Genomic DNA, 72,089 nt, shown 5'->3' with positions numbered 1-72,089 from the left:
GACTCAGGGCATAGAATCCAGCCATGTCTTGCTGGACTTCTGATCACATACTCTGAGCTAGCACATGGATGTTTGTTTAAGCCCCTAAATTTGTGGCCCTTGGTTACACAACAAGAGAAAATGAATACAGGACACTGGCCTGCATTGCAGTGTCAGAGTCAAGTTTTTGCCATGAGGCTGGCCTGCAATGAGAAGGTCATGTTACCCCAGTTCCTTGGTGGGCCTGCCAGGCACTGTTTGCCACCACCCACCTCCTCTGGTTGTTCCCTCTCAATTCTAACATCACACCCCCTGGGAGGCCTTTCCTCAACTTCTTCCAGCCAGTGGATCACTTCCTCTCTGTGGGCCCATGCTCTTCATGAAAACAACCACCTGCTACCCCGGTTCTTCTATTTGTATGTGTGGTTCCATCCTCCTAGGCCACAAGCACCTGGCAAAGGCAGGAAGGAAACCTTCATCTCTGAATCCTCAGCTCTTAACACTGAACAAGCATATGGTAGGTAAGTGAAGCAGCATTCATACCAGCTTATAGCCAATGACCCACATCTACAGGGCATCTGCAATAGTTACTTCTTACAACTCTTTATTGTGTGGATTATCATAAAACTCTCTGTATGTCCTTGAGAAAAAACAGTGATTCTGCTTCTATCCAAAATGACTTACTGATTGGTTGTTTTATGGTGGGGTCATTTAAAGTGGCTTATCTTTGGTACAGTGGAGATGTGTTCATTGTAAAGGGCAGAAACAAATAATCAAAGATGTGGCGAGTGAGTTTTGATTAATATCCTTCTCCACTTCTACCTGCACACACCTAAACACACAGGTATGCAAATGAGATTACATCCTACTTTTTGACCCTGTCCCTGACCTTCTAGCCACATCCCTCCTGTGCAGGAACCCAGAATCAGGCCAGGCCTCCACCCTGTCTCTCCCTAGAGGAGAATCCTGCTTGGTTTTGGCAAATCCATACAGGTTGTTTTCCTGGTAACAGTTACCACGGGAAGTATGTGCCTTAAGATAGCTCAACCTGATGAAAAATAAGCCATGGCCTCAAGAGGAAAGTTTTATTTCTCTCTCTCTTCCTTAAACATAAGTGAGGAAAAAAAAAACACATTTTCCTAATGGCCACTGGCAACCATCATGCAGTCAGCCTTGGGTCAAGATGATGCTGTGGATGGCAGAGCAGAGAGGTACAAGCAGCCCCATCTCTGAGAGCTTTGTGGAGAGACTGCAGTTTGGTACCTCTCTCCTTTAAGCTGTCTAACCTTTGCACTGAGAAGTATATGTGCTATACTATAGGACCCAGAAGGCCTGTATGGCTGATAGGAAAAAAAAAAAAAAAACCTGCAAGATATTGCATATTGGTAGTACCCTGCATGGAGTTTCATACCTTTTGTGTACATTTTTAAAGGATGAATATACCTCTATGTTCTAATAAATGAATTAAATATCTTCCTGGAAGGATCCATCAGGAAATGGTAACCAGTGTTTGCCTTTGAGCACACAGCTGAAACAACAGGGGGAGAAACATGAAGGGAGAGGGACATTTTCCTCTAATTTTACACTTTGCAATAAGGTTTCATTTTTCACTGTACTTCTACACTACTTATATGTGTTTGCACGTGGTAAAATCAACAGGGATGTGGGATGGAATTTAAATAGTAGATTTGTCTGTTTAATGAAAAAAAGTATTTTCTGTAATGTAAAAAATTAAAACTCTGGTAATTACGCCTGAAAATGCCTGTTCCTGGCAGCATCTCTGCTGGTGGGGAGAATACACCTCTGCAGGGTAAGAAGGACTCTAATTTAGAAAGCACAGCCTTACAGTGCTCCTGTCATGGCTCAAAGGTAATGAACACAATGGGTATCTATAAGGATGTGGGTTCAATCCCTGACCCCATTCAGTGGGTTAAGGATCCAGGGTTGCCATGAGCTGTGGCATAGATTGCAGACGAGGCTCAGATCTGGTGTTGCTGTGGCTGTGGTACAGGCTGGCAGCTGCAGCTATGATTCGACCCCTAGCCTGGGAAGTTCCATATGCCACAGGTGCAGCCTTAAAAAGACAAAAAGACCAAAAAAAAAAAAAAAGAAGAAGAAGAAGCACGGCCTTAGGAGCCAGTTAACAGAAATCACACCCTGTAACACAGTTTGGGGCACTGTTCTGGTTTGCCAGGATGTCCATAACAAAGTACAACAGACTGGGGTGCTTCAAGAACAGAAATTTGTCTTCTCCCAGTCCTAGAGGCTAGAAGTTCAAGATAAAGGTGTTGGAAGGTTGGTTTCCTCTAAGGCTCCTCTCTTTGGCTTGTAGATGTCTGTCTTCACCTCCCTATATCTTCACATAATTTATTTTTTCCTTCTGTGTATTTCTTTGTCCAAATTTCCAATTTTTTTTTGCCTTTTTGACTTTGCTAGGGCCACTCACATGGCATATGGAGGTTCCCAGGCTAGGGGTCTAATCAGAGCTGTAGCTGCTAGCCTACACCAAAGCCACAGCAATGCAGGATCCCAGCCATTTCTGCAACCTACAGCACAGCTCAAAGCAACACCAAATCCTTAACCCACTGTTCAAGGCCAGGGATCAAACCCACAACCTCATGGTTCCTAGGTGGATTTATAAACCACTGATCCATGATGGGAACTCCAAAATTTCCAATTCTTATAAAGACACCAGTCATACTGGATTAGAGTCCACCATAATAACCCCATATTAATTTAATGACCTCTGTAAAAGCCCTAAATCAGAATAGGGTCATATCCTGAGGTACAGGGATGTTAGGATTTCAGCATATGCATTTGGGGTGGTGGGACACAATTAGGCCCATAACAGGTACTGGTTACCATCTATACCTTAGAGTTAAGGAAACAGGAGCTCAGAGAGGAGAAGCCACCTGTCCTAGGTCACACAGCTTGAAAGTGGTGGCCCTGGGATTGTAAACCCAGAACTACTGGCAATGTGGAATTGCCACTCAACTCTGCTCTGTCAAGAAATAGTGACTGGGTAGTTTCAGTTGAGAGAAATGAAGGAAGTTCCTATTTAACCAAAGAATATGTCAGTTATCCCCTAGAAACCCATGAGATTTTGTAGATGTATTCTTAACACTGCAGTGCAGTAAATCAAGCTGTTTGGGTAAAGGCAAGAGCCATGGTTGACAACAGGGGCCAAACCTTCTCTAACTTATTTCCTTGGCAGCCCAACAGCTTTCCCTGCTCAGTCTTTGACCCCACCTCCTTCTCCTTCCCCTCATATGCTCTCTCTGTTCCAGCCTCACTGGCTTCCACACCATTTCTCAAACATTCCTCAGGGTCTTTGTTCCAGCCACCCCCTCAGCCCAGATGGCTCCTTCCCCAGCCCAGATGGCTCCTTCCCCAGCACCCACCTGTCCAGCTCCTGACCCTTTCAAGTGTTTCTCCAGATCCCACCTTCTCAGGGAGATGAATCCTGACCCTCCTACTTAATTCTTCTGGCCACACCTGTCCTTATGACCCCCTCATCCCCAACCTTTAACTTTCTGCATTGCTCTTGTCATCTTCAACCATACTACATAATTTTAATCCCTCATGTTTCTTATGCATTGTCTCTCTATGCTGTACGGAATGTCACCTCCACAGGGTAGAAATCCTTATCTCGTTCACAGATACTTCCCAAGCATCGGATAGAGTATATAGAAAATAAAAGGTTTTCAATAAATATTTGTGGCACATTCAATAAATACTTCAATAAATAATTATGTTACAAGGGGATTCATGGCATCTTGGGAGTGCTGGGACACAGGTTCGATCGCTGGCCTGGTGCAGTGGGTTAAGGATCTGGTGTTGCCACAGCTGCAGTTTAGGTTGTAACTACAGTTCAGATATGATCCCTGGCCCTGGAGCTCCGTATGCCTCAAGGTGTCCCCAAAATGAAGAAGACAATAGTATCTGTTGAAGAGAAATTTCTGGAAGTGGTGTGGCATGGTTTCCATTAATACCTTGCAATTAACCACAAAAAAAGAGGTAGTAGGATGCTGTTCTGTGCTTTTGTTTCCCAGAGGACACTATTTCCTCAAGGCTCTCTGTGTCCCTTGGAAAGCCTGGAGCTCTGACTTGCCTGTGCCCTCATGAGGGAGATTATAAATTGTTTTCTTCTTCCCCAGGAAGAAGGGCTATTGCCAGAATGCCAGTCTGAACTAGCTGTGTATCCTTTGAAGCCATGTGAGATTCCAAAAATATGGTTTTCAGCCTAAAATGTTACAAGATGAGAATTGTATAAACAAAATTGAGGCCCGTTATTAAAATAACAGGTAAAATAAAGCATTATTATGGATTCTTTCACATAACAAGCTGTTTACATCTTTACTTTGAGTGATTTCTTTCTTTCATGAAGTATGCACTTTTGAAAAAAACCTTAGTTTCCTGTTATGGAAGTTGCCCAGGGTGCAAAGTTGAAGGAAACAGACTGCCTTCACTTTCAACATCAATCACAAATTTGGGGAGTTCCTGAAATGATTCTCAGGTTCAGAAATTCACTGTAAAGACTCGTAGAACTCATTGAAAGCTGTTATACCCATGGTTATGGTTTATCACAGGGAAGGATCCAGATGAAAATCAGCCAAGGGAAGATGTGTATAGGACAGGGTCCATTGCACAGTGTGCAGGAGGGGTCCAAATTCAGACCTTCCAGTCCTCTGATTGGGTGGAGTCCCAAACAGTGGTACCTTCTCCTGGCCATGATGTATGGCAATGAGTACAAATTACTGCCAACCAAGGAAGCTGTGATGTACAGAGTTTTTATTGGGGCTCAATTACACACTGTCCACATGGCTGACTTTTTATCTCCAGCCTCTCCTAGACATCTAGCTAATACCTCTGGTCTTCAGTTCCTCCAGAAGTCAGAATTAATACTGTGTGCCCCAATGTCCCCAGGAAAACAAAGACACTCCTGTCAAGCAGAACAATCTAGGAGCCTAGAGCGCACCCTGCAGCAGCTAAGGGCAAAGACTATACCTCTCTTTGGGTACGGTCATTTCTTTATTATGTACTTGTACAAACATTTCATTTCTTCTTGAAAAGTCACTGCTTTCATAATTTGTATAGAAAAGGATGCAAACAACCCAAATGTCCATTAAAAGAGGATCTGTGGGATAAGCTATGGCACCTTCACACAATGGAGTACTATTAAGCTGTTAAGAGGGAAGCAGATATGTTTACATACTATGAAGTGATGGCCAAAATATGTGAAATGAAAGAAGGTGAAGGAAAGTAGCTATGAAATGCCACCACTTATTTAAGAGGGAGTTATGAATATACAAACATATTTATTCATATTTAAAACCAAGGAGCTCATGCTGTGGCTCAGTGGGTTAAGAACCTGTTTAGTATCCATAAGGATGCAGGTTTGAGCCCTGGCCTCACTCAATGGGTTAAGGATCCAGCATTGATGCAAGCTGTGGCATAGGTCACAGATGCAGCTCACATCCCATGTTGCTATGGCTGTGTTGTGGGCCAGCAACTGCAACTCTGATTCAACCCCCAGCCCAGAAATTTCTATATGCCACAGGTAAGGCCCTAAAAAGACGAAACAAATGAACAAATGGAAAAACCTAATGGAGTTCCCAGGTGGCCTAGTGGTTAAGCATTCGACAGTTGTCACTGCTGTGGCTCAGGATCTAACCCTGGCCCAGGAACTTCCATGCTGTAAGCACAGCCAAAAATAAAGGAAGGATACACTAAAGCCCTTTTTAAAGGTAATCTTTGGGAGAATGAGGGGATAGGGGCACCCCAATACTCAGAGTGTAGTCTCTAAATAGCCATTCCACCAAAGGGAATTACAGAATCTTGGAGAAATGACTGATTCCAGGTCCAGGGAAGGAAATACACCAATGAGTCTGGAACACCTAGTCACATTGGACAGAAGGAGGCTATCTGGGACTGCTAAGAGCAAGTCAAACGGACTTCAGAACCAAGCTGAAGAGTTTCCACTGGCCAATGATGGAATGATTTCAACATCAGTAAGGAATATAATGAAAACAAGTGAAACATATTATGTATGTTCAAATATGTGAGTTTCTAATGATACTTCTAAAATATAGCTAGAGAAAGCTAGGAAATCAACTCGTTATTTGGAAACTTGGTAAACAGAGGGGAAGATTCCTATTCCAACTCTCCTAGTCAAATGATAACTCAGAGTAACTAGGAGTGGATGATGGGAAGTTACTCTTTATTGATGTATTCCAGCTTAGAAATGAAAAAGTATTAAAATATGACCATTTTCTGGACAGCTACATGAAAATCAATGGAATTAGAGTACACACTCACACAATGCACAAAATCAAAATGGCTTAAACATTTAAACATAAGACATGGAACCATAAAATCCTAGAATGGAAAATAGGCAAAACATTCTCTGCCATCAACCATATAAAAGTTTTTTAGGTCAGTCTCCCAAGGCAATAGAAATAAAAACAAAAATAAACCAATGGAACCTAAGCAAACTGAAAAGAATTTCACAGCAAAGGAAACCTTAAAAAAAAGTATTGTATCATGGACTTGGAGAAGAAACTTGTGGTTGCCTGATGGGAGGGGGAGGGAGTGGGAGGGATCAGGAGCTTGGGTTTATCAGACACAACCTAGAATTGATTTACAAGGAGATCCTGCTGAATAGCATTGAGAACTATGTCTAGATACTCATGTTGCAACAGAAGAAAGGGTGGGGGAAAAAACTGTAATTGCAATGTATACATGTAAGGATAACCTGACCCCCTTGCTGTACAGTGGGAAAATAAAAAATAAAAAAAAAAGTATTGTATACCATGATCAAGCAGGATTTATCCCAGCAATGCAAAGGTTCTTCAATATCCACAAATCCTTCAGTGTGATACACCACATGAACAAACTGAAGAATAAAAAACATATGATACTCTCAATAGACACAGAAAGAGCCTTTGACAAAATCCAACACCCATTTCTGATAAAAACCCTTCAGAAGGTGGGCACTGAGTGAACATACCTCAACATAATAAAGGCTATATATGACAAACCCACAGTGAAAATCATTCTCAATGGTGAAAAGCTGAAAGAATTCCCACTGAGATCAGGAACAAGACAAGGATGTCTGCCATCACCATTACTATTTAACATTGTTCTGGAAGTCCTAGCCACGGCAATCAGAGAAGTAAAAGAGATAAAAGGAATCCAAATTGGAAAGGAAGAATTAATAATATCACTATTTGCAAATGACATGATACTATACCTAAAGAATCCTAAAGACTCTACCAGAAAACTGTTAGAGCTCATCCATGAATTTGGCAAAGTCACAGAATACAAAATTAATACACAGAAATCTATGGTATTTCTATATACTAACAACAAAAGAGCAGAAAGAGAAATTAGGGAAGCCATCCCATTTACTATCACGTCCAAAAGAATAAAATACCTAGGAGTAAAATTTACCTAAAGAGTCAAAAGACCTGTATTCTGAAAACTATAAGACACTGATGGAAGAAATCAAAGATGACAGAAATAGATGGAAAGACATACCATGCTCTTGGATTGGAAGAGTTAATATTATCAAAATGAATATACTACCCAAGGCAATCTATAGATTCAATGCAATCCCTATCAAATTACCAAGGACATTTTTCATAGAACTCGAACAAAATATTTTAAAGTTTGTTTGGAAGCACAAAAGACTCAGAATAGCCAAAGACATCCTGAAAAAGAAAAATGGACCTGGAGGAATCGGGCTCCCAGACTTCAGGCTATACTACAAAGCAACAATCATCAAAACTGCAAGGTACTGGCACAAAGACAGAAATATAGATCGGTGGAACAGGATAGATAGCCCAGAATTAAACCCATGCACCTACACCCAACTCATCTATGACAAAGGAGGCAAGAATATACAATAGAGTAAAGACAGCCTCTTCAGTAAGTGGTGCTGACAACTGGACAGCCACATGCAAAAGAATGAAACTAGAACACTCCCTAACACCATATATAAAAATAAATTCAAAATGGATTAAAGACCTAGGTATAAGACCAGATACTATAAAACTCTTAGAGGAAAACATAGGCCAAACACTATATGACATAAGCAACAGCAAGGTATCCTCAGATCTGCCTCTTAGGATCTTAGACAGTAAAAACAAAAATAAACAAATGGGACCTAATCAAACTTCAAAGTTTCTGCACAGCAAAGGAAACCTTAAACAAAATGAAAAGACAAACGACAGAACGGGAGAAAATCTTTGCAAATGAATCAACTGACAAAGAATTAATCTCCAAAATTTATATAAACACTTTCTGCAGCTCCATACCAAAAAAACAAACAACAAACAACCCCATCATAAAATGGGGAGAAGAACTAAACAGACAATTCTCCAATGACATACAGATGCCTGAGAAACACATGAAAAGATGTTCAACATCACTCATTATTAGGGAAATGCAAATCAAAACCACTATGAGGTACCGCCTTACACCAGCCAGAATGGCCATCACCAAAAATCTACAAACAATAAGTGCTGGAGAGGGTGTGGAGGAAAAGGAACACTAGTACACTGTTGGCAGGATTGTAAATTAGTGCAACCACTGTGGAAAGCAGTATATAGATTCCTCAGAAAACTAAACATAGAACTACCATTTGATCCAGCAATCCCACTCCTGGGCATCTATCCAGAGGAAACCATGACTCACAAAGACACATGTACTCCAATGTTCATTGCAGCACTATTTACAATAGCCAAGACATGGAAACAACCTAAATGTCCATCAACAGAGGAGTGGATCCAGAAGATGTGGTCCATATACACAATGGAATATTACACAGCCATTAAAAATGAAATACCAGCATTTTTTGCAATATGGATGGACCTAGAAACAATCATGCTAAGTGAAGTCAGCCATACAATGAGACACCAACATCAAATGCTTTCACTGACATGTTGAATCTGACAAAAGGATAGACTGAACTTCTTTTCAGAACAGATGCTGAATCACAGACATTGGAAAACTTATGGTCTCTTGAGGAGACAGTTTGGGGGGTGGGGGGATGTGCTTGGGCTGTGGGATGGAAATCCTGTGAAATTGGATTGTTATGATCATTATACAACTACAGATGTGATAAATTCATTTGAGTAATAAAAAAAAGAAAAAGAAAAAGAAAAAAGGACAGACTGAACCTCTTTCCAGAACAGATACTGACTAACAGACTTTGAAAAACTTATGGTTTCCAAAGGAGATAATGTGGGGGGGTAGAAGGATGTGCTGGGGTTGTGGGATGGAAATCCTATAAAATTGGATTGTGATGATCATTGTACAATGAAAAATGTAAACAATACATTGAGTAATTAAGAAAGAAAAAAGAATGAAAGAAAGAAAGAAGGAAAGAAAGAAAGAAAGAAAGAAAGAAAGAAAGAAAGAAAGAAAGAAAGAAAGAAAGAAAGAAAGAAAGAAAGAAAGGAAAGAAAAGAAAGACAGACAAACCAGAACATAGTTTCTGTTCTGGAGACTGTTCAAGGAGGCTGAGGCTGTGGATTAGACCTAGGCAGTCCATGTATATGTATAGTTCATATATACATTCAAAAATGTATTTTTTTCATGAGTACTTCAGCCTATATGGTGGTTCAAAACATCATAGATCTAAAGTTTGAGGCTCACTGTTAATTGACTGATATTAGTGAGAATGACACCAATTGCAAGGAAAAATATTCTGGAAGGAATAGGAATTGGGGAGTTCACTTGAGAATATCATGAGCATTCTACTGAATTCACAGTTTAAAAGAAAGTGTACTTAAGCAAAAATCAATGAAAATCCATGCTTGTAGTGAAAATGCGGAGGAGATGTGAAATAAAAGCAAGAAACTTAGTCTTGTGGAATTCAGCAAGCGCTGAGTCAGTGAAAAACAGTGTTACCTTTAACTTTAAATAAGTTAATTAGAATCTCACATAGGTGCTCCCGTTGAGGTGCAGTGGTTAACGAATCCGACTAGGAAACATGAGGTTTCGGGTTTGATCCCTGGCCTTGCTCAGTGGGTTAATGATCTGGCATTGCCATGAGCTGTGGTGTAGATCACAGACATGGCTCAGATCCAACAGTGCTGTGGCTCTGGTGTAGGCCAGTGGCTACAGCTCTGATTAGACCTCTAGCCTGGGAACCACCATATGCTGTGGGAGCAGTCCTAGAAAAGGCAAAGACAAAAGAAATCATCTATTAGTTAATGCTTTCTTAATTGTAAATGAATAGGATATTCTTTTAAAACTGACTTCCCTAAGTCACACGGGAAAAACTAAGTTTTCAAAAAATTAATAACACAGTTGGGCTTTTCTCTGTGGGAAAATTGGTTCTTTTCTTTTTTGCTATTTTTCAGGGGAGCAAGTTGCATAGACACAGCATATAGGAGTTCCCCAGGCTAGGGGTCAAATCAGAGCTATAGCTTCCAGCCTATGCCCCAGCCACAGAACTTGGGATCCAAGCCACATCTGTGACCTACAGCACAGCTTACAGCAACACCAGATCCCTAACCCACTGAGTAAGGCCAGGGAATGAACCTGCATCCTCATGGATCCTAGTCAGGATCATTAACTGCTAAGCCACCAATAGAACTCCCAGAAAACTGTTTTTTTTTTTTTTTTCTATCCCCAAATTTTATTGCTACCATCTTCCTTAAAAACAAAACCAAAAGGAAAAAAAAAAAACACCAAAGGAAAAAACCAAAATATTCTTCACTCAGAAAAGCATCCAGTTCTGTACCTACTGGTCACAGCTGGATGAAATTAAAAGTTCAATTCTTCAGTCACAAGGGGCCCATGTCAGGTGCTCTCTGACCACACACGGCTGGGGGCTGCCTTCTTGGACATTAAGGATAGAGTATTTTTCTATCACCACAGAAAGTTATACACTTCTCAGGCATACATTTTTTAAATCAGATCCTCTCTTGTCTCATGTTGATTATTAATCATTAGGAACACTAACTTCAAAAATGAAGAAGGGCAGAAGATCTAGTTCTTTGTGGGAATTATCCAGAAAACTCTTTCCTAGACAAACTTGTTTTTCTGCTTATATAGGTCATTCATACTGATGCTTTATATTGTCTGGTACTATACTTCCAAACCTTTTATTTTTAAACAGTAATACTTCTTGGGCTTCAACACCTGTCACAGGGTAATATAATTCTCTTTCTGAAGACAGCCCCAAATGAAATCATTTGTCTTTTGAAGTGTCATGGCTGGGAATGGGTTTCAGGGTAAGCCTAGTAAAAGACTATGGGCTAACACCTTAAGTTTTGGGCAAATGATTCAACACAATGGATTTTTTTTAACGGTTGACTAGCAGAAAGAGAACTGTGGTGTAAGAATGCACCTGTTATCTCTGATTAGATAAAAGGTGCCCTGCTCCAGGAAATACACACAAACAACTGGGGATGCAGGCAGGTCTGCTGCTGCTGTGTTCTGGGATATGGATCAGAGTCACTGTCAGCTTTGATCCCACTGCTTTACATAAATATTAGGGGAAAAGATATCTCCTAATAGGGTTGAAAACATACCTTTTCTTTTCTTTTTCTTTTTCTTTTTCTTTTTCTTTTTTTTTTTTTTTGCTATTTTAGGGCTGCACCCACTGTATGTGGAGGTTCCCAGGCTAGGGGTCAGATCAGAACTGCAGCTGCAAGCCTACACCACAGCCACAGCCACATGGGATCCAAGTCACATCTGCAACCTACACCACAGCTCATGGCAATGCTGGGATCCTTAACCCACTGAGCAAGCCAGGGATCAAACCTGCATCCTCATGGATCCTAGTCAGTTTCATTAACTGCTGAGCCGTGAAGGGAACTCTGAGAACATACTTTTAATAAATGCCCCAGTTTTGCTTTCTAGATGTGGATGCCATCAAGCCTAACAAGGAGGAGAAAAGGAAGCCACATGCAGAAGGATGGAAAGGGGAGTGATGGGTAGAACATGGATGCATATGCACCAGACTCTACCCAGGGTGATACACATTTATCATGTGTAATTCTCTTAAATGCTTTCAGGTACTGGCCCCATTATCCTAGCTGGTATATATGGAAATAGAGAGGCTTAGCCATGTCTCCTCACAATTCACCTGGCTGATGAAGGGCATGGAGAAGGTAGAACTGCACACAGAAACTATCAGCTTATGCTGTGTTTGGTGTTCTGAAATCGGAGTCTTGCAGTGAACCTAATGTCTCGCACATTCTGGATTTCCTGGCACCATCAGAGTTCTCACCCCTCTGTGCCTTCCTCTCTCCCTACACTCTTTCTCAGATGAAAGACAGAACTATGCCCACAGCTAGCTGTGCTCAGACCTCATTCAGCACTGCTGGATGAGAAGGGCTGTTGTCCCATGAAGATGACCCATGTGGCTTGTGGGGCTTGTTGGGATCTCACATTTACACTGTATCCATAGTCAGATAGGGGACCCAACATCTGCTAAGCTTTGCCTGCACACATTCTAGTGAGGGTGGTATGGGGGAGAGGGTGAGGAGAATTTCTATTTTCTAATCCTAAAAATCTCACTTTTATGCACCAAAAATGGGAGGGGTAAAAGGAGAAAGATTGAAGAAGTGCAAGGAAGAGATTAAGAAATTTCCTTGAGAGTGGAAGCCCTTCCCAGAATAATCAGTGCCAAAAAAAAAAATGCCACTGAATGAGGATATATTGGCAACTGCGCTGAAATTTAAACAAAAAACAAAAATGAAAGGAGAGAAGCAGGTGATTTGGCTTTCTCTAGTTGTGAGGTGGGATTTAGACAGAAGGTGTAAGAGTGTAAGAAAAGGCCTTCTAGAGGAGCCCAGAATCCTTGGAAAATACACCAAGGGCCCCAGGAGAAGTCCAGTCTGTGATCTGGTGGTTTTGGATGTTCAGGACCCAAGAACCTCCTCAGCATGTCCTCCCCTCACCCTGGGGAAGGACACAGCTGCTGCAAGAAAAGGGGGTGCCCAGTGCCACTCAGGCCCATTGCTCTCCCCTTGACCTGTGCTGAAACCCTGTGTTAAACTGCATAGAAGTGGGTAAATGCAGACCAGACAGATCGGGCCACTCAGGGCCTGGGCACAAAGGGCAAAATAAGTCAAGGCTGCACACAGCCATCTACTTAACCCCTATCCCCAGACTTCTGATCTCAGGGTCACCTCAGGAAATGTGGGGATGGGAGCCCAGAACACTCAGACACCTCAGAAGAACCCAATCATCTGTTGCGACAATGCCAGATCCTTAACCTGTGGCACCACCAGGGATGTCCTAATGTATACCACATATATTTAAAAAAATTTTTTTTGCTTATTTTTCTAGGGCCACACCCACAGCACATGGAATTTCCCAGGCTAGGAGTCAGATCAGAGCTGGAGCTGCTGGCCTACACCACAGCCACAGAAACATGGGATCTGAGCCACGTCTGGGATCTATACCACAGCTCATGGCAATGCCAGATCTTTAACCCACTGAGCAAAGCCATGGATCAAACCTGCATCCTCATGGGTCCTAGTCTGGTTCGTTAACTGCTGATCCACAAAGGGAAAACACCAAATATTTTTTTTGGTCTTTTTTGCCATTTCTTGGGCCACTCCCATAGCATATGAAGGTTCCCAGGCTAGGGGTTGAATCGGATCCATAGCCACTTGCCTATGCCAGAGCCACAGTAATGCAGGATCCAAACCATGTCTGCAACCTACACCACAGTTCATGGCAATGCCAGATCCTTAACCCACTGAGCAAGGCCAGGGATCAAACTTGCAACCTCATGGTTCCTAGTCAGATTTGTTACACTGCATCATGACGGGAACTCCACACACCATGTATTTTTAAAGCAAAACATCACATTAGGCCACTTCAAAAATAAGTCCCAAATATTATTTTCATGAAATCCTCCTTGCAGAAAATGATTCCATTTAACTTGTTCTTTGAGGAACAAATGCACATTTGTTTAGGTAGAGGTACACTGATATTCAAGTATCTGAGAATATTTAAAGCAACATGGAACAAATATTTCATTTTCTACACAGCTCTCAGAAGTTGTCTATTAAGCAGAGTTTTGTTTTTGGTTTTGTTTTGTTTTTTGTCTTTTTGCCATTTCTTGGGCCGCTCCCATGGCATATGGAGATTCCCAGGCTAGGGGTTGAATCGGAGCTGTAGCCACTGGCCTATGCCAGAGACACAGCAATGCAGGATCTGAGCCACATCTGCAACCTACACCACAGCTCATGGCAATGCTGGATCCTTAACCCACTGAGCAAGGCCAGGGATTGAACCCAAAACCTCATGGTTCCTAGTCAGATTTGTTAACCACTGAGCCACGACGGGAATTCCAAGCAGTGTTAATTTTTAATGTTTAATGAAAAATTGTTGTATCCAGTTAAATTAGGTATAGTTTGCAATTCATATACAGATTTTTTTAAATTCTCTCCACTGAGAAACACATTTATTTGCATATACTTCATTTTTTTTTTAACAGAGGGCAAGTTTCTCCTATGAGAACATTCTGTTGATTTGTATTAAAAAATATTAATAGAGGAGTTCCCGTCGTGGCGCAGTGGTTGACGAATCCGACTAGGAACCATGAGGTTGCGGGTTCCGTCCCTGCCCTTGCTCAATGGGTTAAGGATCCGGCGTTTCCGTGAGCTGTGGTGTAGGTCGCAGACGCGGCTTGGATCCCTCGTTGCTGTGGGTCTGGCATAGGCTGGTGGCTACAGCTCCGATTCGACCCCTAGCCTGGGAACCTCCATATGCCGCGGGAGCGGCCCAAGAAATAGCAAAAAGACAAAAATAAATAAATAAAAATAAAAATATTAATAGAAAGATGAGGGGTACACAAAGTGCTAATTCACCCATTAACCCTTCCTCTTGACTTCTTGACACAAAGCCAGTTCATGTCCACTTGTCATTCCCACACCAACTCCATAACCCTGAGCCTTCCTCAGTAATGGGGAGGGCTTTAGAAAGGCTTGTAGATGCCTGCTTGCTGGGAAGCCCACTCACAGGGCCAGAGGCAGCCCCACTCCATTGATCAGGAACCAAGTGGAGGTTTTTGGTCCACCCACACTCTGAATGGGGAGACCAGTCATTCAGCTGCCATCCAATTGTACCTTTACCTGCTTGTACAATATTACTTTTATTTTATTTCTTGCCAATTCACTCACAATATATTATTTCACCCCACAATATTTTCACTATTAGATTATACCATAAATTGTGTTTTGTACATAAGAAATACATAGTACCTGCATTGTTCAGATAGCTCTTAGAATAAGGAAAGATTAAAAGTCAAAAAATAGAAATATATACGTACCAAGCCTAAAATGGATTTTCATAGATATTTGCCAGTGTAGGGATAGACCTAGGTATTAAGTTATTATTATTACTATTTTGTCTTTTTAGGGCATCACCCACAGTATATGGAAGTTCCCAGGCTAGGGGCAAACCAGTGCTGAACTGCTGGCCTACACCACAGCCACAGCAACACCAGATCCTTAACCCACTGAGTGAGGCCAGGGATGGGACCTGAGTCCTCAAGGATACTAGTCAGATTCATTAGCACTGAGCCACAATGGGAACTCCATGTTGTTATTATTATTACTATTATTATTGGAACAAAAGCTTCAGCTAATGGAAAATAGCTGTGGGTCCTTTAGATGACAGATATTCAAAAAAAGTGGTTATTTTATACTTGAATTGATTTAACTTCTGAAATCCCCTCTTACATTATTTTCCTACTGCTGAAATGAAGATTTTCTTTTTCTTAGCTGTTTATGCTATACTACTGACATGATTTTCAAGGCACCATTAAATGGATCACTTCGGGAAAGGAGAGGGAGGGAATCACAATTTCGATTAATTCTCACAAAACCCCTATGAGTCGCATCTTCCAAAAGCAGAAAGGTTGAGTAAGTTACCGAGTGTTCCGCCCAAAGGTAGGGCAGAGGGGAGCCCTGCTTTCAGTGCACCTGCTGCCCCTCTGCAGGCCTCCTAAGAGCAAGGTCAACTGTGTTGCTATAGGCAGATTCTACTATTTAAACATGAGTGGTTTATATCAATGAACTGATATATACCATATAGAGAATTTAATTATATATACATATATATCCTTAGATATACAACGCATATGTACATATATACATATGCTTTGTATACACATACAGCATATATATACATATGTATATATGTATATCTAAAATGCATAAGAGGTTGTCAATGGTTTAAATTATGCTATAAATCATTTTTAAAGTGAACAACAATTTTTGAAATATGTTTAAGGGGGTTCCCTTCACAGTTCAGCAGAAAGGAATTTGGTGGATATCTGTAAGGATGTGGGTTCAATCCCTTGCCTTACTCAGTGGGTTACGGATCTCATGTTGTCATGAACCATGGTGCAGATTGCAGATGCGGCTAGGATCCCACATTGCTGTGGCTGTTTTTTAGGCTGGCGGCTATAGCTCCATTTGGACCCCTAGCCTGGGAACTTCCATATGCTGTGGGTGTGGCCATAAAAAGCAAAAAAAAAAAAAAAAAAAAAAAAGTATGTTTGACATTTAAACTATAATAAGAGCCACAAATCTCAACAACACTAATTCATCTGGAAAATGTGCCCCTAATCCGGAAGCTGCAGCAGATGCTTTATCTGGAAATAGCAGTCTCCTCTGGGACACAGTTCTGGAGAGGACAGCAGAAACCCTGCTGTGTTTCAGACTCTAGGTTTTAGATACTAGATAACCAAGGTTTTCAAGGGCCCCCAGGCTCCCAAGAACACCATCTGGAGCACTCCTGATGGAGAAGTTGCCAGCCATGCCTGGACCATGCTGAGCAGGCCATGTTCCCCTCTACCCATCCCTCATCCCTTTCTTTGCATCTCCAATGTCCTTGAAAACATCTTGTGCTACATTTAAGGTTTTTTTTTTTTTTTTTAATATTTGAGGAGTTCCATCATGGCTCAGTTGTTAAAGAACCTGACTAGGATCCGTGAGGATGCAGGTTCAATCCCTGGCCTCGCCCTGTGAGTTAAGGATCCAGCATTGCCATGAGCTGTGGTGTATGTCACAGATGTGGCTCAGATCCTATGTTGCTATGCCTGTGTAGTAGGCTTGCAGCTGTAGCTCCAATTCGACCCCTAGCCTGGGAACCTTCCCCCGTTGCAAGTGCAGTCCTAGAAAAGACAAAAAATATTTGACAATATATGTACATGATAATAATTAATCATAAATTCTCTGTAAGCTCTTACAAATACGCTACCAAACCCTTGTTAGGTAACCCAAAAAACACACAAAAGTGTTATCACATAACTTGACATCTTTTAAAAATATGTGTAATTGAGCATAGTCTTAAAGATTTGTGTCAACAGAATTGTGACAGTTGCTTTTGTCCAAGAAGAGGATGAGAGACTGGAACCTCCCTCAGGAAACTCATCCACCCCATCTGCCTCTTAGTGACTTGTGCTTGTATCCATGGTTCCTCTACTCAGAAGCCTGACATACACACTTGACCACTTGACCACACTTTGGTTCTTCAGGTATTTGAACAGCCATGATCTTGGGTGCCTGCTACTACCCTTGTTGATTGCAAAAATGTTCATAATCTCTAATGCTCTCCGAAGGATACAGGCTTGGACTGGGGACCCAGGACCCTTTGTTGCAGTGGCTGCAATGCTTGCACCAGGACAAACATCCCCTGGAGCAAAAGATACAAAGAAACTATAAGGATATAAAAATAACTGTGTACATTTCAGCTGAGGCAAATTATGGTCAAGAAGATACAAAAAACCTAAAACCCCACCTGCCACTTCTGAAGAGTTGAGAGCAAAAGCAGGGTGTTGGGAGAAAAAGCAGGGTACTGCACCCAATACCACCAAAAGGGTGGCGGACCATCCAAGCCACCCCTCTGACCCCACCCCTGGGTCTATTCTACCTTCACCCCAATTAAGGAACCAGCTTGCCTCCCCCACAACCAGGGATCCAATAAGCAAAGGAGCCTATTGTTTGTATTTGCTCCCATCTGCTGCCACAGGGGCCCCAGGAAAGCTTTGCCTGAATGTGCCTTCTGGCCTCTTAGCAATTTCTATCCATCGAGGAAGGCCAAGAACTCAGGTCATAGCACAATCACGCAATCTCTGATCCAAGTCCTTCTCAAATGCAGAAGCATCTCTTGCGTGGTGAGCATGGGGCCACACCCTCTTGACAAGGAGACTGCTTCTCTGAGTGTGGACCAAGCCAAGCCAGTGTCACTGTCACTATGGACCCAAGACATTTATCTGTGGTTCACTCAGGGCTTGAGGACAGTGAGCTCTTGGGGTCTAGGAAGGCCAGTGCTCTACTACCCACCAGCTCTCCACCAAGTAAACCCTACCTGGCCCTTTCATTTAAATACAGGTGGGGACCCAGTAGGCTAATTTATGCCCCTTTGTTCATGGCCCCTGCTTCCCCTTTTGTTTATATTCATCTCACTCCTCTTCCCTGCTTCCTGAAAGTCCTTGAAAGGCTTTGTACCCACAACCTATGGAGGTTTCCAGATTCTCAGGGGTTGAATCTGAGCTGTAGCCACCAGCCTACACCCCAGCTCACAGCAATGCCAGCTCCTGAACACACTGAGTGAGGCCAGAGATTGAACCTGTGTCCTCATGGATGCTATTCAGATATGTTTCTGCTGAGCCATGGCAGGAACTCCATTTTTTTTTTCCCCCAAATCATGGGCTTTAATCCCCCAGGATTCTCTGATCCCTCTGCTGACTTTTATTCCACCTGTACTTAAGCCTGGTTTGTGTGCACAGTAGGACAGAGTGAGATGGGTAGGTCTGGTCACTTGGCCTTTTTCATAAAAATGTGTGTTCTCTATTTTTTTTGGAAGTTCAATTATGTGAATTGAATTCTCATCTGTAGAACATTTGTGGAAAAAAAGCTTTTAAACCAACTTAATTTTTCCCCTCTTATTTATTTACTTTTGTGAAGTTGCAGAAAAAGAGGAAGACGGGGCCTGCAGGGGAAGTGAGGCAGGCTGACCAGCTCAGAGGACAGAGAGCTGGAAGCGCAGTAGCAGCAGCTCCAGCCTCAGAGCCTTGGCGTCCAAGTGGACTGGGCTGCACCTGGAGGGAGGCCGAGGGAGGGGGGAGGGGAGCTGGGGGGAGGGGAGGGAGCATTGAGTTCGGTCCAGGTTTTGTCAGCAGTCTGGGTGCGCCGTGGAGGCAGATGCGGTTGGCGGCGGCGGGGGCGGTTGGCGGCGGTGGGAGCCATTGGAGGTTGGCGGAGGCGGTTGGCGGAGGCGGTTGGCGGAGGCGGTTGGCGGAGGCGGTTGGCGGAGGCGGTTGGCGGAGGCGGTTGGCGGAGGCGGTTGGCGGAGGCGGTTGGCGGAGGCGGTTGGCGGAGGCGGTGGCAGCGCCTGAGCCTGAGCAGGGATGTAGAGGAGGAGGAGGCAGCGGCCAGGTCAGAGGCAGCAGGCGGGCCACCTTCGCTTCACTGGGGGTGATTAGTTGCTTTTTGGTTTTTTTTTTTTTTAATTTGGGCCATGAGGAGGGGGAGGAGGGGCAGGTGCTGCAGGCTCCTCCCTCTCCCCACCTCCAGCCAGCTGCCCTGCGAGATGCAGGGTCCATGCGGCAGCTGGAGTGCAGCTGGAGGAGAGTGCACCACGGAGGCTGTGCTCAGAGAAGAGTGCAGCTCTCTGCCCCGCCCCTCCCTCTCAGCCTCAGTAGTAGCAGCAGCCCTGGAGGCTTGGATGACTCTGAGAGCAGGTAGGTGTCAGGCCACTGCCTTCCACCGACCCCTCCCCAGGCTGGCCCCCTCCTCTTCCCTGCCTTCCTCCCTCTCCTCCCCCTGGCCAGTGCGCAGCCCCAGCAGAAGTTCACTGCAAGTCCGCAGAACGTTTGGTGGCACAGGCTTCCCTGAAGTTCAGGTGCAGAGAACCAGGGACAGGCAAGGAGGGGTCCAGGTTTGGATGGGGCAGGGGGTGCAGGTGGCCTGAGCCTGGGAGCCCTGCTGGCTGGGAGGCCAAGCTCCGGGATTGCTCAGTGGCTTCTGCTATACTCCAGCCTCCCCAAGCTGCAGTCAGCTCTGTGGCAGATCACTGAGTTGAGACAAAAAGAGGGGTTTTAGGGTCAGGGATGGCAGCTTGGGCGCCATGGATTGGGGCTGGGGCTCTGCCAGTGGGCTACTATCTCCTCCCCAGTTCCTGGAGCCTCTTAATGTTTTTTTTTTTTAATGAGGAGCTGCTGGCTTGTAAAATCATATTCCCCTCTCTCAAGGAAGAATTTTATTTCTAATATGGTTTGAAGCAAGCAAGGGGTATAATTATTGGAAAATTTTAAAATTGGTTACAGCATGCATATTTTGGTAGTAACACACCATTTGGGGAGAATGAATGAATGTACTGCAGATATTCAGTTAGTGTGAAGTAGTACTCGAACCCCAGTTCCTTACTTAATTACAGGATTTAATTCTGAATTCCAAACACCATGACTTTGGGAAGAATCTTCCATTTCTATAGCATGTAAGGTTCAACTCTACAAGTTTTCTCAGTGATATTTCTTCAGATTTACTCTATGTTTTAGAATCCTTTTACCTTATTTAAAAGAAAGAAAGAATAGTTACCTGGAGAAAATATAAAGATAATGCAAAATGACACTCATTAGCCAGTGACTTACAGTATGCTTGTCATATGCCTTCCTTCACATTTAAATACTGAACATTCTTTCCTTCTTCCTTTTATTATGAACATATACAAAGTTTGCATTTTGAATGAGCCATGTCATATTACCCTGGTAATGAAATAAATTTACCTTAATGCAAAATACTTCTTTAGAATTCTCTTATGGTACAGTGAGTTAAGGATATGGCACTGTCACTGCAGTGCCTTAGGTCACTGCTGTGGCAGGAGTTTTATCCCTGGCCCAGGAATTTGCACATGTCATGGGTGCAGCCAAAACAAAAACAAAAATAAAAACAAAAAGAACTAAAAACCCCTGCAAAACCCCAAAACCTCTTTTTCCCCTTTTAATGAGATCAAATCTAGTTTCATGTATATTAATGACAAATGATGTTTGATATATATCATAGAGTAGCCATTAAAAACCAAGACTCCTTTGAGGTACTAATTAAAAATATTGAAAGATTCATTCTCTTCTCTTCCACTTTGGAAGTGTGTGGAACACTTTCGACAAGTTGGTTCTTTGCAGCTTTTTTTTTTCTTTTAGGGCCATACCTGCAGAATGTGGAGGTTCTCAGGTTAGAGGCTGATTCAGAGATAGAGCCACCAGCCTCCCACAGCCACATCCAATGGGATCAGACCCATGCCCTCATGGATAGTAGTCAGGTTCATTTCCACTGAGCCCCAACAGGAACTCCCTTTGGCAGCTTTCTATGAGCATCTAAGAAGCCCACAGCACAGAGGTCATCTCTTGGGCTTTCCTCTTCCAGACAGATGGAAGAGGCCCCTGGAGTCATTTCCTTTGTATTGCAGCATTAGAGCCATGCCAACATTCCCATTTGTCAATCTCCTTTTTATACACAACATCCCAAGAATCCAGGTGGAAGAGTTACCTCTTTGCCCCTTTGTTTAGATGTGGATTGTGGTTAATTGTGTAATTCTCAAGTAGGAAATGTTATACATTGTATTGAAAACAATCCAGTGGTATAAATCCAAAATTAAATCATTATTACTGTTTATGTGCTATCCTTGTGGAGCACCTAAAGAAAATATTCTCCTTCATCATCTAAAACAAAAATTTTCACTGTGTCTTTTGATCAGAATCCATAACCATGGAATTCTTAGACTAATTCTCTTCTAACCCAAAATAAGGCAACCATTCTTCTTTAATAGAACTGTTCCTGTGTTTCATGGGTGGTTTGGAATAACAATTTTCTTCAGTAGTGGCAGTAGTCAGACAGCATATTAATATTTAATATTTCTTTTACTTTGCCAAATCCTGAGGACAAGCTGAGAAGAAAAATTGCCCAGCAGGCATTAGGGAGGTGAGAGTAATCGTATCATCTCTTTCTGGGGGGCCCAGACATAAATTTAGTCTTCCAAGGAAACAAACTTCCATGGGTAGATTTATGATAGAAGTTTGTGAATAGCTTAAAAGCATCAGGAAATTATTTCCTTATAACGTACTCCTTAATGCAGTGTACAATCTGAGCATTTCTGAAGTAGTCAGGACCTTTTATAAGTGACCCAGTGAAAGTGATGTAGCAAAACCCAGCATCTCAGGGTGTTACCACTGTAAATTAGTCTCCCCCCCCGCCCCTGGGAGATTGACCAGCATTTCATCATTAACACTGAGAAAATTTGCAGAGTGATGACAAATAATTTTATTTATTTATTTTTATTTTTTTATTATAGTTGATTTACAGTATTGTGTCAACTTCTGTCGTACAGCACAATGACCTAGTCATCTATCTATCATCTATCATCTACACATATATATACATTCTTTTTCTCCTATTCCATCATATTCTATCCCAAGAGGTTGGATATAGTTCCCTGTGCTATACAGTAGGACCTCGTTGTTGATCCACTTGGAGTGCAGTAGTTTGTATCTACTAACCCCAAACTCCCCATCCATCCCACTACCTTCCCCATGCTCTTGGCAACCACAAGTAACTTCTCCATGTCTAGGCATAAAATTTCTTTTAGGTTTAATATTGGGAAATTGAAGATGAAAACAATAGATAATTTATAGAATCTTTCTATTGAAGAAACTGGAAGATTATAAAATTGCCTTTAGGAGTTCCCATCGTGGTTCAGTGGCTAACGAACCTGACTAGTATCCACAAGGACCCAGGTTTGATCCCTGGCCTCACCCAGTGGGTTAAAGATCCAGCACTGCGTGAGCTGTGATATAGGTCACAGACTCACCTGGGATCCCATGTAGCTGTGGCTGCAGCCAGCAGCTACAGCTCTGCAGGTGCAGCCCTGAAAAGGAAGGAGGGAAGGAGGGAGAAAGAAAGAGAGAAAGAAAGAGAGAAAGAAAGAAAGAAAGAAAGAAGGAAGGAAGGAAGGAAGGAAGGAAGGAAGAAAGGGAAAGAAGGAAGGAAGGAAGAAAATTGCCTTTTAAAAAAGCTATTTTCTGATCTTATGATTCTAGGGCTGATGACAAAACTCCAGGTTGCTCACTTTCCTCTGTTTTTCTTCCTGTTACTGTGGTTGAAGACAGTGACCTTTGTGGGAACCATGACAAATGCTGCCTCTGGCTTAGCTTAGCCTTTTTCCCTCCAACATCTGGGACAGGGTGTGTGAGACATCTGAATGGGGCTCTCATCCTCCCTCCACTCAGTAAAAGAGGAGCACAAACACCACAACATCCTTAGGACTTTGACTGATGTAGAAACACAGGAGGAGCTCATCTCTCTGAGACCTATGGCAGAGGTTGGCAAGGCTTTGGTAAGATGCTGAAAATAGTCTCTTATAAAAGAAGACTTCCTAGGAAAATTCTGAGGTGGAACACCTGGCTGCATTATGTATATTAAGTCACTTGGTTTAACACTGTTCCCACTGATATTTTTCATGTCAAATATGGGAGAGGCATTGGATATCTTGCTGAACTTAGTTGATGGCTTTCCAATTAGTTTAACATAAAATGGTTCAGTAATCTTTGGGAATCTTCATCCTTTCATGTGATAAATTTGGGTACTCTAAATGTGGGTGAGTTCATGTTTGTAGGACTCAGTTTACTCATGTATATTCAAGAGGGTTAATCTAGATAAAACATAGACTCTAATCCATGTGCATGTCTCATTCAAGAGAGTAAGTAGTGGAAGACAATCTGAGATGGGGCTCCAATTCTCAGAGCCACAGTTTTGGGCTTCCACAAATAGCTGTCTGTGTTTTCATCAGCCTATCATCAAGCATGCACCTCCTTGATACACTCGATACCTAGACACAAAATGTGACAAGATAAATCATTGATGTGTATTTTCTCCTCCATTTCATCGAGTTGTAGTTCCTTTTCCCATCAGAATCAATTTTCCACATTTCTTAAAGGAGAGTCTTTGGACAAAAATGTGAATTGTTTATAGGCTGCTGAGAGAGAGAGGATTTTGCCCTCACTTTGCTGAAGATACAATTCCAAATCAAGAATGACAGCTCCCATTGTAGCATCAGTTTTCTTGACATGGTCTTTAATTTCATCTTCCTCTTGGGTACATGGGAATGAGCATGGCAATTGTGCTTCTGATTTTTGTTTTGTTTTCTCTTACCTTATGCGAAAAATCAAAATCTAGTTTTCTTGTCCATTAAAAGACATTTTTCTTTTCTTTCAAGTTAGAGATGGTTTGTAAAAAGACTCTTTGGGGGACTCAAGAAACAACTTTTTTAAAGTGTAAGTAAATGTTGCAAAATTACAATGCAGATATTCACAAAATGAAACAAAATGAGGAATTTTTAGAATAGTCAAGAGTAAAGTCTATATATTCTATATATTCATCCCAATCAAATAATGTTAGCTGTGAAGTTTTTGTAAATATGTTTATGATGCTGAGGAATTTTCCCTATGTTCCCAGATTTCTGGGATTTTTTTTTTAAATCAAGAAAGGGTTTTGGATTTTTGTCAAGTGCCTTTTCTACATCAACTGAGATCATCATGTGTTTTCCCCTCCTTCTATTAAGTGACATATTACATTGGCTGATATTCTTATGTTGAACCACTCATGCATTGCTATTTGGTCATGGTAAATAGCTATTTAAACATGCTATTGGATACAATGTACTGATATTTTGTTGAGGATTTTGCATCTATCTTCATGAGGGCTATGTGTCTGCGATTTTATTTTTTGTGGTATCTTTTTCTCATTTTAATATAAATTAATGTTGGACTCATAAAATTAGTTAGGAAGTATTCTCTCCTCTTCAATGTTTTGGAAGAGTTTGAGAATGATTGATTTTGTTTTTGTCTTTGTTTTTGTTTTGTTACAACTGCATGTATGGAAATTCTTGGGCTGGGGTCCAATTGGAGCTGCAGCTGCTGGCCTACACCACAACCACAGCAATGCTGGATTGAAGCCACATCTGCGACATATGCCACAGCTTGTGGCAGTGCTAGATCCTTAACTGAGTGAGGCCAGGGATTGAACCTACATCCTCATGGACACTATGTTGGGTTTTTAGCCTGCTGAGCCACAGTGGGAACTCTGAGAAGAATTGATATTAATTTTTCTTTAAATGTTTAGTAGAAGTCTCCGGTAAAGCCACCTGTTCCTGGACTATTCTTTGTTGGAAGGTTTTGGATGAATAATTCAATCGTTGTACTTGTTATACGTCTGTTGAGGTTTTCTATTTCTTTGTAAGTTGGTACAGCATTTGTGTTTCAAGAAGTTTATCTATTTTTCTAATGGTCATCTAATTTTTTAGCTTATCATTATTCATAGTATCCTTTGATAATTCCTTTTCAACCCTGTAAGGTTTATAGTAATACTTCCACTGTTATTCTGACTTTAGTTAGTTGTGTCTTCTCTTTTTTTATTTTGTCAGCCTAGTTTATCAATTTTGTTTATGTATTGAAAGAACCGTTATTCCAAAATAATGGCTATAGTCCCTGTGTTGTACACTATATCCCTGTTGTTTCTCTATTTGATACACATAGTAGTTCACATCACTTAATCCCTTACCCCTATCTTGCCTTTCTTCTCTTTCCTCTCCCCACCAGTAACCACTGGTTTATTTTCTGTATCTGTGAATCTGTTTTGTTGTATACTTTTTTTTTAAGATTCCACATATAAGTGATAACATAGAGGATTTTTCTTTCTCTGACTTGTCTTACTGAGCATAATACTCTGTAGGTCCACCGACATGGATGAAAATGAGTGGAGCCACAGCTGCAGCAATGCCAGATTCTTAACCACTACGCCACCAAGGAGCTCCTCTTCATAAGATTTTAAAAATCTATTTAGTTTAATATTAGTATGGCCACTTCAGCCCTATTTGAATCATTTATGTGAAGTATTTTTTCTATCCTTTTATGTTCAAATTTGTCTTTAGAAGTATTATGTGTCTCTGGTAGACAGTACATAGTTGGATCATGAACTTTTATTTATTCTGCCAATCTGTATTTTTTATTAAAGAGCATAATCCATTTACACTTAAAGGAATTACTGATAAAGGAGGATTTACTTCTGTCATTTTTCAGAAAACAAGTATGTTTTCTGTATGCCTGTAGTTTTTTTGTCCCTCATTTTCTCCATTACTACCTTATTTTTAGTTGACATTCTGTAGTGGATTGTTTTGATTCTCTCCTCAATTCTTTATATATATATATATAATCTATAATAGATCTATAATCTATAGATATTTTCTTGGTGGTTACCATGGGAGTTTCATTTAATACCCCAAAGCTATAAAAATTGAATTTGAACTGATAACAATTTAACTTCAGTAACATACAAAACTACTAATACACAGCTCCCTTCTTACTTTCTGTTATTCATACCATAGATTACATCATTATACATTATGTGCCCAATAGTGGATTAATAATTTCTAAAGCATTTGTTTCTTTTTTGTTGTTGTTGTCTTTTTCTAGGGCCACACCCACAGCATATGGAGGTTCCCAGGATAGGAGTCGAATCTGAGATGTAGCCACCAGCCTATGCCACAGCCACAGCAACACCAGATTGGAGCTGCGCCTGTGACCTACACCACAGCTCACAGCAATTCCGGATCCTTAACCCACTGAGTGAGGCCAGGAATCAAACCTGCAACCTCATGGTTACTAGTCAGATTCGTTAACTACTGAGCCATGATGGGAACTCCTCTAATGCATTTGTAATTTAAATCTTTAAAATATAGAAAATCAGGCTACAAGCAAAATTACAGTAATAGTAGCTTTCACAATTGCCTATGCATTTACCTTTACCCTAATTTCTTTATGTGGCTTCGGGTTACTATCTTACTTTTATTTCATCCTGAAGGACCCCCTTTAACATTTCCTGAAGGGAAGGTCTAGTGGTAATAAACACCTTCAGCTTTTTAAAATCTTGAAATGTCATTTCTCCCTCATTGTTGAAGGACAGTTTTATTGGATATAAAGTTGTCCATTGATATTCTCCCCCCGCCCCTTTAAGCTTATTGGTTGTATCAACCCACTGACTTCTGGCCTTCAGGGTTTCTGATGAGAAATTGGCAGGTAATCTCTTTGGGAATCCCTTGTATGTGATGAGTCAGCCACTTCTCTCTTGCTCCTTTTAAGATTCCCTCTTCATCTTTGCCTTTCAATATTTTGATGGTAATGAATCTCAGTGTATTTTTGAGTTTCTTCTTCTTGGCATTTTTGAGCTTCTTGGATTTATAGATTCATTTATAGCCATTTCATTTCTTTAAATTTGGGGCGTTTTCAGGAATTATTCATTTAGCTCCTTTCTATCTCTCTTCTCCTGCTGACATTCCCACAATGCCTGTGTTGGTCCACTTGATGAGGTTTCACAAGTCTCTCAGGCTCTGTTCATTTTTCTTCATTCTTGTTTTTTTCTCTTCCTTAGACTTGATCATTTCATTTGTTCTTTCTTTATGTGCACTGATTGTTCTGCTTGCACAAATCTCCTTTTGAAACCTTTTGAGATACTTTTCATTTCAGTGATTGTACTTTTCAGCTTCAAAATATCTTTTTGTTTATTTTTGAAAATAATTTAACCTCTATTGATATTATTTTCTACATATTAGTTTTTTATTTTTGTCCATTTCTTACTTTAGCTCTTTGAGCACCTTTGAAATAATTGTTTTAAAGTCTTTTTCTAGTAATTTTGACATCTGGGCTTCCTCAGGTACATATTATGTTGATTTATTTTGCTGCTGCTTCTTTCAGGTGCAGCATATTGAAATTCCCAAGCTAGGGGTCAGATTAGGGTATAACTGCCAGCCTACACCACAACCACAGCAATACCAGATACAAGCCACATCTGCAACCCACACCACAGCTCATAGCAACACCAGATTCTTAACCTAATTAGCGAGGCCAGAGATGGAACCCAAATCCTCATGGATACTAGTTGGGTTTGTTTCCGCTGAGCCACAGTGGGAACTCTTATTTTTCTTCTTTGAATCAGCTATACATTGTTGTTTTTTGTATGCCTTGATCCCTTTTATTGAAAATTTGACTTTTGGATTTGGTGAACATGGAAACTAGAGAAACCAGATTTTCCCCTTTCCCTAGAGTTTGGTGGGGTTTTAATTTTTTTTTTTATTTTAGCAAATCTTAGATATGGCCATTGAGTTCTAAAGATAAGTTTTCAGACTCCTTATCTCCTGTTTGTTTTCCTCTAGAGTTACTTTCATCCATTAATGTTCTTTCTGTGATATGGTGTCCATCCCCATTGAGGCTACTAAAGTAATCTAATGATTGATTGGTATGTTGAGATTGTTGCTCTGTTCCTTCAATGATTATACATGTTTTCTCATATTTACTATCTCTAGATCATATGAATTTTCAAATTAAATTGCATATTTAATCCCATATTTCTTTTTCCTCCTTTAGTCTTCTTAAAATGTAATGATGTCTCATAATCAGTAACTTCTTAGGATGAAAAAATTGATCCATTCTCTGATATTTTCACATAATTTCTAATAATGTACCAAATGGTAAGGTATGTAAAGCACAACTGTCTTTCCACAATCGATCTTCAGGAACTGGTTTTCATTCTGGAATGATCTTGAATTTCAATTTCTCAATAAACCCAAGCACACTTTTCTCTCCTATTATGTCTCTCATATAAATGTTATTTTAGCTATTATAGATGCAAGTAACTGCTATTTGATGTTGACTCTCCAATTCTATTCAGTTGCAGATGGCAGGGGCTCTGTGGCGCCATAGTTTCCATTGAGCTCGCAATAAAAAGATTAACATTTTATCACAATGCTGTTGCTGCCATGGTTGTCATTTCTTTAGCCTTTTCTGCAGAATGAATTCCATAGGAATTTTTAATGTCATTCACATTTTGAATTTGCTTAACAGACCAAAACACTTAGCTTTAAAAACAAAGGAAGGAGACTACTTGCTTTCTGTTCTCTGCCATCCTCTTTTCTCTCCACTTGGCTGTTCTTACCTCAACATGCATACACGACTGTAGTATTGAAATGGATACATTGAACAATTTCTTATTCTTTTGTGAATGCAAAATTGGATTGCAAGCTTTAGTCTAAAGGCAGAAATCAAAACCAAAGGACAACTTCTACCCTGGTGAGAAAACTTGTGAATGAGAATGCTCAATACACTATTAGAGTTGAACAAAAGGAATTCTGTCTCAATTTTATGTATGTGCATAAATAATGAGTCTTATTAGAAGTCGTCACAAGAAAAGACACAATTAACATAACCCAATTGTACTATATCACTGTTCCCATATTAGCCCTCTTTTCATTCTGATGTTACATGCTAAAGAAACACTTCTATATGCCACATAGCTCTAGATCTGGCTAAACTGAACTTGCCCTTCAGATGGTAATAAAAAATAGTCAAAAATTACACCATAGTTGTACTTTAATTTGTAATCTCTAGTTTTTGAAATGGTAAGTGTCCACCTGACTTTTTGAAGTCATGATGATTCACATGATTTTCTGCCTACCTACTCTACCATTTATTGAGGGAAGAGTCCTTATCTCCTACTATAACTGTGAGTTTGTGTATTTCTCCTTTCAGATTGATCAGCATTTGCCTCACCTATTTTGATGAAGATTCTCATAATGATAAAGATAACAATTCTCCAAAAAGACACAGCAATTTTAAATGTGTATGTGCCTAACAAAAAGGATTTCAAAATGCAGATCCTACTACTCACCTCCCCCAACAACAACTTAGCATTCATCCACAGACACAGGTGACTTTCTGGGAGATGAGCTATTTCAGCAGAAGGTACCAAGGTTCCTTGGATGAGTCTTGCCCATCCATGTGTGACTTAACACATGTCATCAGTCCTCCAGGTGGCACAGCTTAGTGTCAAGCCATATCTTCTCTGCCTATGATTTCTTCCAAGGGGTAAAATGAGAGTGTGTGAGTGAGTGCCTGGATTCCCCAGCTGTGTAGGACACTCAAAAAACCCATTTCTCTTGCCCCATCAAGTGGCCAATAGAACTGCTGGGGGACATTGCAGGGATGAGGATCCCATGAACCACAGTCTAGTCAGACAAACCCAAGCTAGAGGCATTGTACTAAATACCTGATCAGTATTTTTCACAAGGGTCAAGGTCATGATAAACAAGGATAGTCTGAGGATCCATCACAGATTTGGTAAAAAGAAAGGGTCTTGATGACTAAAGGCATTATAGCTCCCTGTACTGGCTTCTGGGGTAGAAAAGACAAATGAGTGGAAAAGTGGTAAGATTTAAGAACTGTATGGTGTAGTGTATGGTATTATACCAATGTTAATTATTTAGTTTTGTTCAATGTATTATAGTTATATAAGAGGTTAACCTTAAGGGAAATTGTGTAACAGACATACAGAAGCTGTCTCTGCTGTCTCTGGAATTTTTCTGTACATCTAAATTTTTAAATAATTTATTTAAAAATAAAACTAACATTTAAAAACTAAAATGAAGCAGGAAGGAGGATTAAGAGTGCAAAGTGAGGAGGTGAGGACCAGGGATTTTGTGTTTGTTTGTTTGTTGGTTGGTTGGTTGTTTTTTAAGGTTATCAGGGAAGTTCTTACCTTCATGGTGCCTTTTTATCAGAGCAGGAGTCAGGCCATGGCCATACAACTATCTTAAGAAGAATCTGAAAACAGAGTAAAAAGCAGATAAAAAGGAACTGAGACTAGACCATGGCATGTTCAAAGGAGATGATAGCAGCACACTGGATAATGCAGAGAATGCTAAGGGTGAAGTAAGAGGGGAGTGCTGTGCCTGTGTATTTTTTCCAGCTTTATTGAGGTGTGGTTGACATAAGTGCATATTTAGGTTGTACAACATAATGTTTTGATATACATACACAATGTGAAATGATTCCACTATCATTTCATGAAAAGAAATCAGGAAATCATACCATAATCAAGCCAATTAACATATCCATTAATTCACAAAGTTACTGTGTGTGTGTGTGTGTGTGTGTGTGTTTGGGTAAGAATATTTCAGAACTATTATTCTAGCAAATTAAGTGTACAGTACATTATTATGAATTGTAATCACCATGCTGTACATGAAATTTCAAGACCTTACCCATCTTATAACTGAAAGTCTATACTCCCCATATATGTAATTTAAATTATTAGACAATAAGTATGCAGGCATATCTTCCTACCCTCTCCCATACATATCTTTCAAATAATGTTTTGAAACATTTTGTTTTTTCAATAATTCTAAAAGTAAATTTCAAACAGGCAAAAGTGCACATGGGGTTCTTTTGCACTACTTCATTTTACATCTATTTGTTCTTTTTTCTTTTTTTGTCTTTTTAGGGCTGCACAGATTGGAGTTGAGGCTGAGACCTACACCACAGCTCACAGCAACACAGGATCCTTAACCCACTGAGCTAGGCCAGGGATTGAACTTTCATCCTCATGCATATGAGTCAGATTAATTTTCACTGAGCCATGACAGGAATTCCCTAAATATATTTGTTAATAAACCAATGGCTCTCCAGACTTTTCAGTGTACTAAGTGCTAAAGCAAACAAGAGGTAATTGCTCCTTATTTTTAGAACCGTAGCTTTACAATATATGTAGCTGTTGCAAATGACATAGTTAAATGATATTAAATGCCTTCTTTGGTACTACATTTAGTTTTATGAATTTGTGTCAAAACAGAAATAATTCTTTGAAATAAATTCACTTCTTAATCCTTCATCTGTGAATACCTAAATTTTGCAGTGAAGAAATTAAAGAGCTGAAAGGATATTCCTATTTGAAATGTAAACTAAGTGACTTAGATTCAATAATTAGGAATTTTCCTGGCACTGTTAAACTTTAATTTTTAATGCTATTTTATTCTTGCAGATTCTTCTCAAAATATGTTGGTGGCTTGAGAGATGTCATTACCAAGTAGTGATCTATACAGAAGGTAGGTTAGAAAGTTTTAATTCCTGTATCCATGAATTGACCAAAATTTTTTCCCTTTTTTTGAAGTTTTTTTTTTTTTTGATGTATAGTTGACTTAGAAGTTGGTGATAATTTGTGCTCTACAGAAAAATGATTCGGTTATATATTCAGATTCTTTTCCCACATAGATGATGACAGAATATTGGGTAGAGTTCCCTTTGCTGTATAACAGGTCTCCATTGGCCAATCATTCCATATACTTCAGTGTAATTAGCAAACCTTTATAAAACACTTTTCCTCAGGGAATAAAATACTGGGAATATGGTCTGACTTCACTCCTCACTCTTGCCTGCAAGACCTTTCATTGCTGTTGGAGAAACACCTCAAGATATGCAGAGGCTCTCAGAGGGGAGAAGTGCAAGGGGTTCTAGACAACAATAGCACAGAGGGTCAGCCCTCCCTGGGAAAGTAGGGAGTAAGAAGTGTTTAGGAAAAAGGCTCAAGCATGGGGGTATTCTCCTTGGGGTGCCAGAGTCAGCTGATTAAGATGAGATCATTCCCGCGTCCATGTTCTCCAGCCAAAATCCAGCAGGAACACACCTGAGAACAAGTGGAATCTAGAACAAGTTGGGTTTCTTCCTCATTGCCGTGAGTGTCTCAGGAGGAGGATGTTAGAAGAAAGCTATTGCAGGATTTGGGCTTAGGTCGGGTGATTTGACGGAGAGCCTGAAAGTGGTGGGTCATTTAGATCAGATGCTGAAAGCCAGGGCAATTCTGTGATTCATCTCTCAATGAATCTTACCGACAGGAGGGAAGAGGATGGGTAGGAAAGAGCCGTTCCTGGAAACAAAGTAGCTGTTATTCATTTTAACCAAAAGAATGGAGTGTTTGGTATTTGAGGGGTGGCACAGTGACCTTTTATTTTTCCTGTACTTAGAAAACAAGATGAATTGCCATCATGTTGTCTCACTTTATCATGCTCTCCAAGTAATCTTACTTGGTGTTGGTATTCTGTGATACTTCTTGGTATTTACGTCCAGGCTCACTTGTGGAAAGCAACAAGGCTGTTGTTTTTGTTTTTGTTTTCCCCTCACAAGGGATATGAAGCATGAGGGAGGCTTTTAGCTTGAATTGGAAGACATCCTTGTAGAATTTTAGCAATCAGTGAAAAAGTGTAGGTCTTTTAGGCACACTCACTCCATGTATGAAGAAGAAACATGAACAGAAGAAGCACATTCAGCTCATTGCTGGCTTGCATGTATTTTCTAAGACTTGTTTAAACGCCTCTACTCTCAAGTTTTATATTTGTTGTATTTTTTTTGTCTTTTTGCCTTTTCTAGGGCTGCTCTTGTGGCATATGGAGGTTCCCAGGCTAGGGGTCTAATCAGAGCTATAGCCGCCGGCCTATGCCAGAGCCACAACAATGCCAGATCCAAGCCGTGTCTGCGACCTACACCTCAGCTCACGGCAATGCCAGGTCCTTAACTCACTGAGAAAGGGCAGGGATTGAACCTGCAACCTCACGCTTCCTAGTAGGATTCATTAACCACTCCACCACAATGGGAACTCCTATTTGTTGTATTTTGATGTAACATTCATGAATGTTAAAAACACCAGTCAGATTTCAGTTCATCCATCCTCCTATAAGGATCATCTCAGCCTGGAGCTGTGGATTCTCTTGACTTAGGATTTAAACACCTATCACTACCCCTCCCAGCTCTATTGATTAGGAAGCTGGTGCAGTGATATCAGAGTAGAATGATAGAAAACCAGGAAGACATCCATTGAAAAAAAAGTCCATAAAATCTGCTCCTAATTTGAATACAAAGTGTTTTCATAAACAAGAATTAAATCACTGCTGGAGTGGCACAGTGCAAACCAACCCAACTAAAAACCAGGAGGTTGTGGGTTCAATCCCTGGCCTCAGTCAGTGGGTTAAGGATCTGGTGTTACCATGAGCTATGGTGTAGGTCACAGACTTGACTCGGATCTGATGTGGCTGTGGTGTAGGCCGGCAGCTGTAGCTCTGATTGGATCCCAACCTGGAAGCCACCATATCCCACAGGAGTGGCCCTAAAAATTAAAAAAAAAAAACACTGCTAAATTATCCATATGTTGAGTAAGGCTAAAAATGTTACCCTAATAAAACAAACATAGACATGATTGCCCACGAGACAAGTGGGATGAAGTTAAAAATACAGCACTTGTCCAGAGATTATCAGTCAACGTTTTTTCAAGTTTGTATTTTTTAGATTTTTTTAACCATTTCATTGTGTTGATACATCAGTAATGTCATGTCATATCTCATATCATGAAATGTTTCCTTTGGAGTTCCTGTTGTGGCTCAGTGCAAATGAATCTGACTAGCATCCATGAGGATGCGGGTTCAATCCCTGGCCTTTCTCAGTGGGTTAAGGATCCAACATTGCCATGAGCTGTGGTATAGTTGATAGATGTGGCTCAGATCTGACATTACTGTGGCTGTGGTGCAGGTCAGTGGCTCCAGCTCCCACTCGACCCCTAGCCTGGGAACCTCCATATGCTGTGGGTGCAGCCCTAAAAAGAGAAAAAAAAAATGCTCCCAATGATGGTCATCTATCTAAGACCAAGTTGCAAGATCTTCACAATTTAGCTGAATCTTTCTGTGCTATCGAGCTTCACCTTGACAAGCATGTCTGACCACTCCAGTGCATTAGAGATCACTGACTGTGTGGAGTAATGACAAGCCTACTGAAGATGACTGGGTACGTTAGACAGTGTACAGTGGAACGACCAGTATAGATGCTGAATTCAGTCTATTTTCTACATCTAGTGATGTGTCCCAGTGATTGATTTTGGCATCAAAATAGATATCCTCCTCTTTCTTAACTTGCTATTCACATATAATTTTCCAATGGCAAGTGCTGACAATGACAGATGATGCCTTCCCCACAACTTGGTTATTGGCTGAACTCCCCTCCTCTTAGCTTATGAGCGCAGCCTTGGGAGAAACTGTTTCCAGTGTGCCTAGGTCTCAGCTGGATCCAAGCAGTTGCTTGGCCTAAGAGTTGGGACCCTTTGCCCATATGCCAGTTAGTGAGCATAATCAGTGGTTGTACACCCTAGGTGTCTTGATCAGATACTTCATTGCCTAGGATTTTTACTCTACTGCTTCCTAGGCAAGCCACTATATCCATAAACTTGACTGAACGAGTCCATTTTTCTTTTTTCTTACCTGATCCCAAACACTTTCCAGTAGATTTTTCATATATATTAAAAAATCAGTAAGTAAATGGATGCCTGCAGAACTTTGTCTCTAAAGCAACAGGATCCTTCCAAAAATGTAATGTAAAGACAAACTGTTGCATTCTTAATGAAAAGCCATTCTTCTGGGTTCTGTGGGTGCTGCAGTGCACCAGTCCCTGCTAGATGCTGCCTGAGGTCCCCATTGCTTTTGCATGCATACACACACCCACCCACCCTGCAGCTCTGATGGCCCTGGAGGGTCTGTAGTTTCCTGAATATTATTCTAACTGGATCTGAGTGCTATTTTTACCCCCTTCCCCCACCCCACTCTGGTGTTTGCAGGTGAATCAGGGGAAAAAGCTTCATTCACCTCCATGTTATCTGCCTTCTGCCTACAAGCTGAAACTCAGGGCTGAGGAGGCCTCTCTGAATTTCAGAGTTTGATGAAACAGATTTTCTAGAGTTGACTCATAGCCCTTCTTCTCCCTGGACAGGCCACATGTGTGCTTTGCCTGACATAGCCCATCCCCCAGGGCTGTTTTGGATTCTGGTTTGATGCCTTAGAAAAGACCAGGAATCTGGTTCATCTAATTGTTCTCCAATATTTCAATCCTATTATTCAGTAAAAAGTTCTCTGACATGTGAATTAAACATGTTCTATGGTTCTATAATTTATATACATGACAAACCTTATATAAGTATAGGAATTTTAAAAGAATGAGATGAAAAAGAATCCAAATGGAAATTCTAATACTTTCTTCCGATATCTGGGTGCACTGTCTTCCACTCCAACTGGTGGGCCTGAGAAGTCTCACTCAGAGAACCTCAGTGCTTTTCAGGTGAAGGTGTGTGGTGTGTGGGGGTGGGACAGGGGGACAAAGCAGGAATTATATCAACAGAGATGGTTGAAGGTATTTTTGCCTTCAACCCTCAAAATCTGCCTGGATGACCTTGGACTTGTAAGTGAATTCAAGATTCAGGGAAAGGTGTGTTTTTCATGATGGAGTTCTACCCAGAATGAAATAGATCATGCTATATTGCACTGTTTTTCATGAAAGTTGTAAATTGAATTTACTTCTCTTGTTATTCTTTTCCTTTAAAACATGCCATGAATAAAAACAACAAACTGCTATCCAAGAATGGTGCTATGCTCTGGCATGTTTTATCCAAGTGGCAAAATTATGTTTTGGGGGGAGGGGACAGATAGTAATATGTGCCATAACCTGGTGTTGGTGGAAATAATTTGCTCTAGGGAGATCATCTGGATGACCCAGGAAAAGGATTCTTTCACACAGGGTGTATATGTTGTGGCAGCAGCAGCATTTGGTCTCAGTCCATTGTGGAAAGTAAGCACATGTGTAGTTTGGTGAACTGTTTTATGCCTCAGGGTCTCCATTTGTTAATTAGGTGATCAAACTATAGAAGAGGCCCCAGTCCTATTTTTGGTAATGGCTGTTCTTCCTCATCCTCCTCGTGTTCACCCTCCACTCTTTGTCTCGTCTACTTCACCTGAAGTCCCTGGTAACTCCCTAGACAGTGAAGGAGGGCTCTGGAGTGTGAGGGTGATGAGGGCAGTGTCCTCTTTGCCTAAATGAAGAGAAGGAGCAGCACTCATCACTTTGGGCAAGTTGTGGTTCCTACTTAAATTATGGACAAATATTTTAGATGGTGTCCTGGTCAGGGTGTCAGATCCTTGACCTGCCTGTCCGCACTTCTTGATCTGCTCTCTGCAGTTTCTTTCATCAAACAGCCTTGGGTGAGCACTTTGGTTTTTTTTTCCTTAGATTCTTAAAATTTTTTAAAGTATAGTTGATTTACAATGTCTGCCTTTAATTTTTTTTTCTCTTTAGGGCTGCAGCCACACCATGTAGAGGTTCCCAGACTAGGGGTCAAACTAGAGCTGTAGCTGCTGGCCTACACCACAGCTCACAGCAACACTGGATCCTTAACCCACTGAGTGAGGCTGGGGATTGAACTTGAAACCTCATGGTTCCTAGTTAGATTCATTTCCACTGCACCACAGTGGGAACTCCTTCAATTTTTTTTTCTTGAAGTATAGCTGATTTACAATGTTTTGTCACCTTCCAGTTTGAATAGCCTAAACATTATGTACTTATTTGTGGGGCAAGGATATCTCATCTGCCTTCCCAAAGTCTCTACCTTTTTTCCTACTGGGAAATTTCAAGGACATGTAATTGCTTTTCCAGAAAATATGTGTTAGTAATTATTTGCCCTCATGATCCATTTCAAAAGGAGAATGGTCATAGAACCTAACTAATAAATCACATATCCTTCGCATCACTTATATAAAAATATCCTGGGCCCAAAATTAAAGAAAAAGAAATTTAATGAATCCAATGCACAGGACTAGCTAAAGCACACACACACATACACACATGCTTACACCAAAAAGCTATATCATCCACATTTCTTGTAGTCAAGATGAGAAGAGTAAATTGTATTTTCCTAGGAAAGATGCTAGTATTTCCTCTACCCTCAAGTCTTGTTGGGAGTTGCCTTATTTTATAGTACCTCTTACTCAAATTTAGTTTTATCTCAAAGATGTGGTTTAGAAACACTAGTTTAGGAGTTCATTATTGCTCAGCGGGTTAAGGACCCACTATTGTCTCTGTGAGGATGCGAGTTCGGTCCCTGCCTCACTCAGTGGGTGAAAGGACTGGCATTACAGTCAGCTGCAGCAGAGGTTGCAGTGGTGGCTTGGATCTGGCATTGCTGTGGCTATGCCATAGGTTTCAGCTGCAGCTCCAATTTGACTCCTAGCCTGGAAGCTTCCATAGGCCATGAAAGAAAAGAAAGTTTTCCAGCTTAAACTTCCAAAAAGAGTGTCATGTTTATGACTGTGAGATATTGTAGGTGTACAATAACTATGCTATTCTAGTTAGTGAATATTATCAATTGGACATTATTGGACATGGTGGCCATGTTCCACAGGTCTGTGATTCAGTACATAAGAAGATATCACAAAGGAAATAGATTTCAAAAAGAGTAAAATCTATGATTTTGTAAACTATTTTACCACCTGAATATGTTTTTTTAATTGAAAAAATACCCTCCACAGAGCCCTCCCATCACCTTTGAGAGAAAGGGCCATGATACTGTCACCCCAAAGAGTGACTTGAGAGACTTAACCAGACATACACTTGACATATGTTCATTATCGAGATTTTACTGTGTCATTTTGAGAGCAGCAGACTTTTATGACCAATGAGAAATATGGAGTCTCAGCTGAGTGCACAGTTTGGAAAGTATGAGGCAGACAGTGAGACTTCCATGATTATTATAATAGAAATGCTGATTAAGTGTATACTTTCTTTAACAAATGCTAAAATGCCTATTCCCAGGAAAATTGAGGTAATACATATTTGAAGCAGCAATTAATTGCCATATTTTCTAAGAGGTCAAAATTCTTTTAAGCAATATATCCTTTATGTAGCCCCATGATAAATAGAAAATAAATATAATAAATATAAATTTCCTGAGACTTGGAAAAATTTGCATTTTTTAGAATGATAGAAAATGTGACTGCTTCTGAATGGTTCAGAAGTTGAAACTATCACAGCTGAACATTAGGGTGTCTTCATTTTCTAGAGACACGCATACCACCATCTGAATATTCTACCGTATTTGAAAAGGAGCCAAATGAGCACTGTCATTTAATACTAAGCAATAAGTACAAATACACTAGAGGATGTACTTGAAGTATTACCAAAAAGTGTCTCATTTGTTGTGAGAAGCTTCATGTGTTTGATAATATGGCTGCTTTCATTGCAAAATAAAGCCAACCTCACAAACCTAACACAAGCTCTTCTGTGAAGAATCACTTGACTACCTGCAAGCTAGCAAACAGGTGTAAGATGTTTCTGTGCTGCTTCATTTCATCCTGGATCCCCCTTGCCACAGGCCTCCCTACCTCATGATTACAATGGAAAGAAGTCACTTTGAGTATAAGAACTTGTCCCCCCCCCCCAAATGAAGCATGAGACCACTGAGGCCATTGGACTGAATGGTTACTGAAACTGGACAAATACTTTCCCTCATTATATGCCAACAGAGTTTGGCTCCTTTTCCAAATTTGTCATTCTCTCAACTGTCAGAACTCAAGCTAGTGAAAACCTGGGAAGGAAAGGATTTTGCAGGTTTTCATGGGGAATCTAATTCTTTTGTTTTAGGAGTAGTTAGCCAATATACAACAATGTTCTCGGGGTGTGGGGGCCACTGGTGTCAGCCTCCTTCACTGTCAGTTTGCTGTGTGGCCTGGGATCTGTTCAGGGCCTGTCTCTGGGTGGCTGGCTCAGGCTTCAGTTTTAGGTCCCTCTGTGCTCTTGGTGGAGCACTGGGTGCCTCTCTATAGACCTCATGGATCTGTGTGCAGGTCTCAGAGATTTCTGTTCCCTGAGAGGTGTCTCTGTATGAGGTTCCTGTGGGAGTTTTCTCTGTGTGAAGTCTGTGTATCATCTCTGACAGGTCTCTATGGGGGTCTCAGAGATCCCTGTCAGAGGTCTCTGGGTGCAGTCTGTGTATCTTCTCTCTGAGATCTCTGTGGGGTTCTGTCAGGGGTCTCTGTTGAGGTGTCTGTGTGTGATCTCTGAGAGGCATCTCTGTGGGTCTCTTGGGTGTCTGTGTGGGACTCTTGGTGGCAGGCTTCCAATTGCTGGCCTTCTGATCTTATGGCAGGATAAGGGCAGAGGGACTTGCCCCTTCTGGTTTTTTGTTGTTCTCTCAGTGTCACTGTTTGTGTCACTTCTCCCAACAAGAGCCAGCTCCCCCTGCCCCCAGTCCCACCTCTCACTGGCCCTGAGAGGACACAGCAGCAGCCAGTCTCAGGTCCCACACTGGGCCACCATCTCCTGAGCTCCCGAGGGTGCACTCTGCCCTGGGCCCCTGCCCCTCCCCTGGTCCTGGCTGTGCTATCACTGCTGTGCCCACCCTGGAGGATGGGGCCCCAAGGCAGTACCTGGCTCCAGGAAGAAGCCTGTGCCTGCTCTCCCCTCCCCCCTTGGTCCTGGGCCCACATGTTGCATCCTGACAGGCATGCAGCAGGGCCCTTCTTGCTGTCACCTGGATTGGGTCCCCTCCTGGAGAAGGTCCCTCCACTGTGGGAGTGACCATGACACAAAGCACCGATGGCTCTAGAGAACTGCCCTGGTCCTGCAGCTTCCCATTTGGATGGTGGGGGAGGGTAACCCATGCACCCTCATGCCCTGCAGGTCACTTCTCCCCTACTGTGTGAAAAGTCCTATCAGCTGGCCCTTCCCCCTTGGGGCTCTGGAGTGAGCAAGGCTGCTGCCAGGTGACACTTATGAGAACCCTAGGACAGTCCCTGGCCTCTTAAGTCCCTGGGAGCCTCCTAGGGCCATGTATGTAGGTAAAGGTCACTGACTGTGAGTCTGTCCTGAGCTGCCCATCCCGTGAAAGCTGATGAGATCATGGTGGGGAAGTGACCTGCCCCGTTGAGGTTCTGCAGCCTCCATGAGCCTCCCCAACCCCACCTCCATGAAGGAGCTTCAGGTACCCTTCCTCTGAGCTCTGGGAGCTGGAGAAATGGGGAGGCTCTGGGGTAGGGCCACCAAGAGCCATCAGGCCCCCAACTTCTCCCCTCTGGGCCAGAGAAGTAGTGGGATGCCAGGGGCTCCTTGGGTCACTGTGCCTTGCCTGCATCACAGCCTGGGCACCTCTGCCACTTGCCTCCTTCCTGGCATCCCAGCCTGGGGCACAGTGTCCTCCACCAGGTGGTGAGGTGACAGCACACATGGTCATGGCCCTGCTTGTCCCCCAGGGGATGTGGGCACTGTGAGCAGGAGGAGTGGACAGGCCCTCAGCAGCCTCAGTGTCCCCCACCCTCCCCCCACACCCTCAGATCTGGGAGTGCCTGATTCTTGTCCTTGCTGCTGCTCCAGAGCCTGAGAAAGGCAGAGGGAGGGTGACCTCCTGGGCCATATCCCCCCAGCTCCCTCAGCCAGAAAAGAGGCTTCCTAGACAGAGGTCATCTCTCCCCACCAAGGCCTGGGGGGCAAGTCTCCCCCCACTCCAACATCACCCCCAAATGCCCTCCTTATTCTGACATGGGAACTGGTCTCTGACACTTACTGGAGCCTGAGGGGAATTTCAGCCTCTGCCACCCACCCCCCTCCCCTACAGCCACACAAGTTCAAGGTAGACAGAAAGGAGAGGATGGCTGAGCCAGATGCTGTCGTGGGGGAAAGTCTTACAGGTTGCATTCCCCTGCCATGTCCTGAATGCTGCTGTTTGCTTCTGTAATGCTGGTATTAGGGGAGCTTCAGGTGCAATGAGGGAGCTGGGGGCAAGTATTCCACACTGGGGCCAGCCTCCCACTATGGCCCTGTCCCTTCAGGAAGCCAAAGCAGACACCTGGGAAAAGTGGACCCTGACCCTATCCCTCCTCTGAAGGTACAGACAGAAGCCACCACCTCTTGTGTGAAAAAAAAAACAAAAACATATATTTGGGGAAACAGTGAACATTATGATAGGACTAAGCCATTTGCACATAGATGATATGCTAATATGAGGGAGAAACAGGTTTCTGTAACATGGACTGAATTTTCCTACCAGGAAAAGCTTGAGGAACACACCCTGGTTGACCAGCAGATACACCTTTTTGAGGCGAACATGTCGGGGGTGGTTTGGTGACCGTGTTTGAAGAAGGCACGAATCTTCTGGTAGTGGGATATCCCCCCTGCTGGGGGCTAGAGCTGTTGTGTGTGCTGGTTTAACTCTGAGGGCTGGAGTTCTTGCTGAAGCCCCAGTTGCTCTAACAGGATCTGTCCAACAAGGGTTCCAATCAATTCAGCTTTGAAAGCCCCGGATCTCCCTTGGACTGCTTCCTGGCATGGAGCAGTAACTGATAGAGGCTTGCCTTTTGAAGGACTGTTTCTTTTCCTTTGACTTTTTTATGGGGACTTACACACTGCAGAAAGTGCCTTATCCTTCTGAAGTAGCTTTCAGGTAAAATCTGTTCCTTCCCTGGTGAGAACTGGAGGTCTTTGCCCCCAAGGGGCTCTCTTCTTTCCTTGACCTTGGGAGGATGGCTCACAGCATTGGCTTGGGAAGCCCTTCGTCCTGAAAACTTTTCTTCATACTCTTCTGGTCTGGGCCTCCAACCATCATCCCCCTCATCGGTTGGAGCAGACCTCTCTCTCCAGCTCTCTCTTTGTTTATGTGCTTTTGGCTTGGACATCTTGAAGCCCCTCCACTCATTAGCTGGGGGACACATCTCACTCTGGCCATTTGTTTCCTCATCATCTTCTGGTTGGAGCCACTCACAGACCTCCCCCTCATCCGCTGAGACCATCTGGCCGTTACATGGGTCCCTCACTTTTGGTTTTCTGGGTTGCTGTTGTCCCTGGCTGCTCTTCTCTACTGGTGGGAGCCTCCAAATTTCCCTCCACTCATCAGATTTTGCAGGAAGCTCACTCTGGCTCTTTCTTTCTTCATGTGCTTCTGGTTTGAGCTTCTTGAAGCCCCTCCACTCATTAGCTGGGAGACACATCACTCTATGGCTCTTCATTCCTTCATCATCTTCTGGTTATAGAATTTCACAGATCTCCCCCTCATCAGCTGAGACCATCTGGCCCTTCCATGGGTCCCTCACTTTTGGTACCCTGAGTTGCTGTTGCCCCTGGCTTCTCTTTATTTCTTTATACTCTCCTGGTTGGAGATTCATAAATTCCCTCCACTCATCAGTTGGGGCAAGCATCACACCCTGGTTATGGTATGGGTCCCTAAGTTTTGGTTTTATGGGTTTCTGCTGCCCTTGGCTGCTCTGGTCACTCCCTTTGAGGTCATATGGTACCTGGGAAGCTGGCCTGTCCTCACTATCATATTCTCTCTTGAAATTGGACAGGGAGCTCTGAGAAGCCAAGAAGTCTGAGGAAAGGAGCACATCAGAGTGAGAGTCTGGAAGGAGAACATTGGTGACAGCATCCTGGAGGAGCATGCCAGTGGCATAGTCCTGAAGGAGGACAACAGTGTGAGTATCTTTAAGGATGTCACCAGTGGCATGGCCTTGAGGCTGGTTCTTTGCCTCTATCAGACCTGTCAGTTCAAACTTAATAGCCACCTGTGTTTGAAGGAATGGCTCCTTTGGGTCTTGGGAAATTGGCTTTGTCTGTGGTGATAGGCTTATGCTAGTGGCTGGAAACCCCGATCTCTGCCTTCAGAGGTTTGCGAGTTGGCCAGCACACTGGGTCCCAAGATAACTTCCCCAGCAGGGTCCTCCCCAGTCTCCATGGCCTCCATGGCCTGTTTGGCCATTGAAGATGGGGACGTTAAGTCCATCTCCAATCCCGAGGCACTATGCAGGGGTCTTTGGAGGTCTGAGACAGACACTTTTCCCTGGGTTTACTCCTGGTCATTGGCAAACTCAGACTGGGACCAGAGAAAGTCCCAATCAACAGTATTCTTCCCCTGTGTTTGTGTGGTGGCTTCGGAGGAGGCATCCTTCTCTTCTGTCCAGTCAGAGGGGCCTCTGAGAGCTCATGACTGACTCCAGGTAGAGGCCTTCCCAGGGAGCCCTGGACTTCCCTAGCTGCAGGTGAGGGGGCAGGGAGGGGACTCACCAGGGTGGGAACTGACACTCTTGTTAGCACGTTGTCTCCTGGATGGAGCTGAGGTTTTCCCAAGAACTTGGAAACATTGAGTTTTGAATGTTCCCTGGGTTGCTGGGTGGCTGAGGGGGAAATGGTAGACCTTGGAAGGGGTGAGGGCTGAGCCCCACATGGCTTGACATTCATGGGTTCAAAAGCCTGGGTAGGTAAGCCCCACCTGTGCCTTATCCGCAGCCTCATAATATGTACTTCCAGCATCTGTTGAATGCCAGGACTGAGGAAGGAAAGCTCCTGGCAGGTGTTTACACAGGTCTTCCAATACTTCAAGGATGCTGGATTTCTGATTTCCTTGTGACTGTGGGACTTAGGGAAAACCTGGTTGGCAGCAAGCCAGGATCGACATACAGTCACAGGGATCAAACCCTTATGAATCTGCTCCAAATTTTTACTCAAATGAACTTTCAAGGTTCTTTCTATATGTCTTCTATCTGGGACCCTGGGGAAACACTTTGCAGAGTCTCTCTGCAAGGATCTTTCTGATACCATCTCAGAGTTCATTTCCAGAAACTTGTCTAGGAGGCTGGCCCTGGAGAGATCTTTTGAGACCCTAATCAGACATGGCTCTAGAGCCTTGATGAACTCCTTGCCTAGTTGGGTGGTCATTTGGCACCTACTCTGGTATCTGGTAGGGCTCCTAGACCTTGTCTTGTATGGGCCCAGGCCACTACTGCCTGCAAGAGGAGAGGGCTGCCTTGGTCCTTGTCTGCCTTGTGCCAGATGCATGTTTACCAATGGGCACTGAGATGAATTCAGTTCCAGAGACAGTTGAATCCTGAGAGGCAGACTCCTGTTTTTTTGATTTTCAATGAGCCTCTTTTGAAGATGTTGCTTCTGGAGATGAGGACTGATGAAGTCCCCTTGAAGAAAGGAAACGGACTTTCGGATCTGGGAGCCCCTGCCATCCACAGAGGGTAAAGTCTTTCCACTTTTCAGTTGAATCTGCAGCCAGGGGCATTCCAGATGTTGCATTTCAGCTGGGGTGAAATAGAGTGACTTATTCTCAAATGTTGGGCAATATAACCCATGGGTCCCCACCTGGGGTGGAGCATAACGTGGTCTGAACAGGAGAGACAATGGGAAGAAGGGCTAGGCCTCAGTCTGAGCCAGGGAGAGGGCCTGGGACTGAGGCAAGTTTTTAGAGGAAGGCTGGGGTTAGGCCTTGGGACAGGGCAAGAATGAGTCCTGGGAAAATCCTACAGATATTCTTGGTCGAATGGGTTCTGGAAAGCCACTAGAGATTCCATTGAATAAAATGCGGGGAGCCTGTAGTTGAGAAGAGCTCTGAGGGACAAAAGCAGTAGCCACCAACAACTCACTGTGCAGAGAGGGGAGACCCCAGAAGAGCTGGCTGTATGTGCACTCGAAGTGATCCCTCAAGACAATGGGGTATAAGAACTTCTGAGCAGCAGATCTGCTTTGTCTTTGATGTTCCTGAACGATGGAGGGGTTGTAGCATCCTGCTTCCCACTCAGTGATTTACACATAATCCCTAAAGAGCTCAGGGGGTAGTCTGAGCTCCTTTGTTTTGAAAATGACCCACATTTTTCTCTCTCTTTCTGAATCTTTAGTTCTACCCTCTTGCTGATGAGGATCTCCAGTGGCTTCTGGATTGCAGGCTGACCAATGAGGGGCCACTCATCTCTACCCACCTGTCTGTGGGCCTTTCCCAGTTCGAGGCCTATAGTGAAGGGAACTCTTGCTGGCCTCCCGCTTGGATGAGGTGGGAAAGAGCAAGGCCTTGGCAGTCTCCCACCAGCACGACAGGAATGACATGGGACAGCTGGTGAGGCCAAGACTCCATATGGCTGGGATGGCAGATGCCAGGTAACTCCAGGAGTTACCTGGAGGTGAGCACATTGGAACAGGACCCTGTGGGATGATCTTCAAGTTGGATTTGTCTTGAAGGTCTACCGAGAGGATGGAGGCCAGGGGTGGAGGGCTCTGGGTCAGAGGAGCCAGGGAAGCTGATGGGGACATGGTGGGAACAGCCTCTTCTGCAGGCTCCCTGCATGGCTGCTGGGCTCCAGCAGGCACTGCCTGGCACACCTCACCAAGGGGATCTGGACATGAATGAGGATGAAAGTTGCCCTTGTCAGGGAATCTCTGCAGGTGGCTGCAGGAGACAAGAGACACAAGCTCTAGCCAGGAGCTGACAGGGCCAGGCAGGGGTAGGCACCTGGGGCCATGGCCCCTCACAGCCCCCATTCTGACTTCACACTGCATCTGCTGTCCCTCCGCTTGGGGCTGGAGCTGAACCCTGCTGCAATGGCTCCCCCTCCCAGGCCAGCCCCAGCCTTCCTGCAGCCCTGGGGTCCCACTCTGTGCCCTGGAAGGAAGGAGAACCCAGGAGAGATTCTTTACCTTTGCAGATATACAATCAGGCCCCAAACCTGTACCAGCTGTCGCAGGCCATCTCTGCAGGCTGGAAATCAGGACACTGGGTCATGGTGGTGAAGGCAGGGGCATGAGGGTTTTACAGGAGGCTAGTCCCTTTAGGGGACACTTTTTTTGGGAGCCTGGAGCCCAAGCACCAGTGTCCAAGGCCAAATGAATCCTGACAGTGATGGAGAAGCTCACAGACAGGTTTCTCATTTGCAAAGTGCTTCCATAACTACCCCTTGCTGCCCACACAACCACCATGGGGTGTGTGTGTGGTGGGGGGAAGGGAGCAGGGAGACCTCACAGAGGAATCCCAGCCATGTGAAACAGCTTATTCTCAGTCCAACCTGGAGGGTCCACCTCCCAATCCAGGCACTCCTGGTCCAAGACAGCCCACATGCCCCTGCTGGGTCACACCCTTTCCCAGGCTCCTCACAGGTTGATTCCACAAAAGTATCGGTTCCTGCTTTCCTTTCCTGAGGATTCTGTTCCCTGATGTTGGCATCCTTAGGGACGATGGAGCTGGTTCCTCAGGGCTGGGAGAGATGGAAGCAGACTCTCAAGACACACAGGGCTGATCGTGGAAGCTTACCTTTCAAGGCTCTATTTCTCATCCAACTCCTCCTCCTCACTAGCAGCTCCATTTGTTGCTGAGAAACAGAAAAACAAAAACAAAGAGGGGCTGGTTCCCACATCTCACTCTGCCTTCTCTAAAGCATCAGACACTCAATACATTCCACGACCAGACATAATAGGACTTTCTCCATGGAACTCATGGAGCTCTGTGGGGTTTTTTTTCTTTCATTCATTTAAAAAGTGGACACAAATATTATGTGTTCCTTCATCAAAGAAGGCAAGGAAGGATTTTCTATGAGATCTACTCTGGATTTCTCGCATCACTGTTCCTCTCCTCAAGAAACACACCTTTTCAGGTCTCTGCTCCCCGAGGTGGGGCACCATCTGCTCAGAGGCTCCCAGGGGCCTCAGCACTGCCTTCAGATCAGCCCTTGTTCAAGACACTTGTTTGTGGCTGGTGAACCAGTGCTCAGGGTCTTGACCTGTGGCTGAAATTGAACTCTTAGTATCCCCTCCTTGGCCGCTTGTCACTGCATTTGGGACTAGCCCTGGAGGCCTCTCCCCTCCTGGGACACCTGGTCTGAGATCTTTGGCTAGAAATCCCAGCACCCACTCTATACCCTGTCAGGCCTGGCTTGTCCCTAAGGCCTGTCTTGTTTCCTGAGACTAGATGTCCTCTTCTTTCCCATCTCAGGAGTCTCTCTAGTTGCTTCAGAAAAGTGAAAGTAATACTAGAAAAGAGAGAATCATGTACTCTTGGGTCTGGGCCATGAGTTCCTTACCTTTCTGATGCTTCCATGTGTCCTAGGTGGTAGTGAGGACGGATCACTCCTGAGGTAGGGGAGTAGTAGGAAGAAGAGCCCCAGTCCACACACCAAGGCGAGGATGGTTTCATTCACCCAGGAAGTGGGACTGGGGTGCCAGCAAGGAACACAAATGTTTTTCAGAAAAGAGAAAAGATTCTTCATCTCTTTTCTCTGAAAGGCTTTCACATGAAATAACACTGTTAACTCTCATGTAACTGAACACTGTGAATGATCTTGCAGTTAGAGCCCCAGGCTCATATCACAGAACTGCAGCTACATCACAAAGGGCTCTTGAGGGTGGGGGAGGGGACAGAAGAGGAGGAGGCTGGGCCAGCGCCCCTCCTCCACCACCCAGCCCCTCAGCTCTCTCATTCCAGCCTCTTGGGCCTTCTAGACCTTAATTTTCAGATCATTACACCTGAAAGCCAGGTATTTCCACAGGTCTCTTGGGGATCTTGGCTTGAGCCCACATATTTCCTAGCCTTTGAAAGTCTGATATTCTCCCAGGCACTTGGCTGTTTCCCAGGGACAAGTATATAAACTGTCAGCATCTCCTCTGTCCACAATTTCATCCTTTTTTCACTTTGCCTATTTACATATAAGTTGTACTTCCTCAGCAGATTTCAATGATACAACACAGTGTTATCAGCTCATGTTGTACATTAGATCCCAAAACCTTCATTTCATAATGAAGTCTGTGTCAGGGAGCAACCATTAGGGAGTGTCCTTATTGCCCTTCTCAGCCACTGGTCAGCATTGCGGTGGGCCCTTCCCCCAAGCAAGTGACAGTGAGTGACCATGAGCCCCTCCCCCTCTCCCCTTCCCTCTGTATAAGCAGAGCCTGAATTTGGACTGAGGCAAGATGGGTTTTTGAGACACTAGTCTGCCATCTTGTCGGTCTTCCAGCTTTCCACTTAAAGTTGCTATTCCTTGTCCCAACAACTCCTCTCTGAATTTATTGGCCTGTTGAGTGGCACACAGAGCAGACTTGGGTTGGGTATCATCTGTACCCTGTTACTGGCCTCTTATTTCCCTCAACCCTGCCCCTGGCAACCACCTCTCTGTTTCTATGAGTCTGACTTTTCCTGGTAGATTTCACATGGAAGTGATAAGGGGCTGTTTTTGTCTTTCTTTGTCTGGCCTATTTCCCTTAGCAGGATGTCCTTTAGATTCCTCCACATGGTTGCAAATCTTAACTCTGTTTTTCCCATGTGGTACATTTTTGGCGTTCCTCAACCCAGAAATGGAATCTTATTTTATCCTGACTTAACGTTGAATATTTCATTTGTGATTGTTTCCATCCACCTTTGCCATCTTCACTCAGAACAACTGACACAAAAATTCAAACAAATGATTTATTACTTAAAATTTTCAAAACTCCATATAATAGATAAGTAAACATTAAACGATATGGTTTGTGTTAGTAGCATTTATACTTCTGAAATTAGAAAAGCTTCACCAAGGCTTATGGGACATGCTGGACTCATACATACACACACACATACACATTTTGACAGGCCAGTGCAGTCATTTCAAATCCCAAAGTTAAACGTGTCCTCGTGTTCTTTAAATTTTTGTGTGTGTATGGTCTTGACCACATTTCTTCTTACTCTGACCAGAATGGACAGTCTCCATTCTCCAAAGTCTAGAAACCTGTGTGGCACACCCAGAAGCTAGGGATAGTTTAATTGAACTCAAATTCTATTCTTTAGAGTGGACACTGGGGCTGGAGGCCCAGGGCCTGGGTTTGAGTCCTCTGAAGTAGCCTTTTCTGCTATCGCTGGTGTGTTCTATGCATAGTCTTTTCTTCAGAGTACACAGTGCCTTCCCGCCTCTACCCCTCCACACTCCTGGAGCCTCACATCTTGCCGGTACTTTCTAGAAAGGGTACTTTGATTCTTATAGGAAATTCCCTTGTGATATCATTGGACATCGCTTTTGGCAGGTGGAATTGGGTATTCATTTAGGGATTGTACTTTTTAATCACCACCTGGTGAGTTTTTCTTCATATATGAACTATTCATTTGGCTGTACTGTCATGAATGTTCATGTTCAAGAACACATCTTTGGCATCTCCTGTTGCTTTTGATACAATGTCTTCCCCCTTTATGATGTTGTCTGTGGGGCATTATGGTCCCCAGTGTGGACAACGAGGGTACCTGAGCAGTGTGGAGGGTCCTAAACTTGAATGAGTAGCATCAGTGGAGATGATGGTGGCTCCTGATTTCTGCTTTGTTTGCGAGGGCACTTGTGATGAAGATGTGGGTCTCCTCTTGACCTAGAAGATCAGGCTTAGGCACGCAAGGAATCCACTTCCAGGATGCTTCTGTGGGATAATAGACTCTATATTGGTCTCTGCCACCAGTGCCTGGCACCGAGCTCCTGAAACCCGTGTAATTTCCTAGGTGATAAGTGTGTCTTTTTGTTCTCATGAGGTGAGTCTGGGTGGACTTCTGCATGGCTTCAGGATGAGGGCTGGTCAGAAGAAGACCAAGCCATGATGGAGGCTTGAAAGTTTTAGCCCCCACCCCATTCTCTTGAGAAGGGAGAAGGACTGAAAATGGAGATGATGGTTTATCATGCCCAAATGAGGAAGTCCCCCCCCAAAAAAAATCCCCAAGTACAGAATTCAGAGAGCTTCTAGGTGGTTGAATACATTCACATCCTGGGAGGGTGACGTACCCCAACTCCGTGAGGATAGAAACTCCTGAGCTTGAACCCCTCTCAGATATCACACTGTGTATCTCTTCATCCAGCTGTTCATTTGTATCTTTTGTCATATCCTTTAATAAGCTGGTAAATAGAAGTATTTCCTTGAATTCTGTGTGCACCTTTAGCAAATTAATGGAGAAGGGCGTCTTGGGCATCATTTCATGGGTACAAATGATTAATTCTGTGAGCTCCTTGGTACATAGGAATGCTTGGATATTCAACTTTGTAGTTATTGTATAATTTCATATACACAAACTTATAGATTATGGAAAGATAACCTTTTAATTGATAAAGAAGATAGTATTGGTTTTACCAAAAGGGGTCTTGTGTGTGTTGCTCTTAGTACTCCATGCTGGAATATTTACCTCCAATTTATGCCAATTTTTGATCATAGAATAACTTGCTGCATAGGTAATTCTTAGTAGTCACCAAAATCATGTTTATGTCTTTGCTTTTCCAGTGATATAGGTTGTCATTGGATCTGAAGACAACATACGTATTTACTTTAGTATCAAAAATCTTCTCATTTTCACTATGCTGTATTTTGCCGATGATATTTTTCTGAGTTATGTATCTGTGTTTATGAGGGAAATGTGACTTTTCCTGAAATGAAAGGTTCCTGGCCCTGTTAACAGATATGCCATGACCTCCTCCACAGTCTTCCAGTTTGCCCCTTTCTTTGGTCTCAGCATCCTCTTCTATGAAACCCAATGCTGATGTCTGGATTGCAACACATTTAATTCTAGCAAGGGGAAAGGAATTCAAGAGGATGAGGGATCTCTAGCACTGCTACCAATGAAGAAATGATAGTTCCTGGGGAAATGGGAATGGACACAAAAGCCATTAAAGAAAGTTTCTTTCATGAGGGCAAGGTTGTTTTCACATTCAAAAAAAAAAATCAATGATTATTACATATCATGTTAATAAACTAAAGAAGAAAAATCCAGTGATCACCTCACTATATGCAGAAAAGAATTTGGTGTAATTCAGTATCTGAAATGTCTTATTTTTCTGTTGCATTCTATTCTTGACCATTTGAATTTGGTTTCTTGTATTTAACAAACTCTAAAACCTAATCCTGTTCAGCATTTTTTCTAGGTTTCCATGTCCATTTTTATGAAGCCCTTAGGACATGTTTTTTAAGATATAAATCAATAAGAAAAGTCTTACAGGAGTTCCTGTTGTGGCTCTGCAGGTTCCAAACCAGACTAGTATCCAGGAGGATGTAGGTTCAGTCCCTGGCCTTGCTTAGTGGGTTAAGGATCTGGAGATGCTGTGAGCTGTGGTGTAAGTCACAGATGTGCCTTGGGTCCCAAATTGCTGTGGCTGTGGTGTAGGCTGACAGCTGCAGCTCCAATTAGACCCCTAGCTTGGGAATCTCCATATGCTGCAGGTGTGGCCCTAAGAAGAAAAGTGGGGGGGGGGGGGCAGAAAACTCTTCCAGAAAACCTAATCCAACTAGAATTGTGTGTATCATAAAGAGGAACCCTGGTATTAAAGACATCCTAAAAAGGTAGCCATATTACATTGGGTTATTTACCTGACACATATTATGATTTCTATCTCTGTAATAATAACAGACAAAATATATAGGAATTGCCTGATTCTTAATATTAAGGTGAATTTCAGAAAAATTCCCTTTCTCTCCTACTGAATCATTACTTATTTCAGTAGAATCTAGAGAAGCAATCAGAAGGCCATTAATATACCACACATTTTATCTCACTTTCCAGTTCTGGTGAGTTTGATGTATCATTGAATGTTGTGATGACATTCAGCTGGGAAACTTCAGTTTCTTGTTTTTTTTTGACAAGTCATTTTAGTCATAAACAACTGTAAGGTTTTGTTAATTTTATTATTTCAAGTGGTCAATAGACTATCTGTTTCATTCAGATAATATACTCCATAGCTGTGGATCTCTAATTGGTGTTCTCTGAAGAGAAAGATGAAAACAACTTTTTACAATTTAAATGTCATTGGTCTCCTGTCAGAATACCTTTTTATATGTTTTATCATACAAGATGGTCCATTTCCATCCTACTTCCTCAGTTCCTCATCAGGTGCATTGGGTAATGGATTTTTCCTCAGCTCAAATCTATAACAAAGGTATTAGGTCTACTCTCTCTGACTTATTTTGACCTTTGGACTTCCTTGAGTCCAAAATGAATGTTGCATTTCTTTTGAAGATCCTAGGAGGTGTGGCCATTTGAAAACCTTCATTTTTTTTTTGTTTTTTATTTTTATTTTTATTTTTGTATTTTAGGGCTGCACCCACAGCATATGGAGGTTCACAGGCTAGAGTCGAATCAGAGTTACATCTGCCAGCCTCCATCACAGCCTTGGCAACACAGGATCCTTAACCTGCTGAGCAAGGCCAGGGATGGAACCCACAACCTCATGGTTCCTAATAGGATTCCTTCCTCTGCACCACGACAGGAGCTCCAAGGCTTCATCTTGTATCACCATGGATATTTCCTGTTATACCTTTGTGTGAGGGCTGATTGATGGGGGTGTTACATGAACATTCCCCCTTCTTGTTTTCTATGCTTTATAGGAGTAATGTGCACTTTCTGTTTTAGATAATTTACTGTGTTCTCCACTGTGGAGAGAGCGTATTGCTGTGAGGCAAAAAAAGCGTGATTGATAACATGGGTGTAAAACAAGCCAAGAGTTATGGTCCTCATGTGTGTAATAGATTCTGTGAGGCTAGGGGCAACTGGAAATGGTAAAAAGAGAGAGAATAGAAATGAAACTAAACTAATCTCTCCATATTTATCTTCTTTAATATCACCAGCCTGGATCAACAGACTTTAAAAAACATGGAAATGAGTGAAAAATTATATTGTAATGATACATTCATTAGTTTCATGTGAGTTCTTGGATCTTGTTTGACCCGGCATTTTTCTGAGACATTCTTGTGAATAAATGGAAAGGTGTTCCTGGTAGATATCAAACTTTTACAATTGACTATAGAGATGGAGAGAGCTGGAGAGAGGGTTGTTGGAAATGAATGATTTTTTTCCAACCCATCAGAGAACTGAGGTTCCAGGACAAACAACAGGAACTCTCAAGAGTGACAGGCCCCTGTGGGGAGAAACAGGAACTTGGCATTCACTTACATAGGACAGACACAGACTGGATGAATTATAAGCCCAAACACTAAACTAGACCATTTTAGCAAATTGAGCAACAAAACAAAAACAACCAAATACTGGCTTATAAATCAAAGAATAAATGTGAGTCCATACTAATATAAATAAACTATTGACAATAAAAATAGATTAAAGAAAAATAATTTAAAAATCTATGAAGGTATATAAATATAGATACTCCTTTCTCCAAGGAGTTGAGTTTAATTTCCCTCACGTTGAGCATATGCAGGATTTAGTGATTAGCTCCTAATAGAGATTTGAGTGAGAAAAAAGTAACTTGATAGTGGAGAAACCTGGCAGATGCCACCTAGACATAGTGATCATGAAAACATCCTCATAAGTCATGTTTATATCATGGACCCTCTGGTATTGTTCCTGAAGGTGTGGTCTGGCTGCTCAAGGCCAGTATCTGTAGTTCACAACCTGAGGACTCACCGGCTCTCACCGTTGGAGGTGACTGCATTCACAGATGACCAGGACATTGTTTTATCCTTCACTACAGCCTGGGTGGCAGTATTTCAGATAACTCTGAAATAGCACCCCAAAGAAGAAGAGGGGAATATCAGGATATCATAAAATTGAGGGGGAGGTGCATGTACACATTTCCCAGAATTTTGTTGCTGATCTCCTGATGGTCACAAGGAGCAGACATCACCATGAAGGATTTTAGTGTTTTTCTCTATATGAGGAGATGCAAGAATTGGGCCCATAAAATCTAAATCTGGCTATTTGGAGACCTATTCTTCCAGTTTTCCCAGAGCACAGTGTGCCTCACTCCTGATTCTCACCCTGAGCTCTGCTCAGGGGGTGCTGTGGGTCTGCAGCTGCAGTGGCTCAGAATTTAATCCATGTAGAGCCTGATGGCAGGTGCCAAGTATCAGTTCACAGACTGCAGGGTGCATGACTTTGATTGGTGGGGACCTTGTGAATGTCAGGAATGTTGGCTCCATCTGAAGTTACCATTCCCAGAGTTCCTGACATGGCTCAGTGGTTAATGAAACCAACTAGGAACCATGAGGTTGTGGGTTGGATCCCTGGCCTTGCTCAGTGGGTTAAGGATCTGGCATTGCCATGAGTTGTGGTGTAGGCTGCAGACATGGCTTGGATCCAGTGTTGCTGTGGCTATGGTCTATGCCAGCAGCTACAGCTCTGATTAGACCCCTAGCCTGGGAAACTCCATATGCTGCAGGTGCGGACCCAGAAACAACAAAAAATAAAAATGAAGTTACCATTCTCCATGTGAGTGGGAGCCTTTCTGAGGAAGAACACAAAGATATTTTATTATATATATCCCCTCTGGAGGAATAAAATCTCTTGCTTTATAGTGGCACTGTTGTTTTTTGACTGCTCCTTTTTTGTTTCACAGTTATTCCCCTTCCCAATCCTAAGTTCCAAAGGGCAGATTCAAACAGGAGGGGATGAGGTAAGACTTGTTTCTAGCAGGGCCCTGCAGGGCTCTGATTGGTTTCAAAACTGCACTCAATGAAAAAAGTCTGGGAGTTCCTGGCATGGCTCAGCGGAGAGGAGCCTGACTAGTGTCCGTGAAGACACAGGGATCTGGCATTGCTGTGACTGTGATGCAGGCGCAGCTGTAGCTCTGATTTGACCCCTAGCCTGGGAACCTCCATATGCTATGGGTATTGCCCTAAAAAGACAAAAGAAAAATGAAAAAAGTTTGTTTGATTATGACTAAATCTGTGAGCTCACTTTTGAGAAAACAAAACAAAACACTATTTCCTTCACAAAAGAAGCCCACATGTCACCAAGTAGGTTAATTAGACCGAAAATTCTATTCAATTAGGAGGACATTTTCTTTTTTTGTCTTTAAAGGGCTGCACTCATGGCATAGGGAGGTTTCCAGGCAAGGGGTCTAATCGGAGCTACAGCAGCCAGCCTACACCGCAGCCACAGCAACCCCTGATCTGAGCCGCCTCTGTGACCTACACCACAGCTCAAGGCAACACCAGATCCTTGACCCACTGAGCAAGGCCAGAGATCGAACCTGCAACCTCATGGTTCCTAGTCGGATTTGTTTCCACTGCACCAGGACGGGAACTCCAGGAGGACATTTTCTTAAGACTAAAAGGCTTCAGTAATTTGGAGAATCTGATTTCAGTCATGAGGTTTCCCAGCTTTTGCCTGGGACCCCCATATAAAACAGGGATGGAACTGGTCTATGATCCAGTGTGGGGACACACTTGACCCTGGATCTCAGGGTGCCCAACGCCCTGGGATGAACATTTCTCTAGCATTTCTATCCAGCCACACTAAACACTTTGCTTGATTAAAAAATCACAGGGTTAGGGAGTTCCCATCGTGGCACCGTAGCTAATGAATCCAACTAGGAACTGTGAGGTTGTGGGTTCAATCCCTGGCCTTGCTCAGTGGGTCAATGATCTGGTGTTTCTGTGAGCTGTGGTGTAGGTTGCAGATGAGGCTTGGATCTTGTGTTGCTGTGGCTCTGGCATAGGCCGGTGGCTACAGCTCCGATTCGACCCCTAGCCTGTGAACCTCCATATGCCACAGGAGTGGCCCTAGAAAAGACAAAAAGACAAAAAAAAAAAAAAAAAATCACAGGGTTTTGAGGATGGGGCTGGCTAGGCTCCCTGACAATGCACTCTCTATTTCTAACAGCCTCTGGGTCTCTAATACCTCCCTCTGTGCATGTACAACCTGGGCCCCACCTCTTCCCTTCCACCTTCACAAGCCTCATCTCTAAATCCTGGCACCTCTAGGTCTTGGCCAGGGAACTATCAGTGGGCTCTACCATGGACCTCACATGGCCTGTAGGTTTGCTGAGAGCTGTGTTCTTATGGTGGAGGCAGAAGCATGACGTCTTGGGATGCCCTCAGACCTGGTGGGACCCTGCAATGCCCAGGTCTGGCCTGGACCTTGCCTGGGGAAGGTGGGTGGGGGATCCATGTTGCTGCCCTGTGGTCTGGGGGCAGGTGTATCTGAGGCCCATTAGGAGCTAGCGTATGGCTGGTATGGGGACTGCATGTCCAGCCCTGCCTGCTGCCTTGTGAGGTAACGGGGCCGGGGACTGCATGTCCAGCCCTGCCTGCTGCCTTGTGAGGTAACGGGGCTGCAGTGGGAAGAAAAGTTCCACGATAGTGCTGGTGGTGGGCTGAAGGAGGGAGTGGGATGGATGGGGTCTGCGGGGCAGCGCTGCTCTGGATCTGGTGTTTCTGTGATCATTTCCTGCTGTGTAATCTGTGACCTTGGGCCAAAGAAGTAACCTGTGGGAGAGTCTGAAAAGGAGGCTGTGAATGATGTCTGCCTTATGGTGTTTACCTGAGTATTTGATGTGCTGTCTTTTTTCTTTTTTAATTTTCTTTTTTCTTTTTGGCTTCAGCTTGCAGAGGCTCAATGTGGAATTTCAGTTCCCAGGCCAGGGATTGGATGGTGGTGGTGAAAGTGCAAAAGAGCCCTAATCACCCAGCAGGGAGCTCCAGATATGGTGTCAAACAAGGAGTTAGCAAAGTGCCAGGTGCTAACCCCCCAAAAGTGTTAACTGCTGTTGAATGTAGGTGACCCTTTCTTCTTTTCATGGGGTGGTTTACATAGGCCTCGGGATGCTCTCCTGATAATGGGTATGGGCACATACATTAATCACGCAGAACAGAAACCTCTGAGTCTCAGGATGGTGAGGTGGTCCTGAGTTTGAGAGGGCAGGTGACTTCTCCACGCTCACCCAGGTTGGGACAGAGCCAGAAGTGGAGCAGGGCATTCAGACTGTCCAGTCATCAGAAGAATCTTATCATGAGTCCCTTTTGAGAAACTGTAACCCTCTTAAAAGAAAAAAAAAAAATTTGAAAATTGTCTCAAAGCACCCCATATTTTTTTTTCTGGACTTCCTGTGGTTTCTCTCACTCAAGGAGTAAACACTTTGCCTGGTAAATGCAGCCTGTGTCTTTTTTCTGCATTCATGTCAATGAAATAGCATCATCCTCTAGTGTTTTAAGCATCTGTTGTTAGTTTTTTGTGTGTATTGTTTCAATCAATGGAGAACCTAATTTTTACTCAGTGAGCTGTGATCATTTCCAACTGGAAAATAGATGGCACTTCCAGTGGGTCCTTCCCATGCTCATTCAGGATTTAGAGTGAGGAGATAGGGAGGCTGCTCCTCAGCTGGGCTGCTGAGGTGATTGGGAGGTGAAGGCAGGAACTGTCAGGCAGCCCAGGTGTTCTGACGCTGTTGTCTCTCTGTCCCCTCAGCTGAATCTTCACAGTCCTCTCTAATGTCCCAAGTGCTCCAGAAAATGAATCTATTTGAAGTGAGCTCTTTATTTATCTCCTGCTTTGTACTGTGATGGATTTAACTCTTGATTTCCAGTTGCTCTCACTTGTGTTACACATCCTTTATGAATGAAAGTTATTACCCCTTTACAATGAGTTTGCTAAGATTTTGCTTGAATCATGAATGTGCTCAGAAATCATATTGAATACTTGTTTTTGTCTATTGGAGTAAAGCTATAGCTTATTTTTGTTTTTCAGTTTGTAACTGCCATCTTTTGCTCCTATCCTATTTGAATTTTTCTTCACATTGTATTGACTAAGTGGATTAGTCTATAATTCTGTTTTCTTGTGTTCCTGCCCAACTGTGATATCTTGGTTTTACTGGTCTTATTGAGGCATTTTCCTGCTCTTTTCTCTTATCCCCTCCCCCCTCCCTTGCTTTTCCCTCCACTCCCCTCTCTCATTCACATGACAAAATCACCTATTACAGACTTCATGAAACTTAGCTCTAAAATGGGACTTTGTGAGTACATGTTTTTATGTGTAGATGTAGATTATTGAGTCACTTTATTTGAACAACCCTGGGTCTAGTCTTCTTTATATTATTACTATATTTTCTGAGAAAACTGTACATTTTTATCTGCTAGGAAATGTATTTTTGGAACCTTGTTGATAGTACTCTCTTATATCTGTTATGTTGATAATTGCTGTCTCCAGATGTTCAAGTAATGTACTTAATAAAGGGAATGGTGACCAGAGGCCAGCCAAATGTGTTGCTGGTTGGCTCTGTCAGAAATCTAGATATTCAGGGTCTGAGGATGAGCTGGAGATTTTTACTGGTAGTATATTCTAAATACTGAATTGAGGGAGCACTGACTAAGCAATTTTGCTGGTTCCCACCTCAGAACACCAGCTGTCCATTTATTTTTTAGATAAGTGATGTGTTCCTCTGACTCTCAAATGTATCTTTTTTTTTTAGGACCGCACTCATGGCATATGTAAGTTCCCAGGCTAGGGGTCAGATCGGAGCTGTAGCTGCAGCAACACCAGATCTGAGCCACATCTGTGACCTACACCACAGCTCATGGCAACACCTGATTCTTAACCGACTGAGCAAGGCCAGGGATGGAACCTGTGTCCTCATGGTTGCTAGTCAGATTCTTTTCCACTGAGCCATGATGGGAAGTCCAAGACACTTAAATCTAAACAGAGGAGTTCCTGCTGTGATACAATGGGATTAGCTTTTCTGCAGCACCAGGACACAATTTGGATTCCCATTGGGCACAGTGAGTTCAAAGTTCTGACCTGTGGTTAGGATCTGATCCTTGTCATATAAACTCCACATGGGTTGGCCAAAAGAAAGAAAACAATCTAAACAGAAAGACTCATTGAATTCTGTGACCAGTTTGAATTAATTATTTTTTCTTTGTGGTGCAAAGCATGAATCCAGGGTATTGCTGTTAATGTATTTTCTAATGGACTTTTTTAGTCTTGTATGGTTTTTCTCAGAATATGCTTTCTGCACTGAATTGCCTGAATACATTGATTAAAGAAATGTGTGCACATTTTGTCACATCTGTCATTTTTGGTGTTTCATTTTTGTGGGTAGCACAGACTGTTTTGATGGCTGTATGCTTTGTCTTGAAATCAAGTAATATCAGTCCTCCAACTTTGTTCTTTTCAAAATTCTTTTTAGATTGTAGGATGTTTGATTTTCTACATAAATATTAGAGTCAGCTTATGATTCTCAATTGAAGCAACATGGATGGAACTAGAGAATCTCATACTGAGTGAAATGAGCCGGAAAGACAAAGACAAATACCATATGATATCACTTATAACTGGAATCTAATATCCAGCACAAATGAACATCTTCACAGAAAAGAAAATCATGGACTTGGAAAACAGACTTGTGGCTGCCTGATGGGAGAGGGAGGGAGTGGGAGGGATCAGGAGCTTGGGGTTATCAGACACAACTTAGAATAGATGTACAAGGAGATCCTGCTGAGTAGCATTGAGAACTATGTCTGGATAGCTTTTGATTGTGATTGCACTGAATCCAGAGATGTCTATGTGGAGAACTGACATTTCCATCCTATTAAGTCTCCTAATCTAGGAATTCAGTGTTTCTCTCTGTTTACCAGGTTATCTAGAGAACTTGAAGCTGAGGAGGGACATGTGTCTCTCTTGAGGGTGGACTCTAGTGGGGCAGTGGTGGCAACAGATGGTGTCGCAGGCTCTTTCAGTACTTCTTTCAAGAAACGATGATGTTAGCAGTTGTATTTGGAAAGGATCAAATATTGGATGGATTATGAAGGCAGAGAGCCAAGCTTCCATAGAACATTGCAAATGAAGAGTGTACTGACAGATAGTTTAAATTTTGTGGGTTTTTTGGCTGTGTTTGTGCCATATGAGTGGCTCAGGATTGAACCTGCTTCATAGCAGTGACCCAAGTCACTGCAGTGGTGATCCTGGATCCTTAACCTGCTTCAGCAGCAGGAAACTCTAGACATTTTTTAAAATTTTTTTATAATGTGGGAAACACTTTTTAGATTTTGTTCTACATTTCTAACATAAACATGATTGGAATTAGTTCCAAAGTTATTTTCCATGTCACCCTTGTCCTAAATCTTTGGATTGCTAAGGAGTGTGCTTTCACAGATATCAGTGTCCTTTAAGGATGTGACTGTGGAGTTTACCCAGGAAAAGTGGCAGCAGATGAGCCCTGCTCAAAGGACCCTGTACAGAGATGTGATGCTGGAGAACTACAGCCACCTTGTGTCATTGGGTGAGCCTGCTGTATCATTCAACCCTGCCTAGAGTGCAATTGGTTTTCTGTTTCTACTTCTTTTAAAACATCACCTATCTTGAGGTATAATTAAAGGAAAGTAAAATGCAGCAAGATTCAGTATACAATTCAATGAATTTTGAAAAATGTGTCTAGCTATACCACCAAAATCACAAAATAGATGATTTCTATCATGTGAGTATTTTGCTTATGCCTTTCTTGAGAAGTGTGTGCACATTGCGTGTGCAGAATGATTGATCATTCTTTTCTTCCCACCCATTTTCTCTTCTTTTTTCTTTTTTTTTTAATCCCCATGTTCTGATAATCCCCAATCTTCATTCTAGGTCAATACTTTTTTCTTTTTTGAAATTCCATATAAATGGAATCAGACTTTGTGTGCTCTTTTTCCCTATGGCTTCTTTGCCTTAGTGCAATTCTTTTAAGATTCATGGATATTGTGTGTATCAATATTTATTCCTTTTATCAACAAGTAATGTTGCTTCTATGTCATGTCTTTCCAGTTGTTGAGAAGACATTGAATTCCTTTTCCGTTTGGTACTTTTGTAAGTAAGGGTACTATGAATATGTAAGTCCAAGTATTTTCATTCCCTTGTGTGAAGACCTTAGAGTTTGTTTCCTGGGCCTCTTGGTAAGTTTTTATACTTTATAGGACTATCTCATTTTATTGTACTTTAATTTGTTTCCACTTCCTGGCTGTTTCGTTTTTTTTTTTGTTTTGTTTTGTTTTTTTTAAGAAAGAGAAAGCTTGGTGTTCCCATTATGCTCAGAGGACACGAATCTGACTACCATCCATGAGGACACAGGTTTGATCTCTGGCCTTGCTCAGTGGGTTTTAAGGGTCTGGCATTGTCTGTGTAGGTTGCAGACATGGCTCAGATCCTGAGTTGCTGTCGCTGTGGTGTAGGCCAGTGGCTACAGCTGTGATTTGACCCCTAGCCTGGGAAATTCCATATGCCATGAGTACAGCCCTAAAAAAAAAGACCAAAAATGAAACAAAACAGAAATATAAGGCTTGTAGCAAGCCCTGTGATTTTTTTTTTTTTTTATGGATCTGAGCAATGTCAATTGGGAGCCTTCTGGAAAGTGTTGACCATTACAGATGCCATGAGGACTATTGTGATTCCTGGGGAGAAGTCACATTATCATCTTGAATAGGAGTTTGGGGGAAGTTGATTCCTACCCTTACAAATGACTTTGAAGGGGTCTAAACTTCACTTACTAGTAATTGCCTAGATGTAGTTGAAGCAGCAGAGAATTTGAGGTAAAATCTGAAGATGTGATTCAATTGTTTCAATCCCATGATAAAAATTTAATAGATGAGGAGTCGCTTCTTGAAGGAGCAAAGAAAGTAGTTTTTTGAGATCAAATTACTCCTGCTGAAGCAACTGTTAAGATCCTTCACATTACAACAAAGGATTTAGAATATAACATAAAGTCAATAAAGTAGTGTTTGGTTTTGAGAGGATAGAGTCTAGTATGGAAAGTAGTTGACAGTTAAAATGCTGTCAGCTAGCTTTTCATTTTTCAGAGAAATCATGAAAGGAAGTCTGTTGATATGAAATCCTTCAGTAAACACCACTGTTATTTGTCAGTGGTGATCAACATTGAGGCAAGACTCTTCACCAGCAAGAAGATTATTAGGCCAGAAGGCTCATATGATGGTTACCATTTTTTTGCAAAAAGTTTTCTTTTTTTTTTAAAGCCCTCACCCTTGGCATGTGGAAGTTCCTATGCCAGTAATTGAACCCACATTTCAGTTGGGACCTGCACCACAGCTCCTACAAAGCTGGGATTTTAACTCACTGCACTAGAGGGGAACTTATGGTGCAATAGTGTTTTTTAGTGAAGTTTGTATGTAATTTTGCTTTTTAGGGCTGCACCTGAAGCATATGGAGGTTCCCAGGCTAGGGGTCAAATCAAAGCTACAGCTGCCAGCCTACACCATAGCCACAGCAATGCAGGATCTGAGCCATGTCTGTGACCTGCACCACAACTCATGGCAATGCCGGATCCTTAACCCACTGAGCGAGGCTAGGGATGGAACCTGCAACCTCATGGTTCCTAGTCAGATTCACTTCTGCTGCAACACAAGAGGAACTCCTAGTGAAGTTTTTGTATTATTTATATAAGATATAATGCTATTGCAGACTTAATAGTCTAAGCACTATGTAAACACAATTTGATATGTACTTGGAAATCAAAAATTTTACTCACTTTGTTGTGATATTCACCTTAGTGCAGCTGTGGATCCATGTTTGAAGTGTGAATCTGAGATATGCCTATACATGAAGAATAAGAGTTTAGACCTGCCAAATGCTTATCACTGTGCCACTATGGGAACTCCCTCTCTTGCTCTTTCTTGGATCATTCAGTCTTGGGGAAGCCAGCTCCCATGCATGAGAATACTTGAGGAGTCTACAGACAGGTCCATGTGACAGAGAACTGAAGCCTCCTGCCAATCACCATGTGATTGAGAAATCCTGAAAGCAGATCTTCCAGCCCCAGGCAAGCCTTCAAATGACTGCTGCCCTCTGTTGTTATCCAGATTGCAGCTTCATAAAAGATCCTGAGGCAGAACCAATCAGCTAAGATAATTCCTATTTCCTGACCTAAAGAGATGTTAAGATAATGTTTGTTGCTCTAAACCACTAAGATTTGGAATAATTTGTTTCATAGTAATATAGCAATAGATAATGTAAACACATAGATGCATTATTCTTCTCTGCTTTTCTTTTTACCTAAATTCTGAGAATACAGCAACAGTATGTATGGATCTTTCAAAAAGTATGAAGGATCTTTCAAAACACACAGAACACTGTCTGAATGATTAATGGGACTTGTGAAACACATAGTGAGCACTTACTAAGCTACAAAGCTCAAAACCACACCACATTCATGTAAGCTGCACTCAGACCCATTTCACAGACTAGGAAACGATAGAGAAATTCCACAGAAACTTGACCAAGGTCATTTTGTTAGGAAATGGTAGAAGCTATAAGCTTTTGTTCTTTCCTCAAAACTCCAGTGCCTCTCCTACACTTTTAATAAGCATAACTATGAAAATAACATGACACTAAGCACTTGGAAAAGTTGGGATGGAGAGAAACAAAAATGGTACACATATGGGAAAGTTAGGATGGAGGAGGAAAACAAAGATGGAGCACATACTATGTGTTTGGCAGATGTTATGTATCATAGCCCTCATCTCACTTCATTCTAACAACAGTACTATGGAATAAGTGTTAAGATTTTTATTTGACCAAGAAAGTAATACAGGTTCAACAGGATAGGATTATGTTAAACTACTCACTGGCTTCACCCTCCAAACCTTTCAATCACTAGTAGAAAAAAAAAAAGCATGCATAATAATGCCATTCAGCCCATCTACCACACAAGGTTATGGCAGGGGCCATATGATATAATTTGTGTGGATGTGATTCATAAGCTGTTAAACATTATACAAATACAAGAGGTGAAAATTACATGTGTTCAGCAACTAGTAGAGCAACTGTGAGAAAAACTAAAACTAATAACAACACTTACCCCAGGATATTTTATAAAGCAAAACACAAAAAGCTTCTAAATATGGGAAATTTTCATTTCGAGATGTTTGCTTTCAGGACCCTAATTATTACTAAAACCCCTAGAATCAAGTAAAATTCTACCATGGGCTTTGGTTTCTACATAATTTCCAGAGAAGATTTGATTGCTTCATTTTGTTTGAAAGGCACCAAACAGGATTTCAAACCAAAACAGGAATCCACTGATTAAAAAGGCTTATTTTACCTTTTTTTTTTTTTTCACAACCTCACCTGAAGCACATGGGAGATCTCAGGCTAGGGGTAAAATTGGAGCTGCAGCTGAGGCCCAGGCCACAGCCACACAACAGTGGATCTGAGTTGCATCCCTGACCTACACCTCAGCTTATGGAAATGCCAGATCCTTAACCCACTGAGCAAGGCCAGGGATCAAACTTGCAACCTCATGGAGACTGTGCTGGGTCCTTAATATTCTGAGCCACAATGGGAACTCTGGATAATTTTTGTTACACATTTTTTACCATAAGCCCTGTATTTAAGATAATTTTTAAAATATGTTATGGCCATTAAAGTCCTACATACAATAAGGTTAACAAACATTTAAAATACATTCAAATGTGACTTTGTACTCACCTAAAAGTAATTTACAAGAAGAGCTAAAGTAGAAATCTTTTCAATGAATGACATTCATTTTGGAAATTTTTGTGGGGTTTTAGGGGGGTTTGGGAGGGGGGGTTGGCCACGTCCATGGCATGTGGAAGTTTCCAGGCCAGGGGTCAAACCCATGCCACCACAGTCACCCCAGCCACTTCAGTGACAACATTGGATCCTTATCCAACTGTGCCATAAGGGAACTCCTATTTTGGCAATTTTTAACTCATTATATTTTTGGTTCCTAACTAACATGCATAACATGTAGGATACATTTTTAAAAGTCAAAAAATCTACCAATATTACAATGTAATATAATGAATTGATGCATATTAAGCACTTAGTGCAGTGGTTGGCATATAATAAGTGTTAAAATAGATGAGTAGAAAGATGAGGACAGAATCTACAAGGTTTCTTTGGGAAGACAAATGAGACTGTGTCCCAGTTTCCTAATTACTTGATCCTCAGAGATAAGAGTATAATTTACACTGCCTAAAGCAGGTTTCTTAAAAATACATATCATATGTTCTTGAGGTATATTAAGGTGTGTTTTGGAAACAGGGATCTCTGACAAGAAATATTATGAATCACTTTCTCCACTAAGAATATTTTTTAAGCTCCTTAAAAAAGAGGCATCTGATTTTGCTACATTTTCATATTCAAGACATGGCAAAGCATGTCTGATATGAATGTATACCCACTCCCCATTGTGGTTGCCTAAAAACTCATACCAAAAACAATGATGAATGAATAAAAGGTATGATGGGCTTTAGGGAGTCTTATTGAAAGTGTTCCTACCCACACTAAGGAACTCTCACTGGGCATTATCCATTCCATGAGAGAAAGAATCTCTGACTTGAGGATGATTCTATTAAAAATCCAAATGGCTGCTCAGAAGAAATGTAGTAACAGAACAGGCCTTCCTGAAACCAGGCCAGCAGAACAATTCTAGATGTGTTCCAATTGTCTTGAAGAAATGATGCAACTGACCTCATATACTCCTCTGTTTATCACCAGACCAGCCCAAGCTTTCTTAGAAATAAGGAGGTATACAAGAATAAATGCTAAGAATGGAGTGAAGGGAAGTAAAGCAGCTTGGGTTTCTGTCCCTAAAAAGCAATCTTTGATGCTCTGAGATGTCAAAACGTGCAGCTGTTATAGGGAAGGGTACAAATAGAACCTGTGTTAGCTAGAGTCTCTGCCCACAACACAATGTGAGGGGTGAACATGACCTCAAGTGATGGAACAGTATGGTGAATCTGTGTGCAGCAATAAGAGAATGAGGCTCTAAGAGGATCCAGCAACAGCAATCCATAAAAGTCAGACTTCATGGAGACTAGGACCTATTTCAGTAGCTGCAAAGATGTTGAGAATCCACAGTACTTTTAGTACTTTCAGCAACACATTATATGTTGCCCTGACCCCAGCCCTTTTCAGAAAAGCTGATAAACTTCATTTTTATACCTGACATTAACATGTTTCTCTCTGGCTGCTTCTGCTCCTACTTGGTATTCCACTTCTGTTACAGTTGTTTACTGCTTCACTATAACTTACAAACATATTAAGAGATTTGATTCATTTCATCAAAATCATCCCTGTCAGAGAAAGCTCTTGTGCCAAGATAAGGCAGTTTGGCCAGTCAGATTGGATTTCCTGAGTTAATAAGCACCTATCCATTTTCTAGTTCACTCTGACAAGAAGGTGAGGTCACCCATAACAGACTTCTTCCCTATATGTATCCTCTCTGATTAAAACTGTATTGTCTATTGTCTGTTCTAATAAACTAACAGTTGACTTGTCCAGATTGTTTCAAAAATAGTCTTCTGCCCTGTTGATAAAGTCATCTAAGGAAAAAAGTAGAGGTCAAAGGAGATGGCATGTTTTTTTCATGAACAAAGAGTGGAAATACACCAGGCTTCTAACTAGCTCACTATCATTCCACCCACAATTCATCAAAGCAAGTCACATGTCCAAGTCCAAAGTCTAGTGAGAAAGTCACTAGAACCACAGGGGAGATAGAGCAAGAGAGGATAGAAGAATAAGAAATAAGATCTGTGTTTTTATTAATTTGGGGATGAATAAAATGCCATGAAGGGAAAGGATCAAGATAGCAGATGAGCAGACATGGAACTTATCTTTTCCCACAAACATTAAAAAAAAAAGCTATATGTAGAACGATTCTCATAGAACATGAATTCAAGGATGGCAGAAGACCAAAATCTTCCAAGAAGGTCATGAAAACCTCCACATAACTGGGTAGAACAAAAGGAAAAAGAAAAGAAAAAGGGAATCAGGACAGGACCAGCACTCCTGAGAGGGAGCTGTGAAAGAGGAAAGGAATCTGCCAACTGGGAGGCCTCCTAACTGAGGGTGGAAGGGTTGCAGAAGATTATCCAGGATGGAGGGGCCTCAAAGCCTCAGAGAAGAGTGCATCAGCTGGCCTGAGGAGTGCAGAACAGACAGCAGGACAGATGATCAGAACTACCACCAGGTGCACCACAGCCTAAGACTCTCAAGACGGGCCAGGTGCTGAGGTCAGTCCTGGGGAGAGGACTAGGGTTGGCTGTGTGGAAATAGCCTGAGGGGGATAGGGAGCTGTGTACCACAGCTGAGGGAGTGCAGGAAGATGCCTGGGCCCACCAGAGCAACAAGACACAATTGTTGCAGAGTGCAAGAGGGTGAGGTGGTATATCCACAGGAAACTTTTTCTCTCTGCACATGTGGGTTCTCAGGTGTCAGGGCACCTCTGGAACATGCCCTGGGGGCAGGTGTAAACTGCCACAGCCATCTTGGATTCCAGAGGTGGGAGTGAACAGACATCACTGAGGGTGCTATGACCAGGCACTTCCTACTACCCCAGTCACCCCAGGGGTGGCTGCCATAGAGGGCACTGCAATGGAGCACCACCTACTGCCACCACTTCCCTGGGGTCACTGCCACTACCAAAGGCCTTGCAACCATATGTTCATAGCAGTACCATTCACAATAGTCGAGACATGGAAACAACTTAAATGTCCATCAGTAGATGAATGGGTTGAGATGTAGTACATATATACAATACTACTTAGCCATAAAGAATGAAATAATGCCATTCATAGCATAGATGCAACTGGAGATTATCATACAAAGTGAAGTAAATCAGAAAGAGAAAAATAAATACCATATGATATCATTTATATGCAGAATCTCCAACTTGGCACAAATGAACCTATCTACAAACCAGAAGCATACTCACAGAGAACAAACGTTTCCAAAGAGGAGGGGAGAAGAAGTAGGATGGAATGGGAGTTTTGGATTACTGAGGCAAATTTAGAATGGATAGACAATAAGATCTTACTGTATAGCACAGAGAACTATATCCAGCCTCCTGGGGTAGACCACAATGGAAAATAATATTTTTTTAAAAAAATCTATCTATACATGTATGATTGAGTCACTTTGTTGCACCCCAGAGGCTGGCACATGATTATAAATCAACTACACTTAAAATAAAAACAAAATGTCAAGAAAATAATTTAGAAAGTTTTAACAAAAATATATGTGCCTGCCTTCTACAAAAACAAACCCAAGCACTCTTAAATAGTCTTCCATTTCTGTTAAATATCTAGTCAAAAAAAAAACTAAAGGAAGAAATTTTAGGACAAAAAAATTAACTGAATCACAAAGGGAAAAATATAAATTAAAAGAGCTTGGATGGAGAATTATCCTGTGACTCTGTAAAGAAGAGCAGAGGCCTGCCTCAGCAGCTTTCCTTGGAATGTGAGCTGAACACATGGGAGGAAGAGCCTTGGTTTCTGCTGGATCTGAGGCAGGCAGCTGCACTCATGAGATGCACCTGTAGCCATTAAATAGTGATCATTAAAACAAGCAGCACAGCTGCCTGTGCGTGTGGCTCCAGATGTCATAAAGGGAGGGCACTCAATCCCACACAAGAAGCCCAGAGGCCATCAACCAAAAGGATCCATGATCCAAACCATCTTACATGCTCTATGGATGCTTGCTTTCCTTCAGCAAAGCTTTCCAAATCTGTTTCTAGGATATGGAGATTTTTAAATAACTATGATGTTTCCCTCAAGAGCACTGCCTACTTAAAATATTTTCATTTAGTTCAACTGATACCCTGAGAGAACAAACTAGTGGAGCACAGTTAGGGCCATGTGAACTTTCCTTTTTTTTTTTTTTTTTTTTTTTTGTCTTTTTCCATATCTTGGGCCACTCCTGTGGCATATGCAGATTCCAAGGCTAGGGGTCAAATTGGAGCTGTAGCCACCAGCCTATGCTAGAGCTACAGCAACATGGGATCTGAGCTGCATCTGCGACCCACACCACAGCTCACAGCAATGCCAGATCCTTAACCCACTGAGTAAGGCCAGGTATTGAACCTGCAACCTCATGGTTCCTAGTCAGATCTGTTAACCACTGTGCCACAACGGGAACACTTGAACTTTTCAAATGGATATGTGCTGTATGGATAATGTAAGAAGCTCCCCAAAGTCAACATTTAAATGCACATTTATACAAATGATTGAATATATTTGTATGTATATTTGTGTACATACTCATATTTCATCATTTAAAATTTGTCTGCCAGAAGAATTACTCATCTATAACCATATTGTAATTACCTAATAGGAAAGAAGGGTTTTCCATGTATTCTATCAATGTATTAACTCCTACCACCTTTGTGTGGGAGAAGCAAGGGAGAGAAGGGGAGGTAGCTTTCAGCTTAGGGACACTTCAATTTCATAAGAGGCTAATACTAAGTCAATATTGAAAACAATGCACAACTAAAATTGTAGAAAATTACAACACAAAAACTTATTTAAGAAATGTCATATAAAAATACAAAAGTGGTACTGAGATCTTTATCTCTACAAAGTGGATACAGATTCAGCCCAAGGCCATTATTTTCAAAGCTCACAAGAGGACCTTTCTATAAGGAGATGAACCCATAAGGAGACAAAGCATTATGTTTTAATTCCTGTAACATCTCATGAATGGTATTTTTCTATCAACTTTATCATTTCAACTCTAGTAATAATTAGTTTTCTAGACGCTACTTTCCCATTTAAGAGTAAAATCAAGTCAACCCCTCAGTTTCTTAAATCCTAAGGCTGTGTAGGCATCATCTTTTTGCAAAAGTAAGTTTTCTCCTCCCATAACACTGCTTTGCAGTTTCCCTCAGGAAAATTGTACATTTTCATGTGTTTTACTTTTCCTTCAAAATATTAGAGTATGATCACAGAATATACTGGAGCCATGAAGTATTTCTCAATATCTTGAGTTCAGTCTCAACACCCAGAAATATCCTTGGACTGGTTTCTTTGTTATGAAATCTTGGGCCCTTTGGGATTAAAGCCTCTTTCTCTGGCATGAAAAGCTGCCCACTGGGAATTTAAATTACATAATCCTATCACTCTATATTTTCCTCCACTGTTTTTGTATTTCTGGATATACTTCCTGACAGTGTTTATAATCAATCTATGTCTACCACTGCCCAGCTATCTTAAACTGTGCATGAGTCATCAGGCATCAAGAAGTTAAGACCAAACAACCACTGGATAAAATAAATCACCTACCCTCACCCCTCCAACTGAGGCACAGTGGCTATAGCAAGACCACACATGGATCTTCTTCAACAATATTCTGTCCTTCAGTGGAATATGGATTCCTAAGGACATTGAACTTAGCAAAACCCTGTATTCACCCACATTCACCAGAATGATTTCTCAAACATTTTTTATACGCAGTATGCTGATGCTTTGCTGTCTAGACTTTTAGACCAACAAGGACTTTCCTGATATTAAAGAATAGGTAACTTTCTTGGGGTCATCTTAGTGCTAAAGTCTACACTGCCATATGGCTGGGAAACTGGCTCAAGGCTCCTGATTTTCACATCAAACTGTGTGTAGGTAACCAAGCAGCTTCAGAAACTTGCTAATTTCACAAGTGAAAAAAGCACAGAACTTAACCATCACTCCTTCTTTAAGGTAGTTTGCTGTCACACCTTGTATCCCTTTATTTTTTTTAAGTTTTATTTAAGTATAGTTGAGGTACAATGTTGTGATAATTTCTACTGTACAACAGAGTGATTCAGTTATACATGTATATACATCCATTCTCTTTCAGATTATTTTCGCACATAGATTATCACAGAGTATTGAGTAGAGTTCTCTGTGCTATACAGCAGGTGCCTGTTGGCCAATCATTCCATGTGCCTCATGTGCAAATGCCAGTCCCAAACACCCAATCCATGCCTCCCCCCTACCCACCCATCCCCTTTGGTAACTATAAGTTTGTTTTCAAAGTCTATGAATCTGTTTCTGTTCTGCAAATAAATTCATATATATCCTCTTTTTTAGATCCCACATGTAAGTGATATCATATGATGTTTGTCTTTCACTAACTTCCCTTAGTATGATAATCTCTAGGTCCATCCTTGTTGTAGTATAGACATTTTGACAATATTGATTCTTCCAACCCAAGAGGTATATCTTCCCATCTGTCTGTTTCATCTTTGATTTCTTTCATCAGTGTCTTACATGTTTCAGAGTGCAGTATCCCTTTTAAATGCTAAATCATTTGTTAGTTCACATCAGCTTCAGGTAAGATCATTTCTGGCTGGGACAACTTTCATTGCTACTTAGTACCTGCTGGACTGACCTGTGGCCATTCCCCCAAGACAAGTTTACCTGCACATGAAAAATTCAAGGTAGTCTCCAAACAGGGAAGGTTTTCAGGTGCTGAAGAATGTAAATCTATGGAATTCTCTCTCCAAAGTGCCCATTTTGTCCATTTACAGAGCTTTATCCTAGTGGAGTTCCCAACCAATCAGGAACTATAAGAAAAGGCATTTCAGAGTCTTGGGATTGCCAGAACACTTGATTTCTCCTTTTATTTTTATCTCTCTTCACATGATCTTCATACTACTCATATATTCAATGTCAACAAACCAATGCAGCAAGGATGGTTCTTATGACCAGACTCTTCTTCACCTACATTTTCAAATTGTCCCCCCTCTGGACACCTCCAGACAGTAAAAATTCATTCTGCATTTAAGAATCTGGTTCCAGGAATTCCCATCATGACTCAGCAGAAATGAATCTGACTAGCATACATGAGGATGCAGGTTTGATCCTTTGTCTTGCTCAGTGGGTTAAGGATCTGTCATTTTCATGAGCTGTGGTTTAGGTCACAGATTTGGTTTGGATCCCACGTCGCTTTGGCTGTGGTGTAGGCTGGCAGCTACAGCTTTGTTTCAACCCCTGGCCTGGGAACCTCCATATGCTGCAAGTGCATCGCTAAAAAGACAAAAGACAAAAAAAAGAAAAGAAAAAACCTGGTTTGAAGTCTTCTCATCTGTATTTATTACATTCACATTTGCCTTCATTCAGTTGCCATTCTAAGGTTTCTACTTTTTTTTGCAAAGGCCCA

The 72,089-nt window shown here is 42.2% G+C and overlaps 1 protein-coding gene across 5 annotated transcripts; it reads left to right on the top strand.

The window, feature by feature from the left end:
• Positions 1-19,151: 19,151 nt before the first annotated feature.
• LOC146404635 (uncharacterized) lies at positions 19,152-59,229 on the top strand. 5 transcript variants are annotated; one of them, XM_085016036.1, is made up of 9 exons: positions 19,152-19,705; positions 29,594-29,771; positions 31,344-31,564; positions 31,881-31,944; positions 43,030-43,155; positions 43,988-44,703; positions 45,361-45,639; positions 54,784-54,840; positions 56,773-59,229. In XM_085016036.1, exons 1-2 carry the CDS (start codon positions 19,167-19,169, stop codon positions 29,694-29,696), a joined length of 642 nt encoding a protein of 213 aa, XP_084872162.1. In that variant the 5' UTR covers positions 19,152-19,166; the 3' UTR covers positions 29,697-29,771; positions 31,344-31,564; positions 31,881-31,944; positions 43,030-43,155; positions 43,988-44,703; positions 45,361-45,639; positions 54,784-54,840; positions 56,773-59,229. The 5 variants fall into 5 exon arrangements, with proteins under 5 accessions (XP_084872162.1, XP_084872165.1, XP_084872163.1 ...); XM_085016039.1 differs by lacking the exons at positions 54,784-54,840; positions 56,773-59,229 and having other exon boundaries at positions 44,615-44,703; positions 45,361-51,207; XM_085016037.1 differs by lacking the exons at positions 54,784-54,840; positions 56,773-59,229 and having other exon boundaries at positions 43,967-44,703; positions 45,361-51,207.
• Positions 59,230-72,089: the final 12,860 nt, after the last annotated feature.

The sequence above is a fragment of the Sus scrofa genome, chromosome 3 (genome assembly GCF_054392235.1).
Source record: "Sus scrofa isolate SSC_HxYL_T2T_F1_AM1 chromosome 3, Sscrofa_HxYL_maternal_Yorkshire_Landrace_v2.0, whole genome shotgun sequence".
NCBI classification, from domain to species: domain Eukaryota; kingdom Metazoa; phylum Chordata; class Mammalia; order Artiodactyla; family Suidae; genus Sus; species Sus scrofa.
Note: the sequence above shows the minus strand (reverse complement) of the source record. Positions and strands in the feature narration are given on the sequence as shown.

What these genes read in the sequence shown, in the direction of transcription:
- LOC146404635 (XM_085016036.1), top strand. Translation starts at nt 19,167, where the DNA reads ATGCGGTTGGCGGCGGCGGGGGCGGTTGGCGGCGGTGGGAGCCATTGG. An exon ending in TTGGATGACTCTGAGAGCAG is followed by an intron (nt 19,706 to 29,593) that starts GTAGGTGTCAGG and finishes TTCTCCTTTCAG; the next exon opens with ATTGATCAGCATTTGCCTCA.